The sequence below is a fragment of the Epinephelus fuscoguttatus genome, linkage group LG7 (genome assembly GCF_011397635.1).
Source record: "Epinephelus fuscoguttatus linkage group LG7, E.fuscoguttatus.final_Chr_v1".
Classification (NCBI taxonomy): Eukaryota; Metazoa; Chordata; class Actinopteri; order Perciformes; family Serranidae; genus Epinephelus; species Epinephelus fuscoguttatus.
Genome location: NC_064758.1, coordinates 1,105,999 through 1,178,087, shown reverse-complemented (window position 1 = coordinate 1,178,087; position 72,089 = coordinate 1,105,999). Strand labels below are relative to the sequence as shown.

The 72,089-nt window shown below is 41.1% G+C and overlaps 3 protein-coding genes across 4 annotated transcripts; all 3 read left to right on the top strand.

Annotated features, from left to right (window-relative positions):
- Positions 1 to 18,183: 18,183 nt before the first annotated feature.
- On the top strand, positions 18,184 to 20,536 carry nppal (natriuretic peptide A-like). 2 transcript variants are annotated; one of them, XM_049581815.1, is made up of 3 exons: positions 18,184 to 18,372; positions 18,654 to 18,958; positions 19,883 to 20,536. In XM_049581815.1, exons 1-2 carry the CDS (start codon positions 18,289 to 18,291, stop codon positions 18,954 to 18,956), a joined length of 387 nt encoding a protein of 128 aa, XP_049437772.1. In that variant the 5' UTR covers positions 18,184 to 18,288; the 3' UTR covers positions 18,957 to 18,958; positions 19,883 to 20,536. The 2 variants fall into 2 exon arrangements, with proteins under 2 accessions (XP_049437772.1, XP_049437771.1); XM_049581814.1 differs by having other exon boundaries at positions 18,185 to 18,372; positions 19,886 to 20,533.
- Positions 20,537 to 24,788: 4,252 nt separating this feature from the next.
- On the top strand, positions 24,789 to 26,062 carry nppb (natriuretic peptide B). Its single transcript, XM_049581811.1, has 3 exons — positions 24,789 to 24,969; positions 25,510 to 25,786; positions 25,870 to 26,062. The coding sequence occupies exons 1-3, from the start codon at positions 24,856 to 24,858 to the stop codon at positions 25,878 to 25,880; spliced, it is 402 nt and encodes a 133-aa protein (XP_049437768.1). The 5' UTR covers positions 24,789 to 24,855; the 3' UTR covers positions 25,881 to 26,062.
- Positions 26,063 to 31,616: 5,554 nt separating this feature from the next.
- Positions 31,617 to 36,433, top strand: nppa (natriuretic peptide A). Its single transcript, XM_049581809.1, has 3 exons — positions 31,617 to 31,761; positions 35,007 to 35,322; positions 36,182 to 36,433. Exons 1-3 carry the CDS (start codon positions 31,651 to 31,653, stop codon positions 36,184 to 36,186), a joined length of 432 nt encoding a protein of 143 aa, XP_049437766.1. The 5' UTR covers positions 31,617 to 31,650; the 3' UTR covers positions 36,187 to 36,433.
- Positions 36,434 to 72,089: the final 35,656 nt, after the last annotated feature.

The window sequence follows — 72,089 nt, the reverse complement described above, 5'->3', positions numbered from 1 at the left end:
TCAGATCTAGCAGGACTAAAACTGAGACTTTGCCTGCGTCAGTGTTCAGGCGGATGTCATTTGTCACCTGAATAAGAGCGGTCTCAGTGCTGTGATGGGGTCTAAAACCTGACTGGAAAACATCAAAGGAGTTGTTCTTTAGGAGAAAGTCAGTAAGCTGTTGGTAAACAACTTTCTCAAGGACTTTGCCTAAAAACGGCAGATTTGAAATGGGCCGGTTGTTGTTCAGTACTGTGGCAGACTGCTCTTCTTTAGGAGAGGTTTTCAAGGCCTTTGGGAATGTTCCAGATTGTAGTGACATGTTAACTATGTGAGTGAGTGGTGGTAACAAACTGCTCAGCACAGACTTTAGAAATCTAGTGGGTAACACATCGAGGCAGCATGTAGACGAACTCAGACTGGTGATGATCTCTTGGACAGTTTTGTCAGTTACAGGTGCAAAATGAGTCAGCTCTAAGTGTCTAGGTGGCTGCAGGGTTGTTATTGGTGTTGTGGAATTGATGGCATTTTTAATGGTCTGAACCTTGTCGCAAAAGAATACTGCAAACTCATTACACTTAGATGTGGAGATCAGTTCCAACGGCAGTTGAGCTGGAGGGTTTGTTAATCTGTTCGCTGTTGCAAATAAGACACGCGAGTTGTTACTGCAGTTTCCAATAATTTCAGAAAAGTACCTCTCCCTTGTTCTACGTAAGATCCGGTTGAACACGTACAACTTTTCTTTATAAATTTCATAATGAACATGAAGCTTCGACTTGCGCCATTTCCGTTCGGCCCTCCGGCACTCCCTTTTCTGTGCCCTGACCGAGTCGTCATTCCTTCATGGCGCCTTCTGCTTATTTTTAACCATTTTAACCTTCACAGGGGCAATGGTGTCCAGAACATTCAAAACACTCAAAGTAACAGAGTTCAACAAATCATCAACATTAGAACATGAGGCATTTTCAAAGTTTATCATTTCCATGAACAGAGCACCTGTGCTGTTATTTATGTGTCTCCTCCAAACAACTGCAGGACCAGCCGGTGGTTTGGGAGAAACAGACAGGTCAAAGAAGACACAGAAATGATCAGACAGAGCAACATCAACCACACTGACGTTTGAAATATTAAACACCTTTGTAATGAGCAGGTCCAGAGTGTGCTGCGCTCTGCTGTGGGTGGGCTCACACACATGCTGAGTCAGGCCAAAGGTTTCAAGGACAGCACTGAGCTCTTTAGCATTTCTGTCACAGACATTATCCACATGTACATTAAAATCACCTGTAATGACCAAACCATCAAAGTCTGTGCATACAATTGAAAGCATCCTGGTAAAATCATCAATAAAACTTTGACGGTGCTGGGGAGGCTTGTATATAACTACATAGAGTATGGACGGAGATTGTTTTAGCTCCATTTTAAAGGATACATACTCAAATGATGAAAACACCCCAAATGACAACCTGTGCATAACCATATGATCTCTAAATATTGCACAGACACCTCCACCCTTTTTGTTTTCTCGTGTTTCAGATTCAGATTTGTAGTTGGGTGGAGCTGATTCTGTTAGAACAGCATTACCTGTGTTTTTGTCAAGCCATGTTTCAGTTAAAAACATAAAATCAAGATTATATGAAGAGATCAAATTATTAATTAAAAATGATTTGTTAGACAAGGATCTGACATTAAGCACATCAAGTTTCAGATTAGTTTCAGTAGGACTGGACATTATCTTCTTACAAGGGATATGGATTAAATTTCTCTGATTGGACAGTCTAACTGTCCTTCTGTAATCTGGTCTATGTGGTGTGGCTGTAGATATAGCACTAGGGGAAAATATTGTCTCACAGGGCACCAGCTTGATATTACCTTTATCATGGCTATAAGTCCTGGGACAGCAGAGGCCCTGTGCATCCTAGCTCTTAGGGATACCAGCTCTGGGGGCAGGCAGGGGAGGACGAGCAGGGGGAAGTTTGGGTGATGGACCAGATGAAAACCGAGGGGGAGGAGCTGGGGGAGCTTTAGTTTGTGAAGCAGGAGAGTAGAAGCTCCTGTGTGACTTGAGGGGCACAGTTTTATACAGGGGAGAGTTCAGCACAGTTGGTGATAGAAGTCTTGACCTTGCTATATTAGGGGTGAGGGGAACCATCTTAATCCCTGATTTGATCAGGCTTTCAAGATGGTTGGGAAGTCCCATGGGGGAAGGTGGGGACGAAAAGGAGAGGGACAAGTCTCTAGAGGGGGTAGATGTGGCAGGGGGGGCCCAGGGCTGGTCTGTGGGTAGAGGAGGTGATGGGGGTGCTGCCGGGTCTGAAACTTCTGCTGGGGCTGTCACAGACGAGTCCAAGGCCTGTGATGAGGGCCCGGGGCGAGGTGAAACCGATGGCGGGCCTGAAACCTTCGCTGGGGCCGTCACAGACGAGTCCAAGGCCTGTGATGAGGGCACGGGGGGAGGTGGAACCGATGGCGGGCCTGAATCCTTCACTGGGGGCAGTGGAGGCTGTTGTGGTGCTGGAGCTGAATCCTTCGCTGGGGGCGGTGGAGGCTGTTGTGGTGCAGCTGGTGCTGAAACACTGGCTTGGTCTCTGGCTTCTGCGACAGAGATGCTTCTCTCATTCCTCTTTTCTCTCACTGGTCGCTCAGGACCCTGTCCCGGCCCATTCTGATGCCTCAGAGCATGGAGGAGGTGTTCTGTCAGCACTCTCCTCCCACCTCTGCACAGGTGTGGGCCCTTTCCCTTGAACAGGTCCTCTCGTTTCCAGAACAGATAAAAGTTCTCAATGTAGTGCAATCCTCTGTGCGCACACTCTTTGGACAGCCATGTGTTCAGCTGAAGCAGCCGGCTGAACTTGTTTATCTTCCTGTCTATGTTTGGAAGAGGTCCACTAATGAATGCCTTGACCTCCACTTTATCAAGCTCCTTGAAGAACTTAGTGAAATCCCTTTTCAAGACTTCAGTCTGTTCCTTTCTGATGTCCACTGCACCCACATGCACGATCAGCTGTTTGACTCCTCGGTGTGTAGACAAAACTTTTGGGAGGAGTGTTGTTATCTCAGAGACAGTGGCACTGGGACAGCAGCATGTCTGAATTCCTCCGTGGTTTATGCCACTGATAGCACCGTCTCCTATCAGCAGCGTATCTCTGACCTTGACGTTTGGTCCAGATTGTCTGTCTGCCTGCTGTCTTTTGCCGACTTTATGGCTCCAGTTTCGTGAAGATAATCCATTTTCTCTTTGTTCATTAGAAACATTAAATTCAGTCTCTGACAGTGGCAAAAATCTGTTTGTAAGATGTATTTTGGGTGATGTTACGTAGGTATTAACATTGTCTCTCATTACTTTGTGCTGCTTTGGCTTAGCACCAAGTTCTCTCCAGGATGAGGCATTTTGGTCTTTACAGAGTTTTGGAAAAGACACAGTATCACTCAGGTTTAAGATGAAAGTAGCAGGTTTTTCACCCTTTTTACTGAAAGTAACTGTGGGCTTCTTACCACCGGATCAATCAATCAATTTTATTTATAAAGCCCAATATCACAAATCACAATTTGCCTCACAGGGCTTTACAGCATACGACATCCCTCTGTCCTTATGACCCTCGCAGCGGATAAGGAAAAACTCCCCAAAAAAACCCCTTTAATGGGGAAAAAAAAACGGTAGAAACCTCAGGAAGAGCAACTGAGGAGGGATCCCTCTTCCAGGACGGACAGACGTGCAATAGATGTCGTACAGAACAGATCAGCATAACAAATTAACAGTAATCCACATGACACAATGAGACACAGAGAGAGAGAGAGAGAGAGAGAGAGAGAGAGAGAGAGAGAGAGAGATGCAGGTAATGACAGTAGCTTACAACAACATTATTTAAAGTAATAATATTATAGTTATAGTTCTGGCTACTGCGGTACAATATGTTGAAAGTATGTATTAATATCTGGCAGTATACATGTGTGACAATAGTCATATGTGTATAATAACAGTAGAAGTATGACTAATGACTAATGATGGCAGCAGCAGCAGGAGGCATCTGGCAGGACCACGGCAGCAGCACAACCACACACGTCACGCTGTCCAGGCACCGCTGCGATATGAGTTAATCTGAGAGACGGTGGAGCACAAAGGCTCCGGAGAAGAAGCCGAGTTAGTGACATCCAGAATGGTCGAGTTAGCAAGATGCAGTAATAGAATACGAGAGAGAGAGAGAGAGAGAGAGAGAGAGAAGGAGAGAAGGTGCCTGGTGTATTATAGGGGGTCCTCCGGCAGACTAGGCCTAAGTCATCCAGTAATCCAGCCTTGAGGTAACAAAAGCGTGGACCAATTTTTCTGCATCTTTTCGGGTCAGGATAGGCCTAATTTTTGCAATATTACACAGATGAAAAATGCAGTCTGTGAGGTTTGTTTTAAATGAGAATTAAAAGACAAATCTTGATCAAATATTACTCCGAGGTTTCTTAGGGTAGTGCTAAAGGCCAGAGCAATGCCATCTAGAGAAACTATGTCATCAGATAAAGAGTCTCTGAGTTGTTTGGGGTCAAGAACAATAACTTCAGTTTTGTCTGAATTTAATATCAGGAAATTGGTGCTCATCCAGGTTTTTATGTCTTTAAGGCAGTTATGGAGTTTAGTTAATTGATTACTTTCTTCTGGCTTCATCGATAAATACAACTGAGTATCATCCGCATAACAATGGAAATTTATAGAGTGATTTATAGAGTGATTGGAAATTTACAGAGTGATTTATAGAGTGATGTTACCTAAAGGAAGCATATATAGAGTAAATAGGATTGGTCCGAGCACAGAACCTTGCGGAACTCCAAAACAAACTTTGGTACGTAAGGACGATTCATTATGAATGTGAACAAACTGAAAACGATCAGATAAATAAGATTTAAACCAGCTCAGTACAGAACCTTTTAGGCCAATTAAGTGATCCAGTCTCTGCAGTAGAATTTGATGGTCAATAGTGTCAAACGCCGCACTAAGATCTAATAAAACAAGTACAGAGACGAGTCCTTTGTCTGAAGCAATCAGAAGGTCATTTGTAATTTTAACTAGTGCTGTCTCAGTGCAATGATGCACTCTAAATCCTGACTGAAATTCCTCAAATAAATTATTATCCCATGCTCCCAGTGACCAGATGTCACTGGGAGCGTCTTGTGAAGTCCTTTTTCAGATTCTAAAGCAAAAATCCGTGCTTGTAGCTCATTAATTTCTTGTTGATATCTCCGACAGCATTCACAGAAGGAATTTGTTTGGTTTCTTCCCCCGGACATGCTGCTGGCTCGTCAGATCGGTTAAAAATATAAAAATGTTCTTCAAAGTCTTGGTTTACTTAAAATAATTCATGAAATGATGGATACAGAGATTTTCCAGGATTTGTAGAAGGAGTAAAACGATTAAAAAGCAGAGTAAAGAAGGAAGCAGGCTGGAGCAAGCAGGAAAGCGTCTGCACTCTTCAGAAGCAGAAAGCAAGTTTCAGTGGAGTGATTTACATACATTGGTAAACGATAACTATGAATTGAAAGGATGTTTTGCTTCCTTACTGGGCCTACTACAGGCTTTTAAGGTGGAGCATTTACTTGTAATGTTGCTAAATGCATGTGCTGATGACGTGAGTCCATCAGCACACCTTAAATTTCAATATGACAACTTTGACCATTCCATTAGTTTTTATTGTCTCTCTTTAATGACATACACTTTAAGTAATGAGTGGATCCTTAAAAATAAGAAGGGAAAAGTCAGGAGTCATCCTCTGGAAACCATGAATGTACTTTGAAAATTTCATGGCAATCCATTAGAGGTGGGCCATATCATCTTGTTTATGATGATACCAGTATATTTTTTAATATCATATGAAAGATTCATATTGTGATATTTCGACATGTGATGTCATATTGTTACCTACGGCAACAACAAGCATGGCTGAAAGTGAAATTATTTGCAACTCAACACAATCACAATCTCATCACAACAACAAAATACATGTGAATGTGCAACAGTTATGGTAGTATAAAAGCCTGTCACAGGTTACAGTGTGATGATTAGAGGAGAAATAACAGAGCATAAAGGTCCAGGTGGAAAAAAAAACCTCAAAAACCTTTATTTTGTTTAACTATTAACACTAGATAGAATCTGAATCTCACTCTGAGTTACTGTTGTTGTTCGCAAACTAAAGACATGAGAGATCATTTTGGATTTTTACTGAATATTTGAAGGCAAACTGTTAGGTTGACATGTAAAGCTATATCACTTATTTTGTTGCTATACTGTTTTCTGAAATTATTATTATTAATAATAATTGACACTGCCTTCACGCCATGCTACTAGTGTGGCTAAAAAGTGCAAACATTAAGCATGTTTAGTCTGTAGTCTACAGTGTTGGAAGTAAAAAAGTACAATTATTTATATTATCTTCTACATACTGTGTAGTCAGTAATTAATAGCAAAAGCAGTAATAGTTTAGTCATGTCAGTGAGAAGTTCCTCCTGAAGGGTGAGCATCTGAGAACCACTGCTGAGTTGTCTGGCATAAGAGGCTAACATCAGCATGAATGCCTCTCATCTCAGAGCTCCTCCCATAGCTCAGCAACCTCCATTGTTGAGATGATGAAGCACTAGGTTCTGAGCGCTGAGCACTCAGTTCTGCAACTTCCTCAGAACTGAAGAAGCCTCTTGGATGAAAGGTGAAACATCTTCAAGAAACTCAAGCAAGTCCAGTTACCTACGATATAGCACTTAGGAATCAGATAGTGTTTGACCACATGAAAGTACAAGGCTGCACCCAATGCACCCAAAATGCATTGAGAACAGTTGTTGTAATGTATTCTTCCTGTCCATCACTGTCTTTACAATCAGGTAGGCATGTTTCATTGTCATCGACCTTGCTTGTTCCTCCTGACTGTGCTAACATATCTAACAAAAAGAACTTTGGACCAACAAAGCCTTTTTTTAAAGAATATTTTTTTGGGCTTATGCCTTTAATTGACAGGAGAGAGTGAAATGAGGGAGTGAGAGAGAGTGGGGGTTGGGGGATATGCAGCAAATGGTCGCGAGCCGGAGTCAAACCCGCAAGCGCTGCAGCGAAGAAACACCTCTGTATATGGGGCACCGGCACTATTCACTATGCTACCAACACCCCTCAACAAAGACTTTTTAAAGGATTAGTTTTATTTTTATGCCAATACCGGGTCTGAAAATAGAATAGAATATTAAAGCTGCAAGCAGCGTTTGGCGGGACCTCACACTCGCGCCCGTTTCCGCCCCCAGCTTATGTCGTCACTGTGAATTATTTAGAAATATCAAACATATTGCCACAAACATCAGAAAATCCTTACAGAGCTGAACGTTTTGATGTTTGAATGCTTTCTGTAGCTGTAGGTATGTACAAGTGATGTCACATTATGCAAATTAGATGAGCGAATTTCTTCCCATCAGATTCCTCTTCCTTTATTTTGAGGAAGAGACGACAAAAACAACACAAAACAAAATAAATCTACTTTGTAAATGTGTTCAAAATGTTTTTTGACTGAGATTTATGAAATCCAATATGGCTGCCTGCTAGTGATGCCACAGTATGCAAATTAGATGAGTTAATTTACTCCTATCACAAACTTTGGGTCATGATGAATAGTTTTCTCATTTACAGTATGCCTTTATCTGTCACCACTTTCAAGCCACAGCCTTTTGAAATGTTGAAATGAAAATGGAATATTTTCCTCAATTAACTCTGGCACCTAAAGGGTTAAAATGGAGATGCTGCCCCTGTCATGTCTGATTGTAAGATGTAGACACACGCACAGACATCATGTTTCTGTGAGTTTGTGTGTGACAGCGGTTGCCATGGTAATAAGTAAGCGCACCTGGCAGAAGAGCAGAGAGAGACAGACAGAACACAGAGACACCTCTTTTAGTGGAGATTTAACTCCTCGAACAAGTTCTTCCCATTCCCAAACTGTTGGTCCAGTCATGAAAATAATGTGATGATGAGAGAGATAAAGTTATACAGAAGATCTGTTTAGTAGCAGTTGAGCTGGCATGTGTGCATCTTTAAAACTGATAAAATAAACGGTGTAGGAGGAGATGTGTTTTCTTGAGACCACGTTTGAGGCGAAATCTTACTTTGAAAGGTCAAATAGCTCACTTCCTGTTGGAATCAGGTCATGGGTGTCAATGCGTGATTTGTAAGTCAAACACACCAGTTTTGGTTTGATCTTGATACGACATTCCTACGGGCTGTAGTGGCTATTTTAGTGCATCTAGGTGGTGCTAGAGAGCCCATTTTGGTACTTAAGGGGTTAATAATGTGTATTTGCTGTTTCAAATGAAGTTTCTGCTGCTGTAATCTGTCCTTTAAAGATTGTGAGACACACAGACAGAGAGAGCCGTGTGGCTGTGTCAGTGTGTGCAGCCGTTGTCATGGCGATTAATGACTTGCCTGCACCTGAGGGGCACACACAGAGCTCATGAGAGCAGATCAGCAAAGGCTGTTTAATATGGGTTTGAACTCCTCAAACAAGTCCTTCCCATACCCAAACCGTTGGTCCAATCAAGAAAATAAAGTGATTGTGAGAGACAGCCACTTCTTGTGAACGCACGTGTCTTGTTTTATATTTCTACAGTCAAAAATGTGGTCAGAGGAGCGAGTTTAAAATGTGTTGCACCTCAGCTGTTTCCAGAAATTTCTCCTCTGAGTTTACATGGGAGTGAATGAAAAAAAAAATCGGCGCTCCCTTCGCTTTGGAGCCACTCAGCAAAAACGTGTACGTGTGAGAGATTCCATGTCAACATATCTGTGAGCAGGACAAATTTTCCTACGTTTTGTGGTATAAATTGTGTCTGTACAGTGAAAATTGTGGCCATGGGAGCGAGTTAAAGACAAAAGTTTTAGCCGATTTTTAGAGCCCTCTCCACTCTAGCTCACAGCATTCCATGCAATACACACTGTTGGGAAGAGGAGGAGCTAAATATGATCATTGGCAATAATTCATAATTATTAATATTAATTATGGATTATTAAAATGTTTGATTAATTAATTAATAATTAATTAATTATTACATAAGCATAATAATCGAATTATCTTACAGCGGGGCACCACCGGGAAAACCGGACCAATGATCAGACGTAAATTCAGTCTCAAGAGTGTTCACTTAGGAAGCTAATTCTAGGGAGATATCAGCAACTGTAAGATGAACAGGAAGGAGTGGAGCTCAGGCACTGACTTTGTCAACCAGCTTCATCACAGTATACAATGAAAAACCAAAGCAACTTCTCTTTGCAGTATAACAGGGTTTATTCACACTGATGACATTAATTTACAACCAACATCAACATTGCTCTATAAACCCTATCAACTGTAAAACATTACAGAATCAACCAGCAAGCATCAAGAAGGGTGTGTGTGTGTGTGCATGTGTGCGTGTGTGTGTGTGTGTGTATGAGGGTGTGGGAGAAAGTGGGTGAGTGAGCGAGAGTGTGTGTGTGTGTGTGTGTGTGTGTGGGTATGTCTGAGCGAGTGGGTGTGTGAGAGAGAGAGGCGTGTGAGCGTAGCAAGATGGCGGCTGTGACGCTGCGAGCTATATCACGCAATGGCGGCTTGCCAAGAAAGCACGCACTCAGAAAAAGGAGGGGAGCCGGTAGAGAGGGAAGTTCGAATTGCTCGGCTCCAAGTGTAGGTTAGTGGAAGAGAGGAAGAGAGAAAGGGAAGCACTCAGAAGTGTGGTCACGCAGGCGGTATTGAGATGCAGTAACCCGTCTGTGTTACGCAGAGACGCGCTCGGCTCAGCTGGTGAGCGGCGTGAATCTGGACATTGAACCAACACAGCCGGCACTGATCAATCCCGCGTGCGGGGCGACACAATAGCGGTCCGGCGAGGTCGGATCACGGCGTATTACAAGCAGACACAAACGGGCAGGAGAATAACAGACAGCAGCAACACAGGCAATATTTTTACAATATCAATGCAGCCAAAATCGGACGCGGCGGTCTGTATCAACAAGCCCTTACAAACTTAAAAAGAAAACACACACTAACTACTATCTGCCCAGAGCTAAAGCCTCTTACTGTTGCAGAAGGTGGAGTGATGTGTCGGTTGTTCCTCGCGCGTCCTTTGTTACGGCAGAGGTGAAGTGGTTAGCGGCTCACAGCGGCTAACGGGTCCTCGGCGAGGGGGCAAGTCTCTGACGAGGCGAGTTAATTCCGGCTCGTAGCGGGGAATCACTCGGGGAAAGAAGGGGCTCCTTGTCCTTCTTCTTGAAGCAGGCAGTCCTTGTTATCTACCAAACTTCGCATCCGCGGGCATCCGGGTGAGAGGGTCAATCCGTGGTCTCGTACCGGGCTATTCTGTGTTCCTCGGCGCACAGAGTGAGGGAGAGGAGAGGAGAGGAGATCCGAAATCCGTAGGCCTAAAACGCGTCTAACTGTGCACAGTAATAACTCTTTCTAAAGCGTTCGCCACGTGGGATGAGTTGCTAAGCTTTAGGAACAGTTGCGGGTACTTCTATTAGCTATGAGGATCACAGCCAGAAGCGTTTCCCTCAGGTACGCTCTGTGATGATATACCCTGGCGTGACGTCACCGGTGCGGGGTTGGCCGTGGCGTGTTTCAAGGGACCTCTGCTGGTCAGCTGGGGTGCTGTGTTGGGGTTTAATCAGCTGATTCACACAGAGAAAGGGGGTTGACTGATTCCTTTGTTCTTTTGGGCGCCAACATGTGGTCTCAGGCTTTGATTGTTACATGTAGGCCCAAAAGTTTATGGATAAAGTGTAGGCCTTTGTTATAAATCCTTGTACGGCACAACAACACCCATTGTAAACTGAGAATTTCTCCACTTTTGCTCATGGTACTTTGAGAGGCACAGATCAAAAACAGTAAAAGATATGAAGAAGATGAAAACATGAGTGAATAGATGAGACCTGTGGCAACATTTGAGACTGCTCTGTGAGCAGTCCTCTGCCGTAGGGCTCGGTCCCTAATAATAGAAATAGAATAGAAAGACCTTTATTTATCCCAAAGGGAATTCAGCTGTCCAGCAGCTCATAAAAGACAAAAAACAAAATAAAATACATTAAAATAAGTGCATAAATAGAGATTAAATTAAAATAAAATTGTCCATTACACAGTCCAGTCCAGTTGTGAAAATTTGTTAGTGTGTGTGTGACTGGATTGGGGAGGTGTTAAACAGTCTTATTGAGGGGACGAAGGATCTTCTGAAATGCTCTGTTCTGCAACGCTGTGAGATGAGCCAACATGTGACGATGACTGTGAAAACACAGACAATATGATGATTGTATATACTTTATTAATCCCAGAGGGGAAAATAAATTTTTTCACTCTTGTCAATTACACACAGGTCCAGACACACACATGCACAAACAGGACCTATACATGCACTAAGTGGTGTTATGACCTGCTCATTTAGGCCACAACAAAGAAGGGAGGGCCAAACAGAAAGCTTAAGTTTTAAACAATGATTTTACTTGAAATTATAACAAATAATTACAAGAACAATAAAAAAAGTATGAAATGTAAAGTCAGTAATCAGTATGAGACAGAAATGTTGGATGCAATGAAAGCCGTGTGTGTGTGTGTGTGTGTGTGTGTGTGTGTGTGTGTGTGTGTGTGTGGTACAAAACAAAATAACCAAATCAAACAGAAACTGGCAGGATCTTGGCTGTCCACGTAAAAGAGAGAATGAACTGAGGAAGATGTCAGAGTGGGGCTGCCCATGACAGGCGCTCCAAGCGGTTGGGGGGGGTCCGGTGCCTTGCTCAAGGGCACCTCGGCAGTGCCCAGGAGGTGAACTGGCACCTCTCCAGCTACCAGTCCACACTCCATATTTTGGTCCGGACGGGGACTTGAACAGGCAACCCTCCAGTTCCCAACCCTTTCCTCCCCTTTCCTCAGCACTGATTGGTCACTTTCACTTTTTGTTTGCTCCACATTAATCTAATTGAAATCACCTAGTCACCCCTATTTGAACTCTGTACACCCTTTCACTCATTTTTTCTTCATCATCACATGAGGGGGCACTGTTTGTAAGCAGAGTTTATTTCTCTTTAGTTTATCCTGTACATGATTAATTTAATTGAGAGCATTGTTTATCCTCATTAAGGTGGACATTTGATTAATTCGACTCAGGTTCTAATTTTGTAGTGTCACTTGTTTCTTTCAAATTTACAACCCATGTGTGTTTGCTCCCCTTCATGTTTAAGTGCAGTTTCTTGAGTTTTGGAAAATAAACCATGAAGACTTTTAAATTACCTTCACCTTGACAACCCAGTCTCACTCTAAAGTCGTCAGAATCCAGCAGTTGGTCAGTGACTTCCGGCATCAAACACTGAGAAATAAAGCCGTCCTTTCATGGTGGCGTGATATGCGGTCAGTCACTGTTATAGTTTAAAGGCCCATTTATGCTCCCTTTACGTACGAAAATGTATACGTCAGTTTCAAACAACGTTACCGTCACTGCCCACATCCTTCCATGCGTCCTTTACGTTGGCATGGATGTTAACTAATATATCCACCAGGGGGCAGCCCAGAGTCAAAAGTTTATGACAACAACAAACTCAAAAACAAACATGGCAACTATGGAGGAGATATTGATAATGTACCTCTTGCATAAAAGACAAAAACAGAGGGACCCCAGTCGGAGGGCGTGAGAGTCGGCCCTGGGAGCGGACCGGAGCCGGGAGGGTGGGCAGGCTCTGCGGGGAGGGAGACCCGAGCCCTGGGGGTATGTGCGGGGCCGGGCAGGCGGGCGGGCTCTGCGGGGAGGGAGACCCGAGCCTTGTGAGTATGTGCGGGGCCGGGAGGGCGGGCTCTGCAGAAAGGGAGGCCTCCGTGTTTGAGACGGGAGCGGGCGGTGGGAGGTCAGATGCTCCCAGAGAGGGGAGAGGGAGACATATAACAACATAAGATGAAATAGGAAAACCCTGTCTCCCTCTTTTATTTTGTTTTCAGTGTTTAATAAAGGCAGCGGCGGGAGGCAGGAGGTCCGAGGCTTCCAGTGAGGGGAGAGGGAGAAATATAACAACATAAGATAAAATAGGAAAAACCTGTCTCCCTCTTTTATTTTATTTTCAGTGTTTTAGGCAAAAAAGTTCCGCCATGGTTATTTCTTCTTCGTGTCTCACTAGAGCTACGTATCGGGTAGTGACAGCAGCACTGCCCCCACGGCCTCCGGTGGTACTGCTCCGTTTGGCCCGTATCCATAAGCTTTATGGAAACGTGCAGAAATACGGATGAAATGAACGTGGAGCACGGACAGAAGGCTCCGTCTGTGTCCGGATCCGTATTTAATGTTGAGCATAAATGGGCCTTAATAGCGTCCAGTTGCATCAGGATGTGTAACCCTAACCCATCAATGAAAGTAATAGCAGCAATAGCAGCAGAAATCCGGGTAGGGTGGGTTGGAGGGGTGGTGGATGGGTCCAACAACCACCAACTTTGACCTGGGAGGCCAGTGGTCGATTCCCATATGATTGTAAAGCCAAATCCTGTTCTTTGTTCCGAAACCCAGCCATGTGCAGGTGTTAACAAAACATAACCATGTGCATTTGTTGTTGAAAGAAAAAAACGTCAGTTCCCAGCTTTGTAATGACATAGGGTGTTTTGTTTATTTTTTTTTTTTTTTTTTTTTTTTTTTTTTGTTTGAGACTGTAAACTGTACATTTCCTGTGAAAACAGAACTGTATTTTGAAAACAGACAATGCATGTAACAGGCTGAAGTTGACATAGCATCCTAAAACGTCAACAACTAACACACCCAGGGTACATATCTGGACATGGAAAGTCCATGACCAAAAGTTGATATGCCATGAGGTCAGAGTAAGAATGTGTTGACCTTTTGTTTTCCCATTGAGCACTTATGATACTTTATTGACAATACTTTTAGTAAAAACTTGAATACAAAACTTTTCACTTGTAATGGAGTATTTTTACAGTGTGATGCAGATATACTTACTCAAGTAAAGGATCTGAATAGTTTCACTGCTCATTTGACTTACAATCAAAAAGAAAAGAAAATGATTTTAGCACAGCATTGTATGCTCCATCTGTCTGACAGTATCACATGTTTCTGTGTATGACAGGACCAACAGATGGAATTAGGGGAGCTCAGATTCTCTCCATAGAAGCATGTGGAACATTGATTGCTGCCCTGAGGCCTGAATCAATTTCATATGATAGCCCTCCAGTTGAGAAGCTGGTGAAATGTCAATTAGCTGCCATCCACCTCCACACAGTGTGCTCAGCCTCAAAGGGTCCAGGGCTAATCGCTCATCATTTATCCCTGGTACCTGTCTGGATGTGGCAAGGCAGTGGAGGGGTTGGGACAGAGGGTGTGTGGGAGAGGTAGGGTGGGAATGGGTGTTGTCATGATGGCAGTTTGTGAGTACAAAATACACGATAAGCACATAAGGGGGGACACACACAAATTACAATATGAATCTTTCTTCATTTTCTCCTCCTCCTCTGAGTCTCACCTCTGGACTTTGCAGATGCACATGTCAACCCCTTCAGAGAATCTGTGGCTACAAAACAGAGAAAAATGTCAGCAATGGTTGGTTCAAACTGCTTCTGTTTACACTCAGAAAGTGGAGAAAGCATGTGACTTTCATCTGACTGTTCACTATAGAGATAGTGTAGGTACATAACCTGCTTCTGTAGCCCCCACAAATGTGACAAAACTAATAAAAAGGGGTTAACATCAGTTTAAATAAACTACTTAAGGGTTTACATTGAATTTTACAGTTAAAATACCATTTACAGCGCAACATTGGCAGCTTACTTGTTTCCTTTTTTTCTGAATAAGACTTTATTGAGGTTTTCACATTTTTTAATGAAGCACAAATAAACATGAGTAACTAACATCATGTAACTCTTTACAGAGGACAGAGAAGACAAACATTAAAATATATTTTTTTCAAATTGGGGTAAAGTAAAATCTGAGATTTACATCTTAACACATTATACATGTTAGAAAACACTTACTGAAAATGTAAAAAGACTGGAACCTATATAGTAATGAATTGTGGAGTTATGGGCTGAGCACATAACGCGTTTTTGTGCCCTCAATTTTATAGTTTTTGGTGTAGACGTGCGTCAGGCGCTCAAACACCAAACTGACGCCATTGCAGCACGCACACATTCCAGAGAACCTTTTTTTCAGGGAGCAACAGCTGCACCCTGAGATAAACTGAGCTGACAAATATCTTTCCCTTCATCTCTAAATATCAGTCTGTGATTAAATAAGGAGAAGAAGTTGATCAGTTCAGAGCTGCCAGAGGTTTATATCTGTCCCACGGACAACAGGCCTACACACAAACAAAGCCTGGAAGAGGATCAGCTCTGCACTCAGGATTTCAGTTAACTAGGCTATGACACGTTGTTGAGGTTGCTTAGCAACCTCAGATGCAACCTGCCGCCGTGCAACAAAAAACACACAAGAGTAGTACCCAGCGCCTGACAGCAGCTTACTTGTTTCCTTTTTTTCTGAATAGATAGTTAAAGACAAGGCATGTGTACGGCCCCTTAGACCATTAAACTGTTTTTCACCAGTTCTGTGTCCCGGATGTTTTGGGCGGGGCTAAAAGCCTGCTGAATGACGCAATGGAGCAACTCTTAGCAGAGCTGAGTTCTGTTGTTTGAAAAGATACATAAAAATGACCATTCTGTTGCAGACTGAGAAGAGTGAGGTTGATTTTCATGGCAGGTCAGTATCCTCTGGCTCCAACTTGATTGATTCTGGCTCTGGTGGCTCAAACATGTCTGGCTGGTACAAGTCCAATAAAGCTGCTAGATGGAGTGTCCATTGTAGTGTTTCAGTTAAAAGAGGCAGCAGCTATCCTGCCAATGGGTGTGGCTTCAGCACATTCAGCTGACAAGCCCTCAGCGCCTCAGAGCAGAGAATGATGCCTACATTTCATGATTTTGAAAAGTAAATTTGTACACTTGGCGATTTTTTTTCCATTAATTTTTTGGTGGTGTGATGACACCACCAAAAAAATTGCTTAATTTAAAAATGAAAAATAGCACCAAGACACACTCACAGATCTTTAATAATATTAGAATGCTAAACATTCCAAGTAATACATTTAAGCAATATCACATGAGAGGGAGTGATGTTGTACTGTGATATCGTCACGGCTGTGATTCGGTCGTAGGCACGAGGCCGCAGGCCGCAGGCAAGGCTGATTAAGAAATGTTGAAAAATGAGGACAAAATAGATAATTTAAGCATTTTATTTGTCTTCCGCCAACAAAAATAGTTCCCTCAGGACTCCACTGTCACCGTTGCTATGTAACGCAGACATGGTGCGCCAGGCACTTACTCTTTATACACATTTATCTGCACGTTTCCATTAATTGTGCAGCCGGTGAAATAAGTTTCTGGTGACTGCATGGTGGACTGTCGCTTCACAGGCACAGCCGACTCTGCCTTCTGATCTGACAGTATGTTGCTTTTCTCCAAGTCATTGAGCTCCACTGATGAAACACTGACAAACCTGGATGTGTGCTCAGATGGATTCAGCTTCTCCTCTCCCTCATCTTCCTCTGATGACCATTCATAGTTCAATTCAAAACTTATTTCAGGAAATAAATCCATATTTTTGGCTGTTTGACAGTGGATGAATTAATTAGCCTACAACGCAACTGCTGACCTAACTGACATTAACCGTCAGTTTTGATTTGATTGTTGATTGCAATCAGCTGTGAGGCGGAGTGATACATACACAGTGAAATAACCGTGATGTTGTACTCCAATATCATCACGGTTTTACTGTCTCTCGACCAATCAGATTGCAGGGCCGGAACTAACTGTTGCATAATTAAGCAATATCACAGGAGAGGGAGTGCTGTTGTACTGTATATCAACACAGCTGTGATTAGGTTGTAGGTACAAGGCCACAGGCTAAGTGCCAAAAATAATCACAGCTGTGCTGATATACAGTACAACAGCAAGACCTCAAGTGTAATATTGCTTTTATACAACAGTTCTACAAGTGCCATTTATCAACAGTATACAGTGGCAACTGGTTTTGGGTTGTTTAATGATTTATTTGGCTCCGCCAACACAAATAGTTCAGCAACTGGACTGGGACTACACAAGGTCTACACATTACCACAGACCAGCTGTTACAAATCAGGTAGGCTATATCTATGTGTTTGCATTTATTTTTCCATCAGTGAACTCAGTTTGTTGACAGTCATTTTCGTGGAATAAGTGTGATGTTGATGAGTTAACAGCTTAAGCCCTGATCACACAGAAAGCGTTTTAGCAGTTGGAGGCAGCTTTTTGTAATTGCTTTTTTTTCTTGCTGTTTTTGCATTGCTACGCGCCTCACATTTCTGCACTCTGAGCGCCTGCCGTTTTTGCTGGCTGAACTCCTCAAGTTGAAAAAACTTCAACTCAGAGCAAAAAAGCCTGTGTGATCGGGGCCTTAATCAGTATGTTGCGTCATCCTCTGATGTCATATGCAATTCCCTGAAGATTTACAGTGAAGTATTCAGGCTTCTTTTCCATCCCTTCATCCTTTTCTAACTGCCATTTATTATTTAACTCCAATTCTATTTGTAGTGATACATTTTATTTTGTGGTGCAAAGTTTGTTACGAAGACCCTTAATGTCGGCTCATTAATGGTTAACATGAATAGCTCAGAACAGCTGTAAAGTGGAGTGATACATGCCAAGTTAAAAGTTCCAGTGCTGTTATACAGTATATAAGCAATCATGGAATGCCTCCTGTCTGATCAGATTGCTTGGTCAGAACTAGCTATAATCATGTATAACTTATTTGTTGGGTGGGGTTTGCTGACTCCTCTGAACTTGTGTTTATAATGTGTTTGAGCATTTACCAAAAAAATTAATAGGTTTTAGCATTTATTAAAACAAACCTGGCAGGAGAGGGCTATAGTGGAATTACTTGACATAACTTCAGAAAAATGTGATAGTTTAGTTTCTGATAGTCTGTCATTGCAGTGATTTTAGGTAAAGTGTAACTCTGATGTAGCTGTTAATGTGAGGTCCTGATCTTGAGCAACGAAGCAATGTCGTCTGTCATTTTCAAAGGAGTTTGGACCTGTGAACACTTCCAGTCCCCATTTTCACCAGTCAGGTTAGCCTGTACTCCCACTTGGAGGAGCATTAGTCACACCTCGTTAATTTTCCCAGGCCTCGTGACGGAATCAGGTCGCCTATAAAGGAGCCACCTGGCCACCGCTAGACAGCGCGAGACAGAGGAGGAGGGACAGACCGAGTCGTGCGCCAGCCAGTCCTCACAGAAAAAGATTTTTTTTCCCAACTGCAACAGAAAATGAACCCAAATATCTCCGTTTGCTGTTTATCTCTGCTTTTACTGCTGCACTTGGCATCAGCCAGTCCTGTTTCTGATCTACAGGTAAGTTTACCTGTAACTGGTATACAGATTCAAGAGTCAATGATGAGACACTAAGGTGGCTTATTTCAATGATGAACACATAGTTTTATCAAACAATAAATATTCTTTGTAGCCTACTTATAGATTCATGTTAGATAGATAAAATAATCAGTTTGACTTAATATGGCCTACACTATTGTAGCCTCAGTGCATGAGGAGTAAAGAACTGTGAGGTTATCGCCACTACGCTGGATATTTAAGTGAAATAGAGAATGAAGAAATGTGCTTTATTTTTCCCACAGAGTCTGAAGCAGCTTTTAGAGGAGGAGATCAACACCGCGCCCTATTACTCCTCGGAGGAGATGGAGGTGGCGGGGAAAGAGGCAGACAAGTCGGTATTTGGAACTCCAGAGGAGCACCCGTGGGACTCCTCCGACCCCAACAACTCGGCTCTGGCGGCCAAAGAAAACATCCTATTGCGTCTCTTCAAAGAGCTCATGAGGACCTCCAAGCGTTCGTGGAGCCGGCACAAGAAGGGCGGGCTGAAGAGCTGCTTCGGTGTCCGGCTAGAGAGGATCGGTTCCTTCAGCGGGCTGGGATGCTGAAGGTAGGATCTGCGGAGGGATGTGACTTTATTCCTCCACTTCATATTTATTTAAATCAGAGAAAATAGTTAGAGAATGGAATTCTCTTTTCCTAACACGAAGCAGAGGTGCTGTCAATTTAGTGTCAAATATGAGTCAATATTAAATGGATGACAATTTCTCTTTATACTCACAGGTGTTTGTGACATACAGTAAAAACATTAAAGTACTAATAGAGTGAAAGAAACAATGCTGGTAAAATATGATGCAAAATAGGTGAGTACCTTAAAATAAAACGCATTTGCTTGATTCTAAAACAACTCCTAGCCTACATTATCAATTATTGCACATTAATACGTACACTGCAAATTATTTCCATAAAGTTACAATATGTAACTGTACTATTTCAAAATAAATTACATTATTATCACCTTAAAGGCTATAACTGTGATATTCCAACAGTACTCTTATGGGCTTTAACAGTGAGGTTACAGTTAAATATAGTAATTTTACAGGAGTATACTGCTAAATCACAATAATATACACGCATAACTACTGTAAGATCAACTACTGTAAGATCACAGTATAAAGCTGTCATTTCACAACAGTTTATTGTATAAATGATACTATTATTCACTTACTGTGAAAGTAATGCAACTAATAGCTAGTAATTTACTGTAAATGTATAGTCAAATATTTTACAGACCTTTTTTGAGTGTTTCATTGTAGACATCAAGTTATTATGCAAATCTTACGCAAACTGATACAAACTAATAATAAAAATAATAATCACTGAGTCACTGAACACCACATGGGGTGATACTGAGCTTTTGTATTGGAGCTGCTGGAACTTTGGTGGTTCATTGCAGGGCACATGCAGCAGCTGCAGTTCTGAAAATGTAACAAACCACCTTTCAACATGCTATCATGTGTTTTTGTTCTGTCAGCAGGCATGGATGAGGTCGGGGTTCTCCCATCTGCACATCAGTGTGACCATCAGCAAAGCGGAGCTCCTCTCATAATCACAGATCTTTGACTGACACTTTAAAGGGCGGTTACTTCACTCTCTCCTGTTCATGGTTCTCATTTAGAACTGTGATTTCCTTTTTCATATGTGAGCTATTAAATAATAAATTATTGTAAATGTATTTATTATTTATTATTTTCTTGTTGGATAGAGTTGCCTTGTAATAGATTGTATTGTAGTAAAATAATTATTTTGCATAATAGCTGAATCTGTGACTGAGTTTGTCTCTTTTTTTCTGGGCATAATTGAAAGCAGCTTAATTATTTTCAGAGGGAATATTGTCATGCTGTATGCACATTAAATAAACTGGTGTGATAGATGGGAAACCATTCAATTCATATCAATGACATTTTAATATGATCGTCTGCTGTCAGGTGTTCAGTCATAACAATTTCAGGTAAGAAATGACGCAACAGTTTAGAAAAGTGAAAATTTCTTCTTCTTGCAGATAATAATTTAATGACATGACATGATCAGTTTAACATTACATGTGCTGGAACAATACAAAAATGGATGCGGTGAATAATAGATGATGAACGTTTAAGTGTCACTGGCAGATTAAAACCTTCACCTGGTTGAACATGGAGGATTTCAGAGGTCACTTGTGTAACAAACAGTCAATGTCATCGTAGCCTTTAAAAGTGGATGTTTTAGTGGACAACAAAAATACATAACTCATGTTGCAAGGATATCTGGATCCACACCATCAGCTAACTGACTGTGGCTCTTACCGAATGAAAGGGCACCGTGTCCAACTTGACACATGCAAAAATATGTATGGAAATCTTGCTTTAGTCACATTCTTTTTTAGTTACATCATTCTTACCACCTGGCCTGTTACAGATCACAGATGATGAATGACAATCAAAACATTTTACAATGAAATGAAATGGAGCTTGCTTGAGAGAAATAAGTTTCTGAAACAACTTCATTCTTACCCTTTTAAAGTCTAATGCACTTGTAAACAAAGTAAAAGTACATCTGAAGTACTGTGCTAAAGTATAAAATTGAGCTACTTGTACTTTACTTACTTACTCATGCTACTTAATATTTTCATCTAGTATTCACTGGCCACTGGTAAGAGGGAAATATTTCTTTGTACTCTACCTTCATCTTACACTATAGGTTGGATGTCACATACAAAACACATGATAAGCTTATAAAATTCAATGCACTCTTAAAAATAAACCATTTTGACCTGTGACCTCATAAACACATTAAAGAAGAAGAAGAAGAAGAAGAAGAAGAAGAAGAAGAAGAAGCAGTGTTTGGGCAGGGTTTCTTGTCATGCTTTAGATGTCTATAAATTGTTGTCAGTTTCAGCAAAGAGACATTCCCTCTCTAAACTCGTGTAGGCAGCGGTAGCTCAGCCTGTGGGGATGTGGCTCAGGAAGTAGTGAGAATCAGAGCGTCACTGCTTCAAGTCCCCACACAAAGCCAGTATGGATTGTGACTGGAGAACTGGGGAATAGCCAGTTCACCTCCTGGGCACTGCCAGTGTGCCTTTGAGCAAGGCACCACACCCCTGACTGCCCAGGACACTGCACTGCAGCAACCCATCATTCTGATATCTCTCCACATTTGATGTGTGTGTGTGTGTGTGTGTGTGTGTGTGTGTGTGTGTGTGTGTGTGTGTGTGCGTGCATGCGTGTGTGCGTGTTAAATATACAGTACCCTCCAAAAGTACAGTGAGTCCAATTCCTTTATTTTTGTTGTAGACTGAAAATATTTGGGTTTGACATCAAAAGATGAATATGGGACAAGAGATCAACATTTCAGCTTTTATTTCCAGGTATTTACATCTGGATCTGATACACAACTTAGAAGATAGCACCTTTTGTTTGAACCCACCCATTTTTCATGAGAGCAAAAGTATTGGAACATGTCACTGACAGGTGTGTTTTGTTGCCCAGGTGTCTCCCAATTACACTGATTATTCAAACAATAAATAGCACTGAATGTCTGAGCTCAGTTTCAGATTGGGTACGATAGATTTTGCCTGTGCAGACTGCATTTAGAGGTGGAACCAACATGAAAACCAGAGAGCTGTCTATGGGTGAAAAAGAAGCAATTGTGAATCTGAGAGAAGATGGACAATCAATCAGAGCCATTGCACAAACATTGGCCATAGCCAGTACAACCATTTGGAATGTCCTGAAGAAGAAAGAAACCACTGGTGTACTAAGCAACAGACGTCCAACAGGTAGACCAAGGAAAACATCAGCAGTTGATGACAGAAACATTGTGAGAGCTGTAAAGAAAGACCCTAAAACAACTGTTAGTGACATCAGCAACAACCTCCAGAGGGCAGGAGTGAAGGTATCACAATCCACTGTTCGCAGAAGACTTCATGAACAAAAGTACAGAGGCTACACCAGAAGATGCAAACCACTCATTAGCAAGAAGAATAGGAAGGCCAGGCTGGAATTTGCCAAAAGGTACAGAGATGAGCCTCAAAAATTCTGGGAAAAAGTTTTATGGACTGATGAGTCAAAGATTAACTTTTTCCAAAGTGACGGAAAGGCGAAAGTTTGGAGAAAGAAAGGATCTGCTCATGATCCCAAACATACAAGCTCATCTGTGAAACACGGTGGCGGTAATGTCATGGCTTGGGCTTGCATGGCTTCTTCTGGGATGGGCTCTTTCATCTTCATTGATGGTGTAACACATGATGGCAGCAGCAAAATGAACTCAGAAGTCTACAGAAACATTTTGTCTGCTAATTTAAAGAAAGATGCAACCAAACTGATTGGGAGATCCTTCATCATGCAGCAAGATAACTACCCAAAACACACTGCCAAAACAACAAAGGAGTTCATCAGGGGCAAGAAGTGGAAGGTTTTAGACTGGCCAAGTCAGTCTCCAGACTTAAACCCAATAGAGCATACATTTTATCTGCTGAAGAGGAGACTGAAGGGAGTAACCCCCCAAAACAAACAACAACTGAAAGAGGCTGCGGTGAAAGCCTGGAAAAGCATCACAAAAGAAGAATGCAAAAGTCTGGTGATGTCAATGGGTCACAGGCTTGATGCAGTTATTGAAAGCAAAGGATTTGCAACTAAATATTAAGTCTCATTCACTTTAATCTATTTTAAGTTTATATGTTCCAATACTTTTGCTCACCTAAAAATTTTGTGTTCCATTACAAATAATGCTATCTTCTAAGTTGTGTATCAGATCCAGATGTAAATACCTGGAAATAAAAACTGAAATGTTGATCTCTTGTCTCATATTCATCTTTTGATGTCAAACCCAAATGTTTTCAGTCTACAACAAAAGTAAACGAATTGGACTCACTGTTCCAATACTTTTGGAGGGCACTGTATATAAAGCAGACATAAAATTTCAACATATCTGCTACATAATAACATATAAAAATATATAAATGTAAATGTAAATTAGAAACGTACAATGCCAACATTTTCTTTTGTGAGCAGGTTGGCTGGGCAGGTACTGGTAGTGCCTGCTGCTGCTGGAAACCAGGATGATGAGACTGGAACTTAACCAAACCACTAAAGTTGTGGTTCCAGCCTTGTCTCACTCAGTGAGACCTCAGTGATTTCCGGCATCACACACCAACGAAAAAGCCATCCTTTCACATCAGCATGATACACAACAGTTGCTTAACAGCTCCCGGTGATGTCAGAGAGAAACACAGCAGGAACACAAAAAAAGTTAAGGGGACAGAAGTCCGAGTAGGGCAGGTGGGAGACAAGGTGTATTGGTCCAGCAATCAATGACTTTCACCCTTGAGGCTGGTGTTCTCTTCCGATTGTAAAGCCAAACCCTGATCTTTTTTCCTAAACACAACCACTTGCTTGTGTTCCCTAAACCCAACCACCTACATGTGTTGGCAGAACATAACCACATGCGTTTGATGTTGAAGGACAAAAAACGTCAATTCACTCACACTTGTACCGACGTAGTGTGTTTATTTTGAAAGAGATTGTTTACAAACTGAACATTTCCTGAGAAAACAAAGGTGTATTTTGAAAACAGACAATACATGTAACAGGCTGAAGAATATCAGCAACAAATGTGCCCAGGATGCCTTGCACTTCAGATCTCAGTGTGAAAAGTCCATGACTAAATGTCAATATGTGACGAGGTCAGAGTGGGAATTTGTTAGTGACACCCAACCAAAACCAAAACAATGAGCTGAAAGAGGCTAAAATGTTGTGTAGAGCTGAGAGGAAGTGTAGATAGGGGGACAACTGTGTTTGTAACTCCATTCTGACATTATAGTGAGTCAGTTGCTAATATTAAAGTATTGATAAGTACAGCCTTCATGTTTAAATAAATATTGATAAGTTAGACAGACTAGTTTATAAATGTATAGTGAGGTTTCACAGTGTTCTTGCTTCCCGCAACAAAGGTCAGAGGTCACTGTCTGCCATAAAGCAACACCTGAGAGCTGGTAGGACACTTGCATCTTTTTCGAGGACCCTTCAGTAGAGGGGAGGATTGAATTTGTTCCTTGAATTAAAGGCAGATATCTAACCAGCAGGCTACCCTACCACAATCACGTACACCCCTCAATTTAGTAACACTGTCACACTGTCTGATAGTTTACTACTACTACAATGTCCCATGTACAGGGAGGTTGGAGTATGTTTCTCAAATAAAGTAGCATATGGAAGCAACTATGTCATACGAATGCCCCATATCTACATGACAACACTTTAAAAGGAACCATTTCCGACAGCTCCTGTTATCAGAATCAGGTGTCAGGAATGCCTGTCCAATTCCTGGCATACTTATGTGTGTCAAGCCTATGTATAAAAGAGCTGAGGCTGCTTCTGTTGGCTCCCACATCCAAACAGCTACCAGGCAAAGAAGACAAAGATCCTCCATCCATCCACTGATACAACCAACAGGAGCTCAAAGAAAAACATGAATCTGTCTTCCATCCCCCTGTGCAGCCTCCTTCTCATCTTAAACGTGCAGCTGCTCCGCACATATCCCATCAGCACGGGTCTGACTGACGCTGACATGGACATCCTAAAGGTGAGTCTCTAAATAAGTTCTTGTGAAACTTAGTTTTGGAAAGTTGGAGTTCGAAGAAACATGGATCCTTTAAATTCAAATTCAAGGCAGTCTGCAGCAGTGAGACAAGACAGCCTCATCTAATTTACATAATCTAACTTTAGTCATAGATTGTATTGTACAGAGATCATCATTTAACAGCAACCTCCTATATGTACCTCTGGGACCAACTATGATTTTATGGGAATGTGATCCTGATATTTTGTTACTGAAGTGAAACTGCTGCCCTAATAAGTTTAATGACTATGTAATAAATAATTAATTCTGCAGTCCTGTCACCAACATTAACTTGAAGGACATTTGGCCTGACCATGTTTATTTAAGAAAATATGAATGCTTTTAATGCTTCTAGAATCAGGCTGTGACGCATCACATACTTGTAAGTGTTACCAGAAGTATTTGAAGGCCCCTCCTGTATGTGCATATGCTCAATGCAAAAATAAAAAAAAAAATATTTATTTGCAAGACTTGGCCTGACTCATGTATATGTGAACATTGCAGGTGCTCCTTCAAAGACTAGAGGAATCAGCTCCTGACGTGGATCAGAGTGTCCCCGCAGGGAGGGACGGTCTAGACAGCCTCAACATAGACGAAAAAGTAGATGAAGAGCGGACCCAAACTGGACTGGATGAGGCAGTGATCAGGGAGTTCCTCTCAGCAAAGAACCTGAAGAGCGTCCGTAACGACTCGTCCAGGAAATCCTCAGGCTGCTTCGGTCGACGGATGGACAGAATAGGCTCCATGAGCTCTCTGGGGTGCAACACTGTTGGCAGATACAGTAAGTTGTAGTTATGACATCCGCAGAGAAATGAATCAGGAAACATCAAAGGTCTTATTAACAGAGTTGTTGTTCTCTTGCAGATCCAAAGTAAAGATGAAGTCTTACCATCTAAATTGTGGAACTGCAACGTCTTTACCAAAAGATATATTTATTTGAAAGCTATTTATTTACTAATATTTATTAAATAATGTTGGTGGCGTACAAATATATTTATTTAAAATGGATGTAAGACTGTTCTTTATGTATGTTCTTGAATAAATGTTTACAACTGCACACCATTTGACTGAGTGTTGCTTAAGCATCATCGTGCACAGGAAAACAGTCTGTAAACACACACACACACATACACAAACACACAAACAAAGATTATAATGTGAATGAAAACAATAATTCTTATGCAACATTCCTGAAATTACCCAGCTGGCATTCTAATGTTTATTCAAAGTTAATTCAACGTCATACACCATGGTTGAATCACTGCTGAATTATGTTTTGTGTTTGAAAGATGAATCAATGTTGATTTCGCAATTTTGTTTCAGTGTTGTTTTTGATGAACTTTAAATGTTTTTTCAAAACTGTTTCAACACTGAGATAGATCTTTATGAAATTTCAGTGTTGATTTATAAGAATTTTTTTGCAACCATCAGAATTAAACATTGTTTCAATGTTGTTTTTTGACAACAACAACTGACATAATTTCAACCACATTTCAATGTTGAAGTTCAGTCATGTGCCAGCTGGGTACCTCCAACGATACAACAAATGTCCACTTTACATTCATCATAGCATAGTTGTACCTGATGATGATGGAAGACACAGGAACATGCATTACATAACCAGTTTGGTGTCAGTGTGTAACATGGTCGGACAGAACCTTTTTTGTGTAGTATGATACATCGCCAGTCAGACAGCTGGCACATGTCGTGGTAGACGTAGAGCCAAATCTCAATCTCAATGTTCTGGCACAGGTCGCCGGGAGGCAATCGACACCTTCTGTGACATTCTACACTATGACCTTCTTATGACATTTTTATGACTTACAAAAACTAACAGTGATATAGGCTACATATCATTTGTGTACATTCTAGTTTTCCACTTGTTAATCCATTTGAAAGTAATGAAATAGAGAAATAGTACAGTGTTTGATTGTACACAGCAGTAGAGCAATGGCTTCTGTTGAGGTACAGCAATACCACTTGCACAATACATGCAGAACTGCAGAATCGATCAATCAATCAATCAGTTTTATTTATAAAGCCCAATGTCACAAATCACAATTTGCCTCACAGGGCTTTACAGCATACGACATCCCTCTGTCCTTATGACCCTCGCAGCGGATAAGGAAAAACTCCCCAAAAAAACCCTTTAACGGGAAAAAAAACGGTAGAAACCTCAGGAAGAGCAACTGAGGAGGGATCCCTCTTCCAGGACGGACAGACATGCAATAGATGTTGTACAGAACAGATCAGCATAATAAATTAACAGTAATCCACATGACACAATGAGACACACAGAGAGAGAGAGAGAGAGAGAGAGAGAGAGAGAGAGAGAGAGAGAGAGAGATGCAGGTAATGACAGTAGCTTACAACAACATTGTTGAAAGTAATAATATTATAGTTATAGTTCTGGCTACTGTGGTACAATATGTTGAAAGTATGTATTAATATCTGGCAGTATACATGTGTGACAATAGTCATATGTGTATAATAACAGTAGAAGTATGACTAATGACTAATGATGGCAGCAGCAGCAGGAGGCATCTGGCAGGACCACGGCAGCAGCACAACCACACACGTCACGCTGTCCAGGCACCGTTGCGATACGATGTTAATCTGAGAGACGGTGGAGCACAAAGGCTCCGGAGAAGAAGCCGAGTTAGTGACATCCAGAATGGCCGAGTTAGCAAGATGCAGTAATAGAATACGAGAGAGAGAAGGAGAGAAGGTGCCCGGTGTATTATAGGGGGGGTCCTCCGGCAGACTAGGCCTAAGTCAGCCTAACTAGGGGCTGGTACAGGGCAAGCCTGAGCCAGCCCTAACTATAAGCTTTATCAAAGAGGAAAGTCTTAAGTCTAGTCTTAAATGTGGAGACGGTGTCTGCCTCCCGGACCGTAACCGCCGTGGGCTTCGGTTTGGAGCTGTGCTTCTGGCGAACCGTAACCCAACCTCCCGGCTGAACGGGAGTTACCGGAGGACAGTTAGCAGAGGCTAAGGCTATGCTATGTGGCTCCGCACCGGCTACAGGGGGCTGGCTAACTACCGCAGCTACTGAATGGTTTTCCATGGTGCGGAGCCGCGCTTCTAATTCACTAAGCCTCGCCTCCAACATAGCAAATAAGCTACACTTATTACAATTACCACTGTCACTAAAGGAGGCAGAGGCATAACTGAACATTTGGCACACCGAGCAAGAAAGAGCAGAGGGAGAGGCCATCGCTAGCTGTAAAGCTAATGTAGCTACCAAGGCTAGTAATGTGCAAACAACAGCTAAGAGTTTAGCGGGAAAGTCGTAGAAAGGAGGAGAGCTATAAGTGCTTAAACAGAACCAGTGTGGGTTAAGACTGGAAGTAGACGTTAAAGCAACTGAAGTGAGAAAACAGGCTACTAGAATTCACCAGAGCAGTACAGAGACACTGTCACAGAAACACCGGAAATGACACAACTCGCTTACCGCAATACGTCAGCACGTCCACGAACACCATAATACGAAAAACCAGTAGTAATATTAATTTATTCATTTATTATCCCTAACTGCTTATCCTAGTACAGGGTTGTGGAGGTGCTGGAGCCTATCCCAGCTGACACTGGGCAAGAGGTGGGGTACACCCTGGACAGGTCGCCAGAACATCACAGGGCTGACACAGAGAGCCAGACAACCATTCACGCTCATATTCACACCTACTGGCAATTTAGCGTCACTAATAACCTGCGTATCTTTGGATTGTGGGAGGAAGTCAGAGAACCTGGAGTAAAGCCACACTGAGATGGGGAAAACATGCAAACTCCACACAAGGGCCTCAGCTGGCTAGCGGATTCAAACCTAGAACCCTCTTGCTGTGAGGTTCAACAGTGTCATGGTCTAGTTACTAGATGTCTTGCAGTGTTTTCTGCTGTATCCTGGGGGCTTCATCAGTGAGTCAGGTAGCTCGGTTGTCATGGAAATGGTTCCACTGTTATCAGTTGAGACAATGAAAACAACACATTCTCACTCTGACCTCATCACATATTGATGTTTGATCCTGAACTTTCCACATCAACATATGCCATATGCAAGGTACCCTGGGTGTGTTGGTTGCTGATGTTCTGGGATGCTGTGTCAACTTCAGCCTGTTACATGCATTGACCTCTGTTTTCACAGGAAATGTACAGCTTGCATACAGTCTCTTTCAAAATAAACACTACATCAAAAAGGACAGGGGTGGCTTTTTGACAACCTCAGAGTGAGACCGGTTTGATGAAAACAACCCAGCAAATGTGCTGATGAAGTCCACAACATGTCAATCAATCAATCAATCTGTTTTATTTATAAAGCCCAATATCACAAATCACAATTTGCCTCACAGGGCTTTACAGCATACGACATCCCTCTGTCCTTAGGACCCTCACAGCGGATAAGGAAAAACTCCCCCAAAAAATCCTTGAACGGGGGAAAAAAACAGTAGAAACTTCAGGAAGAGCAACTGAGGAGGGATCCCTCTTCCAGGACGAACAGATGTGCAATAGATGTCGTACAGAACAGATCAGCATAATAAATTAACAGTAATCTGTATGACACAATGAGACAGAAAGAAAGAGAGAGAGAGAGAGAGAGAGAGAGAGACAGAGAGAGAGAGAGATGCAGGACAGACAGTAATGACAGTAGCTTACAACAACATTAATGAAAGTAGTAATATTATAATTGTAGCTCTGGCTACTGTGATACAATATGTTGAAAGTATATATTAATATCTGATAGTATATATATGTGACAATAATCATATGTGTATAATAACAGTAGAAGTATGACTAATGATAACAGCAGCAGCAGGAGGCATCTGGCAGGACCACAGCAGCAGCACAACCACACACGTCACATTATCCAGGCACCGCTGCAATATGAGTTAACCTGAGAGACAGTGGAGCACAAAGGCTCCGGGGAAGAAGAAGAGTTAGTGATATCCAGAATGGCCGAGTTAGCAAGATGCAGTAATAGGACACGAGAGAGAGAGAGAGAGAGAGACAGAGACAGAGAAGGCGAGAAGGAGAGAAGGTGCCCAGTGTATTATAGGGGGTCCCCCGGCAGACTAGGCCTATGTTAGCCTAACTAGGGGCTGGTACAAGGCAAGCCTGAGCCAGCCCTAACTATAAGCTTTATCAAAGAGGAAAGTCTTAAGTCTAGTCTTAAATGTGGAGACGGTGTCTGCCTCCCGGACTGTAACAGGAAGATGATTCCACAGGAGAGGGGCCTGATAACATGTGTCTCAATACTCCAGGAGAAACTGAATAAGAGGACCTTGAAACTACCGATAGTGTTGTCTAATAAGTTTAACTTTAAAAGATAACAGGGAAGTACATATTGGTAAGGAATCTTCACTCCGATTCAGTGTGAACTACATGTTTTTCTGAATTAATGATGACATATATTTGCTGATTCCAACTGATTCAGACAGTTTGCATGTGTCAGTGAAAATGACAGCTGACAAAACAATATCCACTCAAGGTTCACTTACTCTTTTGTTCCAGCACTTTTAACTTTAACCCACAATCTTCATCAAGAGGCGGAGTTAACTTAGTTGTTATGGAACGACACACATTCAAACTTTCCATCATTCTGAAAACATCAGAAACTTCTGTACATGTTGACTTCAGAGTTGATATTTGCAGTTTATTCTAGAAATTGGAAAACAATCTCTACTCAGGGTTCTCGTAACATCTTGTCATTATTAAAGCTGTAAAATCAGTAATTACATTTAATGCGGAAATACATTGATTACTTTTCTTAAATAGACTGAGAGTAGAGATCATTATCAATCTTTTGTCTGAGAGCTGTATCAATTTTTCATCTCAGACTCTGCAAGAAATCGATTATGCGCATTTTCCAAAATGTCAAAAAATGGTGTTAATATTTGGCATTGTCTATTACAAATCCATCTTTACTGGGTTGGGTGGAAACAACCCTGTAATTTGTTGGAGTACTGCTAGTATACATAACTCAAAACCAAACCAAAATGTTATCAACTATCATAATGAATATTATATACTATAAATGTCTTATATTGATGATTACATTGTTTCTTTCCTCTCCTTATCTAAACCATGCGATCTCCCTGTAACCCAGGCACAGCAGTTTTAACCTACTATGGTATTTTTTTAGGTTCAGGAGGGGAGACAGTGTTAAGTATTTGCATGGTGAATGCTGCATTCCTGTCAATACACACTACATCTGATCTGAGCTCAGAGTTTCACTATGGCTCCAGGGGTCATGCCACTGCTGGCTGGTAAGCGTGATGATACACAGACAGACAGACAGACAGACAGACAGACACACACACACACACACACACACACACACACACTCACCATGCAACAGACAGTCAATGTCAGTGGTTCATCATTTTGTAGATTACCTCAAGTGCATTCTGACACCTCTGCATGATAAGACAGCTGGTCAGATGTTCCTGTAAGTGGTACTTGGTGGTAGGTGATTTGTGAGTGTGTGTGTGTGTGTGTGTGTGTGTGTGTGTGTGTGTGTGTACATGCGTGCGTGCGGGCGTGCGTGCATGTGTGTGTGTGTGTGTGTGTGTGTGTGTGTCTTTGTGTTGGCATGTATATAAAATGTTGCAATGTAGGCTGTAGTCTCAGTAGCAGCAGCAGAGGGATAACATGAGGACTGCGGTCCTGTGGGGCCTGCTGGCCCTGCTGTGTCAGCACACACTGGTTAGCAGCCACATACTGGGGAGGCCCTCTTCTACTGGTGACCTGGCTCAGCTCAAGGTAAGAAACTATGTCACACCTTTAGTTATCACACTTGTTTGTCTTAAGACTGCACTCTGGAAGGTGAGGTACATTCACAGGTAAAGACAGGAAATGGCTAACATGTTGTTGAGATAATGTTTTCCAGCAACTGTTGCTTTTCTCCACATTGTATCCAAAAAAACACATTTTCTTATTTAACTTTAGTGGTTTCTCATTATGGTAAAAGGGTACAGCGCCTTGCTAGTTTTCCAACCACTCAAAGCACTTTAACACTGCATTTCACATTCCCATATGGTGGCTGAGGCTACCAAATAAGGTGCCATCTGCTACTCAGTTAAACTTTCACACATACAGAGAATGAACAGTTTGGTGCTCAGTATCTTGCCCAAGGATACTTTGACACACGGGCCCAAGGAGCCGGGGCTCCCATCCTTCCATTAGTGGTGGACTCTATATGACTACCTCCTGAGCCACAGGAGGTAGTCATATATAGTTTTGGTTTGATTTGTCCAGCTTTTGAGATTTCTGCCACCCACCACTATTACTACTATATTTGAGTGATATTTCCCTGGAAATCAAGCCACAAATTGCAAATGCACAATTCATAGGGATTCTGGAAGAAAAGGAGCTTTCGGATGCTGTTAGATCTGAGGTGGGCATTCACGGCTCTAGGGCCATATAGGGCTCTTTAGCCCCTCTCCAGTGGCTCCCTGTGGCTTTGACAAAAAAATATATAGAAATGGATAATGGTTATTTCTTAACATTTCAATTTTTAAATGTATAGCCTATAAACTAAATAGAAAAAATGTCTCAACATATCATCAACTAAAATGTGTGTTTTTTATCTATGGCCTGATGCCTTTTCCTCAAGATTTTGCCGAACCTCAACAGTGGTGGCTAGTCTTGAGTTTTACTAGTTAGCTGACTATGGATTCCAAATCCAAAAAAGAAAAAGTATCAGAGGAAAATATAGCATTTGACAGTGTGTGCATGGATTTCTATGTTTTCACTGCCAATGCTGCAAAATAGAGTACAAAATAATCATAAATAGCTCACTGCAGAGCAGCCACCCTGCGATAAAACATATATGGGATACTATTCATGACTTGTTTTTAATTTTAATAGGCAAATTTAGACTTAATAGGTTGTTTCTTTAATTATAAGGCTCAAACAAAAGAACTGACATGCTTAACTCAAAACATCTTTAGGGTACAACAAGTGACCACACAAAAATTCCGCAATAGCAAATGATGTTGTCAGCACTCACAAATATGTGACACTTTATAATATACAACAGCAAAAGGAAACTGACTTATTTCAGGCCTAGGCTTTCAAAGCCTTCAGGTTTTGTGGCCCAAGATTTTTATTTTTTTTTTTAGCCAAAAATGGCTCTGTTGATAGTTAAGGTTGTTGACCCTTGTGTTAGACCATCTGACATGCACTTCATATGATGCATGCTGAAGCCTTAAACATGTCCATGCCCAGATTTTTTTTTTCACTTCTAACCATGAACTTTACACACATCATCCCCTAACCCTGGATAACAAGAATATTTCCTAAAACGTTTCACTTTTCTTTTAAAGGGGTGTAAGGTATTAAACAACCTCTATCAACTACAGAAGCTGTAACTGTTAATGTGCATTTCCACCCTTCCACCCATTACTGTTACTGTATGTGAATATTAGGAGTTGGGAGCATCAAGATTAACAGCTGGTGGCACTAATTGTCTAGTCAGTACCACTGAAGCTGTAGTTGGTAACTTCTATAGAAACACATTTTTGTCACATTTGCTGAAAAAAACATGAGATATGAGCCAATAGCCAAGCAGCAAGCAGAATAAACTGAGGGATTAGTGTGTGATGTCATATGGAAGTGCTTTCCTCATCTACATGCCCCAGTGTGGTGCTGGCATCAGTCATATTACTTATCCTTATCCAAAAAGTCACTTCAGAGCTTATAACTTTTGTGGATACAACCGCGCTACTTGGTCAAGTAATCAACTTCACTACTAAAAAGCTATTTGACTCAGCAAGTAGTGATGTTACGGCCATGCTGCTGTTTACTGCTGTCAGTCATGTTAATCGCTGCTCGTGAACTGTGGTCAAACCATCAAACCAGGCAGTGTTGATCGAATATGAATCAAGATTCTGTTATTGCATTGCCTATTGCTCACCTCAAATATTTTCAGAAACATATTTTAGTTACTGTTTAGTTGTGAAATGAGAAAGTTTATTAGCCAGTCTCTATGTTGAACACAGTCAAGCCAAAACCAAACACTGCCCACCAGCTGGAGCAAATTGTTTCTGAAAACATTAAAGGAAATGCTGTCTAGTTTGACAGTCCGACTGCAGTTCAGGAGTAGTGATTGACATGATTGACAGCTGTGTCAGAGACTCCTCGGCTCTGATTGGCAGTGGATCCTCACAGATTTCAGAGACAGTCTGGGGAGGAGGAACATGATGTTTTCCACAGATGACAAGTGACAGTTATATGACATAAAAAAATGTCACCAACTCATCTTTAAACCACCACAGAAGAAGAGGATACAACAAGATGTAGGTCCAATAAAGAATGCCAGTCAAATCTTGAACTAAATAAGAACAACGTGGAAAACATGAGGGAAATGTAACATTTGGGTTTCTTTCCTGTGTTAGTGTGAGGAACGTTACAGCCTCCTTATCACTCCATACACATCTGATGTTTTGTCTGCTGCAATTTAATGTCTCTTTAGTGACCTGGAAGCTTAATGTACCACATGATTTATTCATTAAGTCTGTTTCCATTACTTTGTCGCATGTATTTAACAATACACCAAAAATTCCGCCTGAGCCACGCATAAAAACTCATTTGCAATATTTTGACTTTTGCTCAGATTTATGCCAGTTCCTCTCAGGATTTTTTTCTGCAAAATTTGAAAATGCACATAAAAAAGGTAAATGGAAATGCACTTTCTGAGTTTTAAGTTACAATCTGAAACTCTGTCAACACCACATACAATATTATAAAAAGCCTAAGTACAAGCAGAATATACAGATTTTTCTGTTCCAGAAGTAGGGAAATCTCATTTCAAACATTTAGCTTTGGAACATATCCTCACTCAACAGTATGCCATGGTTCACTCCATGTTATATACCCAAATGGTGTGTTAAGATTCACTAGAAGGCCTATGTTCTTAATTCATAATGTGGTAACTGTAATATAACACCATGAATGTAACCAGTTTGAGTTTTGAGTGTAAAGCCATTTTCACCTTTCCACACTAGTCTCTACTGGAGCGCTTTGAAGAGACTGTGGCTGAAGCAGGGCAGGAGGACTCTGAGGCAGATTACCAGGAGACAAACCAACAGCCTGAGAACAGCCAGGCCAGCCGGGGATGGAGCCTGGACCAGGAGGAGGACCAAGAACCTTTGATATCAGAAAGATCTAAATTACCAGCTGAGGGTCACAGCAGGACCATGAGTCAGAGGAGCCATCTACAGGACCTGCTGATGACCGCCAGGAAACGGGCCTCTGGCTGCTTTGGAGCCAGGATGGATCGAATAGGAAATGCCAGCGGCCTAGGATGCAACAATGGAAGAGGTAAGACTGCAGCTGAGAATGGCAGAACGAAATCAAATCAGGATGGTCAAAAGATTGTGCTGGTTAGGTGGTCATAGTTTGGAAGGCAGCTTCGTGCATGTGGCAAGAACATAAAAACATGTCTACTGTAGCCTGTATTGTTTTTTTATCAGAGATATGATTGTATGCAGAGCCAATATGAATATTGATTATACATACAATAACAGAACTCTTGTCCACAGATGCTGATTTCTTATTTTTGATTATGTCCTGACCTTTCCTCGCCATTTTTCTTGTTTTTTCATGTAACTCCCTCTAAAATGATATGTCATTATGACATTTCTGTTTGTGTCCAGATGAAACAAACAGAAACAACGTGTTAGAGGTGTTGGTAGGTGTTGTTTGACCTTTGGACTGAACCAGGCTAGTTGTTTCCCCCTGCTTCCAGTCTATATACGAATATGAACACGAATACGAAAACTTTATTGTCCACAGAGTGGAAATTTGTCTTTGGTTTCACCATTAACATGTCTCAAGGCAAGACGACACACAAAACATAATAAAACATTGCAAAGCAGAGGATATAAAATATGCTAAGCCAGGCAAACCACGTTCTGACTCCAGCTCTGTAATGAACACACAGACTTGAGACTGGTATCCATCGGAACATTTCACTCCTGCAGCACTACACACAACACTACATAAACTAGACCCACTACTGAATACATAATCATCAATTTGTCGTCTCTTACTATTGGATGTAATGAATACTGCAGCCTCTTAAAGCTACTACCATATAATAAATATGCATTAAAACAATCCAGTGTTATATGACCGGATATTCATAACTTATTTATGTTTGTATCTTCTTTCCGTTCAGGGTAATCTGACAGTTTCCTGTGACACATGCTGGATTGGAGTTTTATCTCCAGCTGAGGACACATCCAGACAGATTGCATTTGTATGGTTTTGCATTAGTCACACTTCAACTATGTGTGTATCTCATATGTATACTTGTCAGTTATGTAGTGAATTCTGTTGAGTCCATTATACACTGCGTAACATTAAAAGGAAGTGAAGTACATAGTTGTGGGTGGGTTTCAAACAAATAAACTTTTTTTCATATGTAGAATTCTGTTGTTTGTTTAATCAATCAATCAGTCTATAGCCCTTTTCACACTGCCAGATTTTCCACGAATGTTGGGCCGTTTTGCCGGCAAGCTGCGAGCGTTTAGACACACAGAGCCGGATTGGCAAGTTGATCCGAGGTGCCCAATTTTCCGCCTCCTAGGGTAGTCATATTGGCGGAACCCTTTTAGTTTAAACAGACTGAGGCGGCCTTCCGCAATGGGAGGGGCTGTTGAAGATTTGTAGGAGGAGCTGTTGATGACGCCGCACGTGCAACCCACTGGCGATGGATAAACAGGAAACAGCTGATAGCAGGAATTAGTGAGCAGCTAGTAGCAAGAGGGAAACGTAAACCTGACAGACACTGTAAGATGAGCAACTGGGGAGACAAAGCATTGCGCGCCCTCCTTATCCTCGCAAACGAAGAGGCCATTAACTGTCAAATGACGGGGACGGTGAAGAACAGGCCGACTTATGAGAAAATCGCTGAAGGACTGACCAGCCGCGGCTTCCCTCCACGTCACTGTTTACGTCACATGCTGAGCTACAAGTTTTGTTACTTGCTCACGCCCCCCATTGCCCTGAAAAAGGCGCCTTCACACCACTGTCCTTTTTCCAACACCAGGATTAAATGCATTTTGTCCCCTCTCGCTCTCTGCTTGTACATACTGCTCCTGTAGCAGCTCTTTTTCTCTGCTCCTATGACAGCTCCACTCCTCCCCTCACTGTGGATGTATAAAAAGAACTCTGTAGCTGTTGCTACAATGTTGTTGCTAAAACTGTTGCTAAAACTAAACAACCCACAAGCCCATCACTATAAAGACAATGGCCGAAAAGATGTTGCCTGGCGAGTCATAGCTCTGGAGATCAGCTCTTCAGGTGGGACATCGACTTTATTTAATGGCTCTCCACACATGATTTTCAGCTAATGCAGAGGTGGAGGAAGTACAGATCTTTCTTTCGGTAAGAACTTTGCATGGTCATCTGTTGAAGAGCTGCAGCATGACACGTCCAGTGTGTGCTAGGGGGGATAGTGAAGACTGGGTAGTCTTAGTTAGGATCATCATTCAGTATCCTTGTGTCCTGAGGGCAGAAGCTCCTCCTGATAGTGAAGGGCAAAGCAGTTCTTTAGATGTTACTGAATCACTAGAATCAGTTCATTAAAAAGATTTGTTCACTGAATCGTTCCGACTCACTGAACTGATACACGGCTGAGCTGCCTCTGTGTCTGCCCTGCACTGGTAAGTCTCATTACTGGCCAGTCTAATGTTTTAAGTTTGTTTATCTGGAAACTAAGTCTATTAAAACAATGGGGAGGTGTGTGATTGTATTCATGTGGCTTGACTCCTGGCTACATTAGCTGTTAGCTTGGAGAAAACGGTCCCTATGAAAGTGTATCGCTTAGAAGAAGTGATTTGAATCACTCAGGGATCGGGGTTACGTAATTCACCGAGTGATTCGTTCACCGAGTGATTCGTCACGCAGTAGGCAGTCCCTCCCTGCACCCAGAGATGGGCAAAAATACATCAAAATGTATTTTGATACAAAATACAACATACCCCTCAAATAAATGTATCAAAATGAAATACAAAATACTGGTGCCAGAAAACGTATCAAAATAAAATACACGTGTTTTGTATTTTCAAATACAGAAAATACTTCTTTTCTTTTTCTGTTCAGCAGCGACCCACAGCTCTATAGGTCACGGTCGGTCAGTCAGTTGGTCAGTTGGATCCGTCGGTCCACAAAGCTTTTCATGAATAGCTAAAAAAGTCCTTGACCAAAAATGCTCGAAATTTGCATACTGCAACTAGAGACCATGAGTAACTATACCAGAAAAAATGCCCATGATTCGTCCATAATTGGCGCTATACTAACTGATTCAAATCTTTTCGTGAATAACTCAAAAAGCCCTTGACCAAAAATGCTCAAAATTTACATGCTTCAATTGGAGACCACAAGTAACTATGCCAGAAAGAACGATCATGATTCATCCATTAATGGCATGATAGTAGCAAATTTGGTCGCAGCTATTGCAAATTTGCGCTTGTTTTATCACAATTTGGTATAGCAGAGTATTCAGATTTGGGCTATTGCTAGCTTGATATTATATCTATCATCACCATGTACAGTACAGGCCAAAAGTTTGGACACACCTTCTCATTCAATGTGTTTTCTTTATTTTCATGACTATTTACATTGTAGATTCTCACTGAAGGCATCAAAACTATGAATGAACACATGTGGAGTTATGTACTTAACAAAAAAAGGTGAAATAACTGAAAACATGTTTTATATTCTAGTTTCTTCAAAATAGCCACCCTTTGCTCTGATTACTGCTTTGCACACTCTTGGCATTCTCTCCATGAGCTTCAAGAGGTGGTCACCTGAAATGGTTTTCCAACAGTCTTGAAGGAGTTCCCAGAGGTGTTTAGCACTTGTTGGCCCCTTTGCCTTCACTCTGCAGTCCAGCTCACCCCAAACCATCTCGATTGGGTTCAGGTCCGGTGCCTCACAGGGCTTTACAGCATATGACATCCCTCTGTCCTTTGGACCCTCACAGCGGATAGGAAAAACTCCCCCAAAAAAACCCTTTAACAGGGAAAAAAATGCTAGAAACCTAAGGAAGAGCAACTGAGGAGGGATCTCTCTTCCAGGACGGACAGACGTGCAATAGATGTCGTACAGAACAGATCAGCATAATAAATTAACAGTAATCCGCATGACACAATGAGACAGAAAAAGAGAGAGAGAGAGAGAGAGAGAGAGAGAGATGCAGGACAGACAGTAATGACAGTAGCTTACAACAACATTAATGAAAGTAGTAATATTATAATTGTAGCTCTGGCTATACAATACACAATCAATACAATATGACTAAGCCTAAGTACAAGCAGAATACAATATGATACATACAGATACAATATGTTGAAAGTATATATTAATATCTGACAGTATATATATGTGGCAATAATCATATGTGTATAATAACAGTAGAAGTATGACTAATGATAACAGCAGCAGCAGGAGGCATCTGGCAGGACCACAGCAGCAGCACAACCACACATGTCACACTATCCAGGCACCGCTGCAATATGAGTTAACCTGAGAGACAGTAGAGCACAAAGGCTCCGGAGAAGAAGCCGAGTTCGTGACATCCAGAATGGCTGAGTTAGCAAGATGCAGTAATAGGCGATGAGAGAGAGAGAGAGAGAGAGAGACAGAGACAGAGACAGAGACAGACAGAAGGAGAGAAGGTGCCCGGTGTATTATAGGGGGGTCCTCCAGCAGACTAGGCCTAAGTCAGCCTAACTAGGGGCTGGTACAAGGCAAGCCTGAACCTGCCCTAACTATAAGCTTTATCAAAGAGGAAAGTCTTAAGTCTAGTCTTAAATGTGGAGACGGTGTCTGCCTCCCGGACTGTAACAGGAAGATGATTCCACAGGAGAGGAGCCTGATAGTCGAAGGCTCTGGCTCCTGATGTACTTTTGGAGACTTTAGGGACGACGAGTAACCCTGCATTCTCAGAGCGCAGAGTTCTGGTGGGATAATATGGCACTATGAGCTCTCTAAGATATGACGGAGCTTGACCATTTACAGCTTTATAAGTTAACAGTAGGATTTTAAATTCAATTCTGGATTTTACAGGAAGCCAGTGCAAATAAGCTGAAACAGGAGAAATATGATCTCGTTTCTTAGTTCCTGCTGCTGTATTCTGAATTAGCTGGAGAGTTTTTAAGGACTTACTAGAGCTACCTGATAATAGAGAGTTACAGTAATCCAGCCTTGAGGTAACAAAAGAATGGACCAATTTTTCTGCATCTTTTCGGGTCAGTCTGTGAGGTTTGTTTTAAAAGACGAATCTTGATCAAATATTACTCCGAGGTTTCTTACGGTAGTGCTAGAGGCCAGAGCAATGCCATCTAGAGAAACTATGTCATCAGATAAAGAGTCTCTGAGTTGTTTGGGGCCAAGAACAATAACTTCAGTTTTGTCTGAATTTAACATCAGGAAATTGGTGCTCATCCAGGTTTTTATGTCTTTAAGCAATTATGAAGTTTAGTTAATTGATTACTTTCTTCTGGCTTCATAGATAAATACAACTGTGTATCATCTGCATAACAATGGAAATTTACAGAGTAATTTCTAATGATGTTACCTAAAGGAAGCATATATAGAGTAAATAGGATTGGCCCGAGCACAGAACCTTGCGGAACTCCAAAACAAACTTTAGTACGTAAGGATGATTCATTATGAATGTGAACAAACTGAAAATGATCAGATAAATAAGATTTAAACCAGCTTAGTACAGAACCTTTTTAGGCCAATTAAGTGTTCCAGTCTCTGTAGCAGAATTTGATGGTCAAGAGTGTCAAACGCTGCACTAAGATCTAATAAAACAAGTAAAGAGACGAGTCCTTTGTCTGAAGCAATCAGAAGGTCATTTGTAATTTTAACTAGTGCTGTCTCAGTGCTATGATGCACTCTAAATCCTGACTGAAATTCCTCAAATAAACTATTATCATGGAGAAAATCACACAGCTGGTCTGCAACTACTTTCTCAAGGATCTTTGAAAGAAAGGGAAGATTAGATATTGGTCTATAGTTGGCTAACACCTCTGGGTCCAGGGTGGGCTTTTTTAGGAGAGGTTTAATTACAGCTACCTTAAAAGACTGTGGTATATAGCCTGTTAATAAGGATAGATTGATCATATCTAATATATGAGCGTTAACTAAAGGTAAGACCTCCTTAAGTAGCCTAGTTGGGATGGGGTCTAAGAGACACGTTGATGATTTAGATGAAGAAATCAATGCGGTCAATTCTTGAAGAGAAATTGGGGAGAAGCAATCTAAATATATATTAGGTCTTACAGCTGTGTTTGAGGTTAGATAGGTACTATCTGAGGACAGGAGGTCATGAATTTTGCCTCTAATAGTTAGAATTTTGTCATTAAAAAAAGCTCATAAAATCATTACTGCTAAGGGCTAAAGGAATACAAGGCTCAATAGAGCAGTGCTGAAAAGAAACCTGGGGTTATTTTTGTTTTCTTCTATTAATGCTGAGTAATAGTTTGCTCTGGCATTGCGGAGGCCCCTCTTATAAGTTTTGAGACTGTCTGCCCAGATTAAACAAGATTCTTCCAGTTTGGTAAATCGCCAATTCCTTTCAAACTTTCGCGATATTTGTTTTAACTTACGGGTTTGAGAGTTATACCAAGGAGCGAACTTTCTTTGCTTTGTTAACTTCTTTTTAAGAGGAGCTGCAGAGTCGAGTGTTGTTCACAGCGAGCCTATGGCGCTATCAACAAAATCAGTTCGGGAGAGGTTAAAGTCGGTACAGGAAACCTCTGTTCCTGAAAGACATGGTATTGAATTTAACGATGGAGTAATCATTTCCTTAAATTTTGCGACAGCACTATCTGATAAACATCTAGTATAGTAACTGTTGCTGAGTGGCGTGTAATCGTGTAAAAAGAAATCAAAAGTAATCAAATAATGATCCGATAGCGAGGGATTCTGTGGAAAGACTGTTAGGTTATCGATTTCAATTCCATACGTCAGAACTAGATCGAGGGTATGGTTAAAACAGTGAGTGGGTTCATGTACACCCTGACTGAAGCCAATGGAGTCTAATAATGAGATAAACGCGGTAGCCAGGGAGTCATTATCAACGTCGACATGAATGTTAAAATCGCCTATAATAATCACTTTATCTGATTTAAGTACTAAACTGGATAAAAACTCTGAGAATTCAGATACAAATTCAGAATACTGGCCAAGAGCACGGTACAACAAATAAAAGTGGCTGCAAGGTTTTCCAGGCTGGATGTAAAAGACTAAGAACAAGACTTTCAAGTGAATTATAATCTAGTTTAGGTTAAGGGCTGATTAACAGACTCGAGTTAAAAATGGCTGCAACTCCCCCTCCTCGGCCGCTGCCTCGAGGAATGGGGGTATTATTATGACTGGGAGGAGTGGAGTCATTTAGACTAACATATTCATCTTGACACAGCCAGGTTTCAGTGAGACTGAGTAAATCAATATGATTATCTGATATTAATTTGTTTACTAACACTGCTTTAGACGATAGAGACCAGATATTTAACAGTCCGCATTTAATTCTCCTGTTTTGTCTTTCTGTCACAGAAGAGGTTTTAATTTTAATGAGGTTGTTATGCACAACTCCTCTTTGTTTAATTTTGGATTTAAATAATTTAGGTAGTCGGGGGACAGACACTGTTTGTATAAAACTATGAAAACTATGGCTGGGTAACTGAACTAGAAGCTCAGAGAGGCGTATAGGACTATGACTCTGAATCCTGATCTCAACTCTGGGTTGTCAGGGATTTGAATTACTAATAAAATTTGCCTGAAGCCAGCTGACATCTGTCCCACTCAGATAAAATATTTACCTTGACAGACAATCTGTTGAACTTGGAAGACGTGAGCAGCAAGGTAGTCTGCTGCTAGTGTGGATACATCCATGTGAGCAGCATGCCTGGCAAGTCTAGTCTAGCTGTGCTGTGAACTGTCCACCAACAGTCTAGCTAAACAGCAGCAAGATACTGTAGCTGCTGTAGCTAGTTCACTTGTTTGCTGTCTAACTTGGAGCCTTTGGAGCCCTGTGTTCAACTTTTTTCAAATGAAGAAGAGAAAAAAAAGCTAGGGACATGTAGGCTACCCTAAAATATTATTTATTGATTCAGATTTAGATTCAGACAACTTTATTGATCCCACGTGAGGCAATTCATTTGTAGCATACTCATCCCAAGCATCAACCACAACAACATACAATTTCCTATGTTATGTACAGTCCACTAAAACAGACCACTAGGTCAATGAAGGGCACATTGAAGTTTTAAAAAACACATAGACATAACATATAGATAAAATATGGAAGCGTACTGCATTCACTTGACAAATAAAAAAACCCCTGTTTTTCTGAGTAATTTTTTCTGTTTTTCGGAGTAATTTATATATTTTTCTGTTTTTCGTGGTAATTTTTTTCTGTTTTTTGTGGTAATTTTTTTCCCTGTTTTTCGTGGTAATTTTTTTCTGTTTTTTGTGGTAATTTTTTTTTCCTGAACGAGGAGAGATACTTCAAAATCTCATGAGAAGCTCCCACCTGGCACCTGCAAGTGACCCCTGCATCCATGGTGACTCCTGCTGCTGGATGTATTTTGTATCCGTGCTCCTGCTCCTAAAATACGGGATCAATAATGGTAAGGCACATAATTAGTTACACACAGGGTACGATAATCTAGCTATGTTTTGCACTGCATCCTTCTAGTGTAGGCCTATCGCTCAATGTAACAGGTTAAGTTACTAACAGGTTGTAACAACGTTAGCTGACAAACGTGTATGGGCATGATTCAGTTGTCAGCTAACGTTAAGCTAACAGTTTTTTTCCATCATGCTGGACATTGTTACTCATCACAAATTAACCGCCTTTCTTTCAATATATTGGCTTGGCACAAGTAGAATGAGCTAGAGAAACCAGTGATTTCGCTAGAGAGGGGGTTATGCTAACGAGCTATTCGTCACAACGTTGGTTAACTTATATGCTATAGTACACGCTAACACTATAGAAACGTAACGTGAGGATATTAACATAGAAGTAGTTTAACATGAGCACGTAAACATAACCAGAACATCCTAGATCTTGCTTGTGTTGTACGTCGCTTTGGATAAAAGCGTCTGCTAAGTGAAATATTGCCAGTAGACTAGTCATTATATTGACGCATCATGACAAGTACTTTGAGTTACTGAGATTGTTGTGATCGTTTGTCATTTAATACATACATGCACCTGATACACAGTGAGGAAAGATCCTGCATGAAACGTCCGTGCACATATTTGTATATGGTGTGGAATAAAATTATTTAAAATTTGAAACGTTTTTGCACCTGCTTACTGGTAAAGTACAATGAGCTACTACCATATGTTGCAAAGCCCCAATCTGGATTTTATTTTCAATTTAAATAGTAATAGTAATAACAATAATAAAGCCCACTCTATGTGCTGCAGAGTTTAGTCTTCTGTAATAGTTGAGTAATGTTATTGTTTATGAATAACCAGTGAAAGCTTTCATGCAGATGGACATTACACAAACCTGTTTTTGTGGTGATTTGAACGAGCACATTCAAATATCTAATGACAGGTCGACTTTCAAATGAGTATACATACTGTATAGATAGGGTATTTATAGGTCAACTGCTTATGCTTTCATATAATTTGACAATATGACACTATTGGGCTTTAGAGTTTTAAACATGTTAATTTTTGGCGTAACAAATATTTATCTGCCTTTTTCCCACATTTTTGCAGGGCCAGCAATGGCTACATCCTCAAACCCCCCTTTCCAACAAGATGATGGTCTGTTTCTTCAGAACAGAGGTGTTCCTGAGGAGAATATTCCAAAAACGCAGCAGGATCATGTACATCAACATACATTTGTTCCTGCAGTACTATATTATTTTTTTTAAATTATTTTCTCAACTATATTTTTATATTTCACTGAATTTCAATGTATTACACATGTACCTTTACATTTTAGACTATCACATGTAGTGCCAGAGGTTCAAATATTTTCATTTGTCATCCCCTCCAACAATGCATCCTGAAATATGGAGAGACATCACTGTTATACAAATATATTAATAAATACACAACCTATCCCCTGCTTTATCTGAAGTACTCTATACTATAGAAGTAAGACTTAATTCATCAAATTGGTATGAGAATAAGCTTTTTTGCAAGTATGGTAATGTGCAACAAATGAATGAAATTTGATAACTTATGAACTTATGAACTCATGATCATACAGATGATGTATATGGTATAAGAACAGTTAGAACAACACGTTCAATATATATCATGCTAAAATATGATATTGAGTATGTGGAGTTGAAATGATAGTAAATGCCATATGACTCCATTTGAAAACAACTGCATGACTCTAAACTAAAACAATAGATAAACAGGATTAAGTAGGCTTTCAAGTTACTGTTGATGTATTTGGTTGTCCTGAAATTAGTTGAAAGTAGTCTTGGAGATAATATATATTTTAAGCTGTGTCATGTCTAATGTATACTTTTTTTATTTCTTGCAGATTGACAGCTCTGTAATTGGAGAAATAGATGATGCCACTATGGCTGCTTACATTCCAGCCTATGGTGACAGGATTGCCACAAGGCGTTTCTGTTTGGAAAAACAGAGAAGAGGTGGAGATGATAGGAAAAAAACAGTCCTTATTTGAAAAACTTAAAAAATAAAATGGGCACAATGAGCAACAAATGCATTGATCAAGGTTTGGAGGGGGAAAATCCAGTGCATCCACCACAGATGCATCTAAAAACTAATAAGAGAGCCTGTAAGATGACAAGAAAAAATAGAATTAGGGTGGATACATGACAGCAAACAAGTCAGAAAACGCAGTGGTGGAGGAACCAGAGTTCTTGATATTAACAAGAAAGCCACTAAAAGCGAGATTCTGTCACATGCTAAAAAACTGTTTTTCCCTAATGAAATGTCGATGAAGGGAAAGTGGGAAGAGTTCAGTCACGACATAGTTGACTTTCAGGAAGCATGTGTTGATGAGGATGTTAGCGTGGGAGACCTCCACGAAACACACAAATTGGGGTTGTTAAGATTTTATTTGTTCACAAACACCCTGACCAGTGAAAATGAAACAGAGGAAGGAACTGATATACAGACAGATGAGCAACATGAAAACACAGCAGAGCCTGGACAAGAGAAACACACAATGGAAGAGGTCGAGCAGCTGACACAGAAAAGACAAAACAGTCAACATCAAATGTACATAGTGGAAGGTGATGAGCAAAGCACTGCCACAATGTCAGCAGTTGTCTTTATTGATCTTACATCTTTGTGTGATACATCAGAGGTCATTATTGGTCCTTTGCCAGGTGGGCCATTTTTAGGTGATCTCGATGATACACTCATACATGAGCAAATCCTTGCAATAGAAGAACAAATCAACATCCCCACCTACACCTCAACTCCTACTGATGCTGAGACAGCCTCTGCTAGACCACCAAGTCCTGCCAGTGAACTTTTGTATGTGATGGTGAAACTTCACAGAGTGACACTCTTGGATGAACTGATTGCCCAATTCAAGGATGATGCAATGATGAGCTACTCTGTGAAATACAGCTTCATCGATGAAATGGGGGCAGATGCTGATGGTGTGTCCTGGGATGTGTACGCCACCTTCTGGACAGAATTTCTAGACTGTGCTGCAGAGGGTGCAGATGTGAGGGTGCCATCACTATCCCCAAAATGGCAAAAGGAGGAATGGAAGTCTGTTGGCAGGATATTGGCCAAGGGACTGAAGGACCGTGGGTATTTTCCATTTCGGCTGGCACAAGCCTTTACAGCAGCAGTCGTCTTTGGTGAACACTCTGTTTCACCTGATTTACTGGTTGACTCGCTGATGTTGTATCTTAGTCAGTCTGAACGTGATCTCTTGTCCACTGCTTTGCAAGAGGCTGTTGTCGGCGATGATGAGGAAGAGCTTCTTGATCTGATGGATCGCATGGGAGTAAGAACAGTACCATCACAGGATAACTTGAGAGCCATGCTTGTCCAGGTGGCTCACAAGCAAATAATCCAGCACTCAAAATATGCACTGGATAATATTGCAGAAGTTGCAGGACCGACACTCAGGAAGTTTTTCCCCAGTGTACAGGATATGAAGAAGATGTATGAGGATCTTAAACCAACAACACGAAAGGTGTTAAAGATGATAACAGCTTTTCCAGCTACTTCAGCAGACAACGAAAGTTTGCGATTTTTCCATCAGTACATTAGGGGACTGGATGAAATTGGCCTCCGGAAGGTGATGAGATTTCTAACTGGGTCTGATGTCATCTGTGTAAAAGAAATTCAAGTCACATTCACCTCTTTGGAAGGGCTAGCACGGCGGCCAATTGCACACACTTGTGGCCCAACTTCGAAGCTACCATCAACTTACAACAGCTATCCTGAGCTTCGAGCTGAAATGGAGGCGATACTGTCCTGCAACTCTTATGCAATGGACATTGCATAAGAGTGCCTAAGTGACCTATGAACACATACACACCTTTCTCTTCCCCATCAGTGCCAGCTATTTAGGTTTAGACTGTGTGTAAATGTGGGATAGAACATGCAAGGAGAATATGTGATAAGTTCAGGAGCTGTATGATGAGTGCAGAATGTTTTTATTTTATTTTATTAAATTTCAAGATTTTGGTTTTATGATATCAAGAAACAATTTATATTTTACTTTGATCTAACCCTCGTGTTGTCCTCAGGTTAGGAAGGAAGGAAGAAGAAGGAAGGATGGAGGAAGGATGGAGGAAAGAAGGGAGGGATGGTGGGAGGCAGGAAGGAAGGAAGGAAGGACAGAGGGGAAGAAAGGAGGAAGGAAGGAAGGAAAGAAAGAAAGAAAGAAAGAAAGGAGGGATGGAGCGAGGAAAGGAGAGGCGGAGGGAGGAAGGAAAGAAAGAAAGAAAGAAGGGATGGAGGAAGGACAGAGGAGAAGAAGGGAGGAAGGAGGAAAGAAGAAAGGAAAGAAGGAAAAAGGGAGGGAGGAAAGAAAGAAAGGAGGGATAAAAGAAGGAACATTCAAAGCAGACTGGATCAATTTGACCTGGGAGGGAGGACAATACATACAAAGGTTATGACACTTTGTTATCAGAGCATTTATGGAGAATATGTGATTAGCTCAGGGGCTGTGTGATAAGCAGAATGCTTTTTTTTTAAAATTTCAGTATTTTCTTTTTATCATACCAAGAAACAATTTATTTTGATTTAAGACAATTTTTGTTATCATTCTAGAATGAGAATGTTCAGACATTAAACTAAATACTTTCAAAAGTTAAATTTTCACTGTTAAATTCTAATAGAATTGGAACCTCTACCTCATGTCAGATGTTAATACTGACCGTGTTTGTTAATCTGCTCTTAACAGTAGAAGGTACTTTGAGGTGTTTTTTGTGCAACTAAAATCACAGGTTGCTGTCTTGTTTTGTACAGCTGTCTTCAAACAAATTGTGTCTACTGTTGATTCATGTCGTTCAGTAGTCCTGCTCTAGTGAGACATGATCTGTTTCCAACCAGAATCTTAAAATTGGAGTTCCTGTTTGTTATGGGGTGCTTGTATTGTGAAAGGTTAAAGTTATCAAATGTGTGTAAACTGAAGAAAAAGGAAGCATGCTTTAATTAAAGATAAATATATGCTTCATTTGTTCAAAGTTTAATGACAACTGCACTTCACCATAAATTTATAGAGTGACATTTCATCCAGCTACATAAGCAAAGCTGATCTGACCTGTTTCCATGTTTGAGAGTTGACATAATCACCAACTAATTTTAGATACAACATATTCCTACATCTTATTACCAAATTTTGTTACATGTAATTGTTTGGATGCAATTGACACAGTAAATTGAGGAACAAAAACAGGAAGGTATATTTCCTAAATGCTTAATTAAACAACTAAATATCAAAAGAAAAACCTTTAACTTCTCATTGTTAACAGGAATTCTGTCTGTAAAAGAGCTATATTTCAAAGTCAGCATACACACCATTGAGGACAAGATAGTATAACGTGTTTGATTTATAATTGATATGGCTGTCCAGTCTTTTTTGTAGGCTGTCCTTTTTACAATGCACCCAAGACTTTCCATTTTTCACAACATGTAACGTGATGCAATATTTCAAAAAGAGAACATACAAAGCCCAAAGGGGAGATGTCCATTAGTAAAGAGTTCAGTAATTCACAGTTTAAACACAACATGAAATTCATGGTCCATAATATTTTCTACCCAGTCATTTGATCCAGTAGAGCACGTCGTGATCATTATATTTGAGCTCGTATGTAAGCACGTAAGAACATGTAAAGCTCAATGGCTTCCTCTGGAGAGGTGGGTGGATGAAGATTGTTTTCTGCCATGGCAAGGCAGCAAATGTCAAACACTGTGTTATCACAGGGATATGGTCCTCTCTGACGGCATTCCTCTCTGCAGGCTTGAACCTTTTGTTGGGATGCCTCTTTGAGGTACTCTCTGGCACCAAATAGTTGGGGTAAGTTGTACATCATCACTGGGCGCCCACCTGGAGACACAACATTTCTGCATGGGCGAATTCTGTGAGTGTTCCAAAGGTGAACAATGTCCTGCAGTTCTCTCTAAATATAAATAAAAATAGAAAGTGAGAAAATCAGTTCACACATTTGCAATACCAACTGCAGTAGCTATATATTATGATGCATTAAACTAGCCAATAATATAGTTCAAATCATCTCAATCTTAAACATCTGCAACAGTAAACTGTAAAATGCAACCTTAGATACATAGTAAAACACTGACAGGGAACATTTTACTGCATTTTATACTTTTCATTAGCCTGGCTTCACCAGTCAAATCCACAAATGTGAATTGTCTTGCCAGTTCAAATGAATATGAGGCCTGGCAGACAGTCTGGTTTACCAGGCTAACTTTTCATACTTAAAGTACTTTGAATATATACACTGCTGATAATACTGTCCTTTTACTTCATATAACCTACTTTGAGTGGGAATCACAGTGTGGTATTAGTACCACAATTAACCCATTACACAGGGTGGTAGCTACTTTGGTAAAATACTTTTGGTGAAGTAAAACCTCTTAATACTTCAAGCATTAAAGAGGTGTCAATGGTATTATTCTGACACATTAACTGCGGTCAAGTCAGCCGCTCCAACATTTCAAGTGCACCCGTATTGCAGTAAATACACGGATACAGCTGGTAAAGTCAGCGCTAGTATACTACAGCGTGTATAAACTTCCGGTTTTCAAAATAAAATGTGAAAGGCAATAAAGAGACAGATGTGTCAAAATGATCCAACGTTAATTTTGAGCCATTATGTCACATGACCCTGGAAGCTATTGAGCTAAAATGCATTTTTTTTTTCATAAATTAACGTTTTGACACGTATCTTTTTATGCCTTTCACATTCTATTTTGAAAACCGGATGTTTGTACACGGCTAGTATACTTAAACTGACTTTCTCAGCCGTATGCGAGTAAAGGCTACAGTACGGGCGCACTTGAAATGTTGGGAAGGCTGGCTTGAACACACAAAAACAAGAGACGGCTGGCTTGACTGCAGTTATTGTACTATGGGGGAAAAACACCAGAAATGTATTGCAACTTTGAGGTATACATAATAGCCTAGGTACTATATAAAGCAATGAGGATACATTACCTCTGTTATTTCAAGACAAGTGAACTGTATGAGACTTTTGTCCAGGAAGTCACCAGAAAAGTAGTCAGAGTCTTTTAAATCTTGAAACACGTTCATCCAGAACTGTGCATGTTGCTTCCTTAAAAATCCCCACCAGTTCTCTATCCTCTGGTTATGATTGCTTGAGCCATACAGATAACATCTGTTCGAAAATCCGTCCATATGATCATGCCGCATGAACATCTGCATCTGCTCCATGTAACAGTTCTCTGTCCCTAGGTCAGATCGAATTCGGGTAGCAGTTCCATTCCTTGATGACACCTCATCAATAAAGTATCCAGCGATTATCTTGGGATCACTGTTTGTAGAGTATGCATGTAGCCATATCACCATCCGTGAAAACTCGTCTATTGCACCATTGATGCAGATCCCGTAAGGTTTGAATTTATCATACGAGTCAACGTGCCACAAAAAGTTTGGGCCTGGATTCTGATACAAACGCCGCCAAAGGCGATTCCGGCGCCTCAGCTGCACTCCCCGTGGATCCAATATTTTCATTCATTCATTCATTCATTTCGTCTCCTGATTGTCTCTTGAGTCACCACGTAGCCAGCCTGAATGCATTTCAGATGCATCATCTTGTATCCATGGAGCTTGCCATATGTGTCCAACTGATTCTGGAGAAACACTGCAATGTCCAGCAGATCTGAATGGGCTTTTTGTCTGAACAACCTTAAAGTCTTAAGGTGCCTGCGTAAAGTCGACAAACTAATGATAACACCATCTATATGACTTAAAGACAAGAGTATCTCCCAGTGTCTCAAACCCAAAACAAAGTAAAACTGGATCAAACTAAACAAGCGGGTCATGTTTGCGTCAATTACGTCAAGCTCTCAAGAAAGGAATGAAAGCGTCTGTTGTTCTATTGCTCTCTTAACTCAGAAAAAAAATACTCAGAAAAACAGAAAAAATTACCCCGAAAAACAGAAAAAAATTACCACGAAAAACAGAAAAAAAATTACCGCGAAAAACAGAAAAAAATTACCACAAAAAACAGGAAAAAAAAATTACACTGAAAAACATAAAAAAATTACTCAATAAAACAGATTTTTTTTTTATTTGTCAAGTGAATGCAATACTCTTCCGTAATAAAAATATTAAAAAACAAACAAAAAAAAACTTTCTTGTGGAGATAGTATTTTGAGTATTTTAAATACAAAATTACTCCATTCAAAAATATTTTGTTTCCCTCAAAGACAGTAGAGACAGTACTAGCTTACGTGAAACTATCACAAACTATCAAATTAAATCCAACGTTGTTTATATAGCACTTTTCATACATAAAAATGCAGCACAAAAACTGTGAACTACGAAATAAGGTCACCAGCCCTCTCACATATCCCACTGTCTGAAAGTTAACAAGCTGCTATGCGTCGTCAATTACATTGTACTCACCAGACAAATTCGTTGTGCTGCTCACACAGCTCCATGTGTGTCCCCTCCTGTGTTTGTACGAGTACTGAGGTGTGCGTGTGTTGTATAATTCTTAAAAATCAAATATTGTCAGGATAAATTTCTTGTCTTCGGATTGCATTGTGTTGTCGCTCGTAACTGCCGTAAACTGCCGTAACTGACCAAACTGCCGTAACTGCCACAACAAAACAGGAAGGAGGATTTGACTGGCTTCCTGGGCCAATGATGATAATGACGAATGGTGCTACTGGCATCTGACGCTCAAAAAGTTGAAAATATTTTAACTTTTCAGTGTCTACGCGTGTCTAAAAAGAAGCATCTACAAAAACACACATCTAAAAAGACCCCGGAAAAACGGTTGTATCATAGGAAAACAATTGTTTTACTGACGTTGCGCTTCTAGCGTTTTATCTCTGTGTGATTGCCCCCTAAGCTGTCACCGGATCAAACTGCAGACACTGTAAAAATGAAGTTTGGAAACTTTGCGAAATCCATGCCAGACAACACATCGCACACTGTAAAAAAACAAGGTTCCAAATACAGCGATCTCCAAAAACCGGAAATTGAACTTATTTCAGACTGTCAACTACTCAAGAATAATCTGGGACCCAAAATTAAAGCCAAGGGGCATTTTAAGAGGACACTTGAATATAAGAAGTTTTAAATCTAAAAGTGATCAAATTCATCAGCTATTATTGGACTCCAACCTAGATTTCCTGTGTTTATCTGAGACATGGCTTAATGAAAATTTACCATTGTCAATATTACATGTTCCTGGGTATAACATTAATAGGAAGGATAGAGTAGGCTCAAAGGGTGGTGGAGATTTAATCTTTGTGAAAGAGAGTTTTCAGTGTCATGAAATACAGTGGTCTTGCAACGAACTGGAGTGTATTGGACTTAATGTGACTTTGTCTCCATCTATGTCTTTCTCGCTTATTGTATTGTATTGTATCCCCCCCCCTTCCAATAATACCATTTATGAACATTTTGAAAATATGCTAAAGGAATGTAATTTTCATAAGGAGGTGATTCTCATGGGAGACTTCAATGTTAATTGGGAAGTGAAATCATCAAGGAAATCTTTAAAACAGATCACTGATCATTTTGATCTTGCATGGCTGGTAAAAGGTCCTACAAGAATTACAAAAACCACCTGCACAAAAATTGATCTTATTTTTAGCAATAGGCCAAAACAAATCAATAAATCCTTTAATATGCCGACTGGACTGTCGGACCACAACTTGACTCTGATAGCGAGGAAGCTAACCAAAAAGCATTTTATTCCATTTGTCCAAGAACAGAAATCTTTGATTATTCCCAAAAAGATGGATTTGAAAGTGCTGTTCAAAACATTGATTGGGAGGCTGTACTGATGGGAAATTCTTTGGAAGATGACAGTCAAAGATTCATGCAAAAACTACAGAGTACAATTGATGACTTTACATGTAGACAAAGACGTAGGAAAAGAAAGAACATAATTCCTTGGATCAATACAAATATCCTAAATTTAATGAAAAAACGAGATATGGCTTTAAAGATTGCTCTTAAATCCCAAATGGGGTCATCCCTATATTCCCCAGGTTCTATGTTCCCCGGGTTCTATGTTCCCCGATCGGGGAACATAGGACCCTTTAAAAAAAATGTTCCCCGCTTTCCCCAAAAGGAAATATGTTCCCCGCTTTGTATGGGACCGGGGAACATAGAACCCTTTTTAAGAAAAAGGGTCCTATGTTCCCCGCTGTTGCTGGGGAACATAGGACCCTTTTGAGAAAAAGGGGTTAGGGGTTAGGGGGTTAGGACCCTTTTTTAAAAGGGGGAAAAGCAGGGAACATAAAACCCTTATTATTAAAAAGGGTTCTATGTTCCCCGATCCCATAGAAAGCGGGGAACATAGCACCCTTTTGGGGTCCCATACAAAGCGGGGAACATAGGACCCGGGGAACATAGAACCCGGGGAACATAGGTACGCTCCCAATCCAAATTAAGCACTGACAGATATACTTTTACCAAGCTTCATAAAAAGGTAGTCAAAGAGCTGAGGACATTACAGGCAAACTTTTTTTTGAACATAATAGAAAAAGCAGGAGGTAATACATAAAATATTTGGAACCAACTAAGAAAACTAATGGGGCAAAATTTTAATAATACCAAATCAATTGAAATTTATGTTAATGGAATACTCTTGAGCAACCCAGCTGAAGTAGCAGTTGCTCTCAATCACCATTTCATTGATTCAGTAGATGACATTATCAAGTGCTTTTCCCCTAAGCACATTATTCCCAGCCAAGTCAGACATACTGAACCAGCTTTCAATCTAGAAACTATTACAGAGTCAGATGTCATGAGAGTGTTTGGATCTCTTAGGTCCTCCAGAGCCAAAGATGTCTTTGGTATGAACACAGTTATGCTCAAAGGGCTCTCTGCATCCCTAGTATGTCCTGTTACACAAATTGTAAACCTTGAGGTGAAAAAAACAAACAGCTCGCACACTGCAGGGCTCCAATGCTGAAGTTTTAATGAAATGACGTTTCAAGCGTTATGCTCTTCATCAGACTAACAAAATAGAGGGTGCCGCCATCTTAAATATATACATGATGTGGTCACGTGATACACTGATGTGTTCAAGGAAAGGAGAAAGAAAACAGGTAACCTAACAACTTTAAATAGAAAATGTACCTTGTTTCATAATATCATAGGGCACCACAATGTGTATGTCCTTAATATGGTAAAGGAATAAAGGACAAAGATTCGTAGGTGTGCACATGCATACACACAAGCCTCACAATCAATGTAAATACGTGTGAGCGTCTACACACAAGTGAACGGACCGTAAACATATCCTATAAATAAATAGAGATATGTACAAAAAGACCATCAGTCTAAAGATATATATATATACATATATATATATATATATATACATATATATAGACACACTCAAACAACAAAACACATACAGTGTTGGATGAACAACGCGGGGTAGAGTGTCTGACACAACATCAGGCCAATAAGCCATCATAAAGGACAGAACACTACTGAGGTACCTCAAAGTACAGTGATGTGCAAAAGATAACAAAACACCATATAGAAAGCAGTAAGTAGCAAAAACATGCAATCAGAGGAGCATAACCACAGAGTGTCGGTCAGAGGAATTACAGGAAAGGTCGGATGTCCATCTCCTCGTTGAGACCCCTAGGTGACATAGTGTCTAGGGTGTAAATCCAGAAAAGTTTGCATTTTAAAGGGAGATTATTAATGTCTCCGCCTCTCCTAGGAAGTTGAACATGTTCGATCCCCAGATAGCTCAGGGAGGCCACAGTGTGATTCAAGAGGTTAAAATGATTGGCCACAGGGCTCCTTTGGTCATGATTCTTGATGGCACATCTGTGTTCAGATATTCTGTTTTTGAGGGGTCTTGAGGTCTTACCTATGTAGGCAAGTCCACAGGGACATTTGAGCATGTAGATAACATTATGAGTCTTACAGGAAATGAAACCTCTGACAGAAAACTTTTTGCTGGAGCATGGGTGATGAAAGGTGCTGGTTTTCCTTGTGAAACTGCATTGTTGGCAGTTGCCACATTTATAGTTGCCGGGTGGTACGGGGCCCAGAAAGGTCAAGGTGGGAGGGGGACTGGGACAATCCGCTCTCATTAACATGTTCTTGAGATTTGGAGATCTTTTGTAGACAATGCAGGGTGGGTTGTCCATGAGCCCTCTCAGAGCAGGGTCAGTGGCTACCACATGCCAATGTTTGTAGAAGACGTATCTTGTGCCAGAGGGGAATATTGAAAGGAACAAGTGATACGTTTGTCAACATTTTTAGTTCTGGTTGTGTACAGGCACTCAGTTTGTGTGAGGTTAGAAAAACGAGCAGAGGCTTGAGTCACCCACAATTTTCGATACCCTCTTTGTAAAAACCTGTGTTCAAGTTCCACCTTTTGTTTGTCAAAGTCAGTATCTGAGCTGCATATGCGGCGTATGCGGTTCAGTTGGGCCACAGGAAGGCTCCTTTTCAGATGGGTGGGGTGCTACGACTGTCCATGTAACAGTGAATTTCTATCAGTAGGTTTTCTATACAGAGTAGTGCTGAGGCCATCACTGCTGTTAACAATCAATATGTCCAAAAAGTTCATTTTAAAAGGGTCATGAGCCACTGTGAACCTCAAATGTGTATTCTGTGTGTTAATGAATTTGTAGAAGTCTTTCAGTTTGTCTTCTGTAGAAGTCCAGATGAAGAAGATGTCATCAATGTACCTCTTGTATGTGGTGATGTATGGCAGGAATGGATTCTTGGAGGGATTCAACACCACCTCCTGTTCGAACAGTCCGACATACAGGGACGCAAAACTCGGGGACATCTTAGACCCCATACTGACTCCAGACACCTGTAAAAAGAAATACTTGTCAAACATAAAATAGTTTATGGTCAGCACAATCTCTAACAGCTTTAATATGCATGAGGCACTAGGTGTGAGCTGTTGAGTCGAGTTCATCTCTCGATGAAGAAGAAAATGTTCAGCTGCCCTCAGTCCGCCTTGTATAGGCACATTTGTATGTAAAGATTCAATGTCCATGGTCACCAGCAGCTGTTGACTGTGGCTGTGTTGTACATTTTTTATCATTTTAATAAACTCAATGGAATCTTTTATGTAGGAGGGCAGAGAAGCTACACAGGATTGAAGAAAAAAGTCCACAAAGGCAGATATTTTTTCTGTGAGGGAGCCAACTGCAGCCACGATCGGTCTCCCAGGAGGAGTGTCACTGTATGGTTTATGTATCTTAGGTAAAGTGAAGAAAACCGGTATCACAGGTGAGTGAACCAACATAAAGGAGTGCTCATGTTTAGTGATGTCTCCTCTGGCTAGAAGTTCATTGAGACATCCATGGACTCTGGTTATGAATTCATTAGTTGGGTTTACAGGAAGCTTCCGATAAAAAGTGTCATTAACAAGTTGCCTCATCACTACCTGGTTGTACATATCTCTGTCTAATATCACCAGGGCACCCCCTTTGTCCGCACTTTGAATAACAATGGGCTTATCAACTTTAGAGTGTCCAGTTCAATGCGTTGTAGTCCTGACAGGTTATGTATAACTTTGTATTGTCTCTCTTGTCCCAGTAACTTAGATATATCTCTATATATCTATGTGTCACCTGAAGAGTTTCTGTGTTGTGGTGGAATGAAAGTTGATTTACCTCTAAAATGAGTACGAGGTCTAGTGGGGGAGTTAGAGGTGGTTTCCTGGTCCTTCACAGTCCCTGTGTCGCTGGTGGGGCCCGTCCCGTGGGTGTCAGTAGAGCTGTTAACATAGGGAGAGTGGTCCCCCGATGGTTCTTGAAGAACTCCTTAAGGCATAGGTTACGGAAAAACCTCTGGACATCAACAAATACATCAAAGTCTTTACAGTGGGTTGTGGGACAAAAAGAAAGGCCCTTACACAGGGCAGAAATACAAGTGTCTGTGATGGGCTTACTTGATAGATTGAGTGTGTTGTAGGGCTCTCTCGGGGCGTTTCTGCCCCCTCCTACATTTCTTCCCCCGCAATGAGCGTGGCTGTTGAAGGAGTGCTCCTGTGTGTGGTGGGTTCTTCCTAAAAAAAGACTCATGTTGTGATGAGCTGGAACCTGAATGAGAAATCTCATCTGGAGCGGTATTTTGCTGGGTCCTGTCCTTGCAGCTCAATGCTGATTGGCTGCCGTAATCCCGGAATCCCGGGGGGGTGCTTGACTGTCATTTTATTTTATGGAAGTGATCTATGGGGGTGGCACGGTGGTGTGGTGGTTAGCACTCTCACCTCACAGCAAGAGGGTTGATCCCGGGTGTGGGAGTCCCTCTGTGCGGAGTTTCCCCGTGTCAGCGTGGGTTCTCTCCGGGCACTCCGGCTTCCTCCCACAGTCCAAAGACATGCAGATTGGGGACTAGGTTAATTGGTAACTCTAAATTGTCCATAGGTGTGAATGTGAGCGTGAATGGTTGTTTGTCTCTATGTGTCAGCCCTGAGATAGTCTGGCGACCTGTCCAGGGTGTACCCTGCCTCTCGCCCGATGTCAGCTGGGATAGGCTCCAGCCCCCCCGCGACCCTCAAGAGGATGAAGCGGTTAGAAGATGAATGAATGAATGAATGAAGTGATCAATGTAAGTGCACTTGTCCTAGAGCCGTTTTATAATACAAATAACTCTGTTTAGATAAAACCTACAAGCTTCTCTTCCTATGACTTTTCCTAAAAATGTGTCTTGTATGTTTTCTGAAGCCTTTAAGTTACAAAAATGACACACAAGACTTCTGAGCATTTATACCTTCGACCGAAATTATACATTTTGATACGTACAGGTAGGCTATATATATTTCCAAATATTTATTTGAAAACTAAACCATTCATACTGTCAATAAAAAAACATTTTGTTAATAATAAAAAACGAATGTAATCTCAACAGTGACCGCGCCAGCCGGTGGGACTACGGCGCTTGGAGGGGCGCTGTAATCCTGGCGGTCCTAGTGTAAAGCACCACGGACAGCGCCAATGCATCTATCGCTGTAGCTCAGAGGCTCTGATGCATGAGTCAGAGCATGTGAGCGGAGCTGGAGCTGGAGCTGCCTCAACCATAGGTTACTGGTAGGAAGAAAAATGGCTGCTGAAAAAACTGTCACTGTCAGCTGCCTCCAATCGCCGCAACACTCTGCCAGACCATCATATGTAACTTAATTGTTTATGCTGCCCGTGTGCTCAGAAGCACACAGTGAATGCATTTTTGAGTAATTTCCGAGAAGTTATGATAAAATTAAAAAAAATATTACAGACTATAGAATAGGACTGACAACCTCTCCAATGTCTCATGTCAATTAATTAACACTATTTGTCGGCTTTTTAAAATGACTTTTTTTTGTTTGTTTTTGCTGCTGCACTGTGTCTCCAGTTGAAAGTGATGATTTGCTAAATACACTCTACAATAATAAATTAGATTAACTTTTGGTCTATAATATTGTTGGCTATATTATGCATTTTAATGAAAAATACTTAAGAACCAAAAGATATAAACACCGAAATAATTAGTGGAAACTTTTTTTTTATTGATACTCCACCTCTCTGACATACTAACAACACACACACACACACACACACACACACACACACACACACACACACACACTTAGACAGAGAGGGTGCACCCTGTGTGTGTGTGTGTGTGTGGGAGAGATAGACAGAAAAAGAGAGAGAGAGAAAAAGAGATAACATTAAAGGAAAAAAAGAGAAAAATAAAAAGAGAGAGAGGAAAAGAGAGAGAGAGAGGAAAAGAGAGAGAAAAAGAGAGAGAAGAGAAGAGAGAGAATCAAAACTTGGACTGACCTGTTTTTGTGCATATAGGCTATATGAGAAGGACATACACTGCCTGGCCAAAAAAAAAAAGTCGCCACCTGGATTTAACTAAGCAAATAGGTACGAGCCTCCTATTGGATAATTACTGCATGGGCGATTATCTTTCAGCTGGCAACAAGTTATTTAACCCCAACTGGTGCAATGAGTTGCTTCTCATTTCCTAAACAACCATGTCGAAAGACACATCCCGTGGTCGTGGAAAAGATGTTAGTCTGTTTGAGAAGGGTCAAATCATTGGCATGCATCAAGCAGAGAAAACATCTAAGGAGATTGCAGAAACTACTAAAATTGGGTTAAGAACTGTCCAACGCATTATTAAAAACTGGAAGGATAGTGGGGACCCATCGTCTTCGAGGAAGAAATGTGGCCGGAAAAAAATCCTCAGTGATCGTGATCGGCGATCACTTAAACGTTTGGTGAGATCAAATCGAAGAAAAACAACAGTAGAACTCAGGGCTATGTTTAATAGTGAAAGTAAGAGCATTTCCACACGCACAATGCGAAGGGAACTCAAGGGATTGGGACTGAACAGCTGTGTAGCCTTAAGAAAACCACTAATCAGTGAGGCTAACCGGAAAAAAAGGCTTCAATTTGCTAGGGAGCATAAGGATTGGACTCTGGAGCAATGGAAGAAGGTCATGTGGTCTGATGAGTCCAGATTTACCCTGTTCCAGAGTGATGGGCGCATTCAGGGTAAGAAGAGAGGCAGATGAAGTGATGCACCCATCATGCCTAGTGCCTACTGTACAAGCCTGTGGGGGCAGTGTTATGATCTGGGGTTGCTGCAGTTGGTCAGGTCTAGGTTCAGCAACAGTATGTGCTCAAAGAATGAGGTCAGCTGATTACCTGAAAATACTGAATGACCAGGTTATTCCATCAATGGTTTTTTTCTTCCCTGATGGCACGGGCATATTCCAAGATGACAATGCCAGGATTCATCGGGCTCAAATTGTGAAAGACTGGTTCAGGGAGCATGAGACATCATTTTCACACATGGATTGGCCACCACAGAGTCCAGACCTTAACCCCATTGAGAATCTTTGGGATGTGCTGGAGAAGGCTTTGCGCAGCGGTCAGACTCTACCATCATCAATGCAAGATCTTGGTGAAAAATTAATGCAACACTGGATGGAAATAAATCTTGTGACATTGCAGAAGCTTATCGAAACAATGCCACAGCGAATGTGTGCCGTAATCAAAGCTAAAGGCGGTCCAGCGAAATATTAGAGTGTATGACCTTTTTTTTTGGTGGTGACTTTTTTTTTGGCCAGGCAGTGTATGAAACAGACTATTGCAGATCAATTAGGCTACAAAGAGAAAAATTTACATTGTACTTTTGATTTGTCTGGCCAGGGTCCTAGTGTGTTCCCATCTTTATGCAGTCAGTGAAGTGAAAACCAGAGCTGCATCTCTCAGGACCCAGTATGGTAAACTCGGTATGGTAAACAGAAGCCACTAACACCAAAACAAAGATGGATCCTGGCACACTTGGAGTTTTTAAAGCCCCATATGAAGCACAGAGCAATGGAATCGACCTTGAAAGTAAGTGTTTTCGAGCATGTGCAATCCGAAAGGCACAGTTCACCAAAAAATTAACATTCTGTCATGATCTATTCACACTCATGGATTGAAGGATGGATTAAGTTTTTTAGTTCACAAAACACTGCCGGTGTTTCAGAGGAAAGGGGTTTGCAGTTATTGCCCTAACAATTGAAGCAAATGGTGACCAGGATTCAGATTTAATTAAAATACATAATATGACCATATAATTCCTCCACAAAGCTCATAACAAAGTAATCCAGGTGTCCTAAAGCCCTGACATGCACTGCTGTATTGATAACATCATTGACGCCATGTTTTTAGCCTTACTTGTATGCCATGTTTGATCATATGTGAACATGGCTCCCATATAAAAAGCCACTGGACTGGCTACAGTATACATTAAGGTTAAAAACATAGTGTTTCTGACATTTTCCAAAACAGGACACTTGGATAATAACTTTGTATGGGGGAAAGGTTTTATTATACATTTTATTTTGGTTTGAACCAATGTCACCATTTCATTCAAATGTTTGGGGAATAACTGCAAACTGTTTTCCTCTGAAACACCAACAGTGAATTGTGAGCTAAAAAACTTCACCCATCCTTCCACTTCCATGAGTGTGAGTAGATGACTGAACTTTAATTTTTGGGTGAACTGTCTGTCACTTTCAGTAGTGTTGAAAAGATTTTGATCTCAACAAAAAGGTCTAGTTGGCATCCCTTCTGTTATCTTATTTTTTTCTGCATGTCTTTACCTGTGCTGTTTACTACAGCTTGACATTGAGGACTCTGAGGACATTGATGAGACAGAGGAGGGTCAAATGGAAGACAAAGATGTGGTGCTTGACATGTCTATGGCATTATATTTGTATCATAAGTCGCACGAGCGGATAACACATCTGCAAGCGCGCAGATCTCTCTCTTGTGTAAATTATTTCGTGTCACGTGTGCAGATTTCAACTGCCGCATGCGCTTGTTTGATCTTCGCGCACATATTCAGCAACAGAGTGAAGCAGAGGCAGGTGCGAGCGAGTAAAAAACAGCAGCGACACACACAACAACACTGTGCAGCTGCTTTGCGCGCGCTGGCTCGCTCCTGCTCTCGTTCTCTCTCTCCCCTGTGCTCGCTCGTGGTATAGTTCTGCTCGCTCGAAGCAAGGACTTTTGACACTTTGGGGGCGGAGACCAAGGCTGACCCCGGCCCTCTTATGATTGGTCATTTTCCAGCCCCCACGTTGGTGCCTTTTTGGTTTTCTGCTGATGACAGCTTCCGTCACAGACAGTAAGCTCAGTGAGTTTTTTTTGGTTTGTTTAGCTAACTAGCCTGGTAAGAAGCTACACGCTGACTATGAGGGAGAAAAACACACATGGGACTTTCTATGGGTTGGGGAACTGCAATAGGCTACATACTTCCATGGGAAATACGGGCTAGAGTGATGCACCATCAAAGTGATTTATTAGTTCTCATCTATTAAAGGTAGAGTCTGGAGTTTTGTTCGTTGCAGTTTGTAAACAAAACATTCAAACTGGGCCCCTCTTCTCTGGCTCAACTGTGTAGCATCTTGCCCCAGACAGCAGCAACAGCAGTTGTCAGGACCATAAAGGAAAGGAATTATAGTCCGAGTGAAGCGCTGGAGCCATGGGCCGATATCCGGCCGTCACCGGCAACGGGAGCCTCCAGCGTTTTGTTGCAACGGGCAGGAGGGCCGTTGTGGTGAGCTGGGAAGCGGGTGTTAGCGGCGGATGCTAACCGCTACTGCTAGCCGAAGTTAGCATCGAGCTAGCTCACCACAACGGCCCTCATACTTGTTACCAGTCTAGGCTTTAGTTGTCTGTGACGGCCGGGTATCCGCCCGCGGCTCAAGCGCTTCACACGAACTGTATTTCTTTTACTTTGCGGTTCTGCTGCTGTGAGAGAGACGTGCTAGCGCTCGCTAACATCCGGGACAGCTAGTGGGGCTAGTAGCCCTCCTGCTCTGCTGCACGTAGCTTCACCTGAGCTCTGTCATCAACACATTAATACTGATAATAGTAATAATAATAATCAATTTAAAAGTCCATTCTCATTGAGGCAAATATCTGCGCAGATTATTTTCGCGGAAAAATATAAAAGTTGATTTCATTGGGTTCTTATGGAAGTTTGCACACCGGGGTGGAACTTTCGTGCAGTGAAAACTGTTTCCGCCCAGACTTTGACCCTCCGCGGAATTCACCGGCGGAACTACACGGCTGGGCCAATGAAATTGTTTGTTTATAGTCGCTCAGACCGGGAGAGTCCGAAATCCACTCAGGCAGGACAGTATGGGATAAAGGTTGATAATTTCACAGCACCACATCCTTTTTGGTAAAAAACGGGATGGTTTTATGAACAATGAATTAAAGGACAACGTCTGGCAGTCCATTGTCCAGATTGGTGGCTTATTATTACTATTATCAGTATTAATGTGTTGATGACAGTAGTGTTAATTTCGTTAACGAAAACTAAACGAAAATATTTTCGTCAATGCACATTTTTCACCGGACGAAAACTAGACTAGACAAGACTAAAACCCCCATTAATAAACAATAACTGGGACTAAATCAGTATGCATTTTTGTGGACTAATAAAGACGAGACGAAAATGTAGTTCACTCACTAAAGACTGGGCTAAAATCTATGGACATTTTAGTTCACGAACAAAGATGAGACGAAAATTATATTATTATATGATATGATTTTGTCAAATCCTGTCTCCTCCTCCCCCTCCTCGGCTCTTCTGCCACTCACACACAGTGACACACCCCCTTTCAAATCTGCAGTGGGCACAGAGTGCACAAACACATGGGACAGACAGGAGGTGGATTCACGGCGAAAGGTTAAAAGTAAAACATTAATGGCCATGCTTTGCACGGGGCCCGGGAGAAAGAGAAGATGTGATACATGGACACATTTTTGCTACATTGAAGTGGAGAAAAAAACCTTATGCTTGATTTTAGTCGAAGGGAAGGAATGTGGGCGCAAGGTAGCTGGAAAAAACACAACAAACCTGAAGAGACACGTCGCAGTTCACCACAAAGACGTCATGGTAAGTTAACAAAAAGTTTGGGGGTGGTTGTTTATAACGTAACATTAAACCAACGGTTGTAATGTTCCAACAATAACGTTAAACCGACCGCAAACTAATGCTGGCTAACTTACTAGCTTCATATCATGTAGCGACAGTAGCCACTTGTTGATATAAATGTGTGTGGCTGGCTAACTTACGTTAGCTTCTTAGCATGTAGCGACCGTAGCCACTTGTTGATAGAATTGTGTGTGAAGTTGAATTTATGCTAACTTAGATACGTTATACTGGTCGGGCAACTATGGTTTCAGTTGGATTGCAAGTTTAATTAAAGCAGACAGAAGTATGAGCTAATCTAGGAGCTGCAAGCGAACTATAGTTAACACAAAACACCTGGGCAGCTACACATGGATGCAAACTAAAAACTAAAACGAACTAAAACAATTAATCTAGATCAAATAAAATAAAATAAAATAAAATAATACGCCACACATAATTCAAAACAACTTTAACCTACATTTTCATACATGAAATAGCCTAAATGTGGTATAAAAGTAAAGTAAGTAAAATTGTCTGTGTTTTGAATGTCTGGGGTCGCCAGATTTTTGTGATATCAAAATGGGGTGCCAAGCTAAAAAAGGTTGGGAACCACTGCTCTAGGAGTTTGCATCCCAATGTATTTATTTGGTGACATAAAATGCTGTTCTGTTTGTCTTCACGTTACCATCAAAAGGACATTTGATTTGAATTGGCATCAATATTAATATAAATAAATGCATGCAAACATAAAAATGCCTGCAATTATTTCTGCATAAAATAGGATAGTTATGTTTTTAGTGTTTTTAGAGTTTGAAATGGATTGTTAAATGTAGTTTTTACAGTTTTTGTTAAGTAAAAAAAAATAATAGGCCTATATGCTTTACTTATACACTTGGATTTCCTGTTATCCTGTGCATCTATCCTGACATTGTATTAATTCCTGTTCCAGATTGAAGATAAACCTACAACAACCAACCAACCACCCAGAAACAATGATAGGCCAGCTATACAAGATTCCTTAATTGCCCACACCAAATACAAAGCTGGTTCATAACACTGACCTCAGATGCATTTCTTTTATTATTCTATGTGAACTAGCTTTAAAGAGACAGCACTTATGTTAAGTTCATGAGGTACTTTATTTTATTTATTTTTCCTTTCTCAGATGTATTTTATTTATTTTAATGCAAGCATTGGTGTCTGTGTCTTTGAACCATAACAATGTTCAAAATAAATATGCAAATTTTATCAGAACATGTTCCATGCCTGGATGTATTCCTTAAAATTGTGTTTTTCATCAAAAAGATGAGAGAAAATGTTATGTGAAATAATTTTTGATCAAATGGAAATGTTCAATATTATCTGCTGACAAAAAAAGTAAAAGGGTAAAATGATTGTCCTGACTAAAACTAGACTAAAATGTTGACAGTTTTTGTTGACTAAAACGAGACGAATAAAATTATGTTTTCTTGGACTAAAATAAAGACTAAAATGCTCGACTATATATATATATATATATATATATATATATATATATATTATAGTCGACTAAAACTTGACTAAATAAAAACGGGATGAGGCTGACTAAATGTGATAAAAACTAACAAGCGTGATTGAAACTGGACTAAAACTGAGACTAAATTTTAAAATGGCTGATAAAATTAACACCAGATGACAGAGCTCAGGTCTGTCCCGGATGTTAGCGAGTGCTAGCACATCTCTCTCACAGCAGCAGAACCGCAAAGTAAAAGAAACACAGTCCAAGTGAAGCGCTTGAGCCGCGGGCAGATACCCGGCCGTCACCGACAACTAAAGCCTAGACTGGTAACAAGTATGAGGGCCGTTGTGGTGAGCTAGCTCGATGCTAACTTCGGCTAGCGGTAGCGGTTAGCATCCGCCACTAACACCCGCTTCCCAGCTCATCACAACGGCCCTCCTGCCCGTCACAACAAAACACTGGAGGCTCCCGTTGCCGGTGACGGCCGGATATCGGCCCATGTCTCCAGTGCTTCACTCGGACTGTAATTCCTTTACTTTACGGTCCTGACAGCTGCTATTGCTGCTGTCTGGGGCAGGATGCTACACAGTTGAGCCAGAGAAGAGGGGCCCAGTTTGAATGTTTTGTTTACAAACTGCAACGAACAAAACTCCAGACTCTACCTTTAATAGATGAGAACTAATAAATCACTTTGATGGTGCATCACTCTAGCCCGTATTTCCCATGGAAGTATGTAGCCTATTACAGTTCCCCAACCCATAGAAAGTCCCATGTGTGTTTTTCTCCCTCATAGTCAGCGTGTAGCTTCTTACCAGGCTAGTTAGCTAAACAAACCAAAAAAACCCACTGAGCTTACTGTCTGTGACGGAAGCTTCTTCTTTTTCTAATGGAATTCCGGCAGGCTGTACACTAAATTGTGTAATGCTGCCCTCCACAGGTCAGATTGATCTATTTAGGGTTCTAACCCCGAAGGGGTAGAACCCTTCTAAGATTGTACCGGTTTATTATTATTATTATTATTATTATTATTATTATTAGGGTTCTAACCCCAAAGGGGTAGAACCCTTCTAAGATTGTACCGGTTTATTATTATTAGGGTTCTAACCCCGAAGGGGTAGAACCCTTCTAAGATTGTACCGGTTTATTATTATTATTATTATTAGGGACCTCGGCTGAAGGGCGAGGACCCTCTTGTTCTTGTAGTGTTTATTATTATTATTATTATTATTATTATTATTAGGGACCTCGGCCTGAAAGGGCGAGGACCCTCTTGTTCTTGTAGTGTTTATTATTATTATTATTATTAGGGACCTCGGCTGAAGGGCGAGGACCCTATTGTTCATGTAAGGTTTATTATTATTATGGACCTCGGCCTGAAAGGGCGAGGACCCTCTTGTTCTTGTAGTGTTTATTATTATTATTATTATTATTATTATTATTAGGGACCGAGCCTAGAGGCAGAGGACTGCTCAAGGAGCAGTCCTCGCCAAAGGCGAGGACCCTCTTGTTTTTGCTGCGTGCGTTTAGAAGTGACCGGGCCCAACAGTAGTGGACTATTCACAAAGAAGTCCTCGCCAAAGGCGAGGACCCTCCCTATAGTTTTTGCCGCATTTTTTCTAACTGACCAGTCCTCGCCGAAGGCGAGGACACTATTGTTTTTGCTGTGTTTATTATTATTCTTATTCTTATTCTTATTCTTTATTCTTTATTCTTTCTTCCGCCGCCTCTTTGAACTGGAATTTGACCCCCTAAACATGCTCAAAAACTCACCAAAATTGGCACGCACATCAGAACCGGTGAAAAATTTTATAAAATGGTGACATTAACCCCTAAAGTGCCAAAATGGGCTCTCTAGCGCCACCTAGGCACACAAAAATGGCCACGGCCTGTAGGAACGTCGTAGAAACATGAAACCAAAAGTGGCGTGTTCGTCTCATCAAGACCTAAAAATCACGCGCTGACACCCCTGACCTAAATCCAACAGGAAGTGACGTATTTGCCCTTTCAAAGTAAGATTTTGCCTTAAAACTGCCTTTCCTAAAAAAATCATCTTCTCATACAGCGTTTATCCTATCGACTTCAAACTTGCACAGATTACAGATCAACTCCTTCTAATCAAAAATTGTGCGTAACTTTTTCATTACTCGCTTCGTTTGGATTTTGTGGCCTCCATAAGGTGAGATGTCAGAAAAACGTCCTGACGATCTTCCAAAGCTGTCCCATAGGAAATGAATGGCAGCAGGGGGGAGAAAGAGACCAATCTTCGGGCTTTTTCTAGCATTTACAGCGTCTCCATACTTTGTGCTACAGACTCTATTCCAACTCTCAAATGTTGCCACAGGTCTCATCTATTCACTCATGTTTTCATCTTTTCATATCTTTTATCGTTCTTGATCGGTGCCTCTCAAAGTACCATGATCAAAAGTGGAGAAATTCTCAGTTTACAATGGGTGTGTATTGCACGGAATGCTGTGAGCTAGAGTGAGAGGGCTCTAAAAATCGTCTAAAACTTTTGTCTTTAACTCGCTGCCATGGCCACAATTTTCACTGTACAGACACAATTTATGCCACAAAACGTAGGAAAATTTGTCCTGCTCGCAGATATGTTGACATGGAATCTCTCACACGTACACATTTTTGCTGAGTGGCTCCAAAGCGAAGGGAGCGCCCATTTTTTTCTCATTCACTCCCATGTAAACTCAGAGGAGAAATTTCTGGAAACAGCTTAGGTGCAACACATTTTAAACTCGCTACCCTGACCACATTTTTGACTCGAGAAATTTAAAACGCGACACGTGCGTTCACGAGACGTGGCTGTCTCTCAAAATCACTTTATTTTCTTGCTTGGACCAACGGTTTGGGCATGCGAAGCATTTGTTCGAGGAGTTAAAACCCATTATAAATAGCCTTTGGTGAGCTGCTCTCCTGAGCTGTCTGTGTGTGCCACAGGGGCTGACAAGTCATTAATCGCCATGACAACGGCTGCACACACAGACACGCACACACGGCTCTCTGTCTGTGTGTCTCAAAATCTTTAAAGGACAGATTACAGCAGCAGAAACTTCATTTGAAACAGCAAATACACATTATTAACCCCTACAGTGCCAAAATGGGCTCTCTAGTGCCACCTAGGTCTACTAAACTGGCCACTGTGGCCTGTAAGCATGTCGTAGACAGATCAAACCAAAACAGGCATGTCCTAAATCCAACAGGAAGTGACCTATTTGCCCTTTCAAAGTAAGATTTCGCCTCAAACGTGGTCTCAAGAAAACACATCTCCTCCTACACCGTTTATCAGTTTTAAAGATGCACACATGCCACCTCAACTGCTACTAAACAGATCTTCTGTATAACTTTATCTCTCTCATCATCACATTATTTTCATGATTGGACCAACAGTTTGGACCAACATTTACACAGTAGATTTATTTTGTTTTGTGTTGTTTTTGTCGTCTCTTCCTCAAAATAAAGGAAGAGGAATCTGATGGGAAGAAATTCGCTCATCTAATTTGCATAATGTGACATCACTTGTACATACCTACAGCTACAGAAAGCATTCAAACATCAAAACGTTCAGCTCTGTAAGGATTTTCTGATGTTTGTGGCAATATGTTTGATATTTCTAAATAATTTACAGTGACGAAATGGGCTGGGGGCGGAAATGGGCGCGAGTGCGAGGTCCCTCCCAACGCTGCTTGCAGCTTTAATTATTATTATTGTTTCTCCCGCAGCCTCTTTGAACTGGAATTTGACCCCCTAAACATGCTCAAAACCTCACCAAAATTGGCACGCACATCAGAACTGGTGAAAAATTTTATAAAATGGTGACATTAACCCCTAAAGTGCCAAAATGGGCTCTCTAGCGCCACCTAGGCACACAAAAATGGCCGCCACGGCCTGTAGGAACGTCGTAGAAACATGAAACCAAAAGTGGCGTGTTCGTCTCATCAAGACCTAAAAATCACGCGCTGACACCCCTGACCTAAATCCAACAGGAAGTGACGTATTTGCCCTTTCAAAGTAAGATTTTGCCGTAAAACTGCCTTTCCTAAAAAAATCTTCTCATACAGCGTTTATCCTATCGACTTCAAACTTGCACAGATTACAGATCAACTCCTTCTAATCAAAAGTTGTGCGTAACTTTTTCATTACTCGCTTCGTTTGGATTTTCTGGCCTCCATAAGGTGAGATGTCAGAAAAACGTTCTGACGATCTTCGAAAGCTGTCCCATAGGAAATGAATGGCAGCGGGGGGGAGAAAGAGACCAATCTTCGGGCTTTTTCTAGCATTTACAGCGTCTCTATACTTTGTGCTACAGACTCCATTCCAACTCTCAAATGTTGCCACAGGTCTCATCTATTCACTCATGTTTTCATCTTTTCATATCTTTTACCGTTTTGATCTGTGCCTCTCAAAGTACCATGAGCAAAAGTGGAGAAATTCTCACTTTACAATGGGTGTGTATTGCATGGAATGCTGTGAGCTAGAGTGGAGAGGGCTCTAAAAATCGTCTAAAACTTTTGTCTTTAATTCGCTGCCATGGCCACAATTTTCACTGTACAGACACAATTTATACCACAAAACGTAGGAAAATTTGTCCTGCTCGCAGATATGTTGACATAGAATCTCTGACACGTACACATTTTTGCTGAGTGGCTCCAAAGCGAAGGGAGCGCCCATTTTTTTCTCATTCACTCCCATGTAAACTCAGAGGAGAAATTTCTGGAAACAGCTTAGGTGCAACACATTTTAAACTCGCTCCCCTGACCACATTTTTGACTGTAGAAATATAAAACGCGGCACGTGCGTTCACGAGAAGTGGCTGTCTCTCAAAATCACTTTATTTTCTTGCTTGGACCAACGGTTTGGGCATGCGAAGCATTTGTTTGAGGAGTTAAAACCCATTATAAACAGCCTTTGGTGAGCTGCTCTCCTTAGCTGTCTGTGTGTGCCACAGGTGCTGACAAGTCATTAATCGCCATGACAACGGCTGCACACACACACACACACACACACACACACACACACACACAGCCACACGGCTCTCTCTGTCTGTCTCACAATCTTTAAAGGACAGATTACAGCAGCAGAAACTTCATTTGAAACAGCAAATACACATTATTAACCCCTACAGTGCCAAAATGGGCTCTCTAGCGCCACCTAGACGCACTAAAATGGCCACTACACCACACCAGTTTTGGTTTGATCTTGATACGACAAACATGATGTCTGTGCGTTTCTAGATCTTACATTCAGACATGACAGGGGCAGCATCTCCATTTTAACCCTTTAGGTGCCAGAGTTAATTGAGGAAAATATTCCATTTTCATTTCAACATTTCAAAAGGCTGTGGCTTGAAAGTGGTGACAGATAAAGGCATACTGTAAATGAGAAAACTATTCATCATGACCCAAAGTTTGTGATACAGGCAGCTGGATTTAATAAATCTCAGTAAAACAACATTTTGAACGTATTTACACAGTAGATTTATTTTGTTTTGTGTTGTTTTTGTCATGTCTTCCTCAAAATAAAGGAAGAGGAATCTGATGGGAAGAAATTCGCTCATCTAATTTGCATAATGTGACATCACTTGTACATACCTACAGCTACAGAAAGCATTCAAACATCAAAACGTTCAGCTCTGTAAGGATTTTCTGATGTTTGTGGCAATATGTTTGATATTTCTAAATAATTCACAGTGACGACATAAGCTGGGGGCGGAAACGGGCGCGAGTGCGAGGTCCCGCCAAACGCTGCTTGCAGCTTTAATTATTATTATTGTTTCTTTCTTTCTTTCAGCGTACGCGACTTTCAACTGGAATTTGACCCCCTAAACATGCTCGAAAACTCACCAAAATTGGCATGCCTGTCAGGACTGGCGAAAAATTTTATAAACTGATGAAATTAATCTGAAAAGTGCCAAAATGGGCTCTCTAGCGCCACCTAGAAACACAAAAATGGCCGCTGCAGCCAGTAGGAACGTCGTAGGAAGATCAAACCAAAACAGCCTCGTTCGTCTCAACAAGACCTACAAATCACGCGCTCGCACCCATGACCTAACTCCAACAGGAAGTGAGATATTTCCCTTTCAAAATAAGAGTTTTCCTCAAAAAAAAATTCCTTTAAAATCAACTAGTCTGACACCGTTTATCGTATCGCTTCAAACTCGCACACATTATTCTTCAACGTGTCCTTATCAATTATTGTGCGTAACTTTTCAATCCTCGACTGGTTTGGATGTTATGACGCGTTTCAGGTGATGTGCGCCAAAACCTCCTGAGGATTTGTTGTGCCACCTAGACACACTAAAATGCCCGGTGCGATGGGTAGGAACCACTTAGAAAGACCAAACCAAAACTGTCTCGTTCGTCTCATAAAGACCTACAAATGTCGCACTGCAACCCCTGACCTAACTCCAACAGGAAGTGAGCTGTCAGTCTTTGAATGTAAGAT

Bases quoted from the DNA above. Each gene is read 5' to 3' on its own strand.
- nppa (XM_049581809.1), top strand. From the start codon at position 31,651: ATGAGGACTGCGGTCCTGTGGGGCCTGCTGGCCCTGCTGTGTCAGCAC. The intron at 31,762-35,006 runs GTAAGAAACTAT...TTTCCACACTAG, and splicing joins GTGACCTGGCTCAGCTCAAG to TCTCTACTGGAGCGCTTTGA.
- nppal (XM_049581815.1), top strand. From the start codon at position 18,289: ATGAACCCAAATATCTCCGTTTGCTGTTTATCTCTGCTTTTACTGCTG. The intron at 18,373-18,653 runs GTAAGTTTACCT...TTTTTCCCACAG, and splicing joins GTCCTGTTTCTGATCTACAG to AGTCTGAAGCAGCTTTTAGA.
- nppb (XM_049581811.1), top strand. From the start codon at position 24,856: ATGAATCTGTCTTCCATCCCCCTGTGCAGCCTCCTTCTCATCTTAAAC. The intron at 24,970-25,509 runs GTGAGTCTCTAA...TGAACATTGCAG, and splicing joins CTGACATGGACATCCTAAAG to GTGCTCCTTCAAAGACTAGA.